Source organism: Tachysurus vachellii, chromosome 24 (assembly GCF_030014155.1).
Source record: "Tachysurus vachellii isolate PV-2020 chromosome 24, HZAU_Pvac_v1, whole genome shotgun sequence".
NCBI classification, from domain to species: domain Eukaryota; kingdom Metazoa; phylum Chordata; class Actinopteri; order Siluriformes; family Bagridae; genus Tachysurus; species Tachysurus vachellii.
Genome location: NC_083483.1, coordinates 6,786,334 through 6,858,422, shown reverse-complemented (window position 1 = coordinate 6,858,422; position 72,089 = coordinate 6,786,334). Strand labels below are relative to the sequence as shown.

Below are 72,089 nucleotides of genomic sequence, written 5' to 3'. Positions count from 1 at the left end.
GGATAACAGCTGTTAACAGTGATTTGACATTTACAGCGCATAATTATATATATATATATATATATATATATATATATATATATATATATATATATATATATATATATATATATATATTAGGGATGAGCGAGTACAGCATTATCTGTATCTGTATCTGTTAACCATATGAATTATCTGTATCTGTATCCGTACTCGGAGTGGGTGGGGCCGGAGTAGGCGGGGCTTGTCTTGAAATCGGCTGTGCTTTAACCGGTAATAATTCATTTGTAATATTTAGAACACTAGCTTACTACCTTTATGTTTTTATGAAATACAGCAAAAACGTGTCAGACACTCAGTGTCTCGTTACTGGTTAGAGACAGCTGAAGGTTTAAAAAATGAAAAAAAATCTCCAACAGGCAGAGACGCAATGCGAGTCGCATTCTACCAAGCAAGCACCACGTCTGAACGAACCCACGTTTACCAGAACTCTACTGGTTAGTAAGTACGTATTATTAACGTTACAACCCGAAGTAAAAAGCTGAAGAAACCCTAAACGTTAACGGAAAAGACCCGCGAACCCGAGTGACTGAGGGAGAGACAGAGAGCTGTACTGTGTGTGACTGTGAGTGAACAGAGCGAGACACAGCAACACAATACATCTGTATGTGTGTAGGGGAGGGGCGCTGTGACTAGCCTATCACAGAACGCTGACACAATCAGATACCCAGTGATGATTTTCATTCAATCCGAGCACAGATATTGACTCGTATTACTCGTATAATACTCGTACTCGGCAGAAGTGCTTTATCCGTACCGGATACTCGTTTCAGCCGAGTTTCCGGATCATCTCTAATATATATGTAATATCTCATTAGAATTTATTTATCAGCATTTTTGTTACCAATTATAAAGGAGCTCTCATGAGCTATTAAATAACATGTTGTACCTTGAGAATTGAAATTACTCCAAACAACAGGATGTTAAGCCCATTTTCTTTACCGCTTACTTATCCGGCACAGGTTTACAGTCTCACAGGACTCAGGGCTCAAGGCAGAAGACACCCTGGATGGGATATCAAACCATCGCAGGATACACACGTTCAAACACACATTTACATATGGACAATTTAGAGATGCCAGTCTGTCTACAACGCATATCTTTGGGCTGGAGGAGGAAACCAATGTACCCAGAAGATACCCCTGACACATGGAGAAAATATGTGAACTCTGCACACTTCAAATGTAACTCCTTGCCCTGTAGGTGCAAGGCAAATGTGGCCCCCTTTCCCCCTTTCCACCTATTATATTACAGGACAAATGATAAAGGGCTTATAATAAAGTGTGAATTTCAAAATGTAACAGTATCAAATCATTTTTGACACAAAAAAAAATGAGTAGATGTGCTTTAAATAATTCTAAAGAGCCACTAGAATATCACTTACCCTGAAGCACATTATTTTTTAAGAGTGGCAGTAATTTTGCAGGACCCATCTGGGCAAGAATGTCAAGAATTTCAGTCCATATGATTTCATCAATAAACTAAGAATTGTGGTGGTGTTTAGTGGTGTTGTTATCAACAGGTTTAACTAAATATTTAGCTCTTTATTTTCCATCTTTCACATTCATGCATGAACTTGCATACTTGGTCTCTTTACTACCTGGAACTGTTGAGTGATTTTTCAACTCATACACAGGAAACACTACTAACTGTGGCCTTACTGTTGTCAAGGAAATGCCTTAAATTACTGAGTTCTTCATTCAAAAGCAAAATACTTTGTAAATACTATGATTTATTCATTATCTACACAGAAACAAAATAGGAAAAAAATATAGATGAACAAGAGTTAGTAATCTAAGTTACAACCTCCTCCTAGCTAAAGACACTTATTATATCCGGCTCTGTATCATGTTCCCTTTGAGCCACGAGCACAGCTCGACTCGGCTCGCCATCCCGGCACCGGAGTAGTGGAAAGAACTTTCCCTGGCTGCTTGAAAAGTTGAGTCATTTGCTGTCTTCAGAGAAACACTAAAGACATATCTCTCTCTCTCTCTCTCTCTCTCTCTCTCTCTCTCTCTCTCTCTCTCTCTCTCACACACACACACACATACAGCCCTTGGCTTTGATTTTGTAGCTGTATCTCCTCTCTTGATAGTAAACTTGTCATTGTTCTTTTTTGTTAGTCAATTCTGTAAGATAAGAACCTATTCCAAATGCTGCACATGAATCTAAACAAGAGCTTGAAACTTCAGATAGGTCCTGGGATTTGTTGTGGTCGAAGTAGCAGGATGTGGTAGCACCCAAACTTCTACTGTATTTCAAGGTTGAAATAATTTCAGAGTTACCTTACACAGGGAATTCACTGTCTAAACCAACGGTGTCCAGTCTTATCCGGAAAGGGCCGGTGTGTGTGGGTGCAGGTTTTCATTCCAACCAAGCAGAAGCCACACCAGAGTCTACTAAAAGCCAAGAACGATTGATTAATCAGTTGGAATCAGGTGTGGCTTCTGCTTGGTTGGAACAAAAACCTGCACCCACACCGGACCTTTGTGGATAAGATCGGACACCGCTGGTTTAAACACTATTAACTGTAGATAATTTTGAGAAGTAATAAACCCCTGCATTAACCAATGTTCCTAGCAACAGTAGGTCAAATTAAGACCACAATACCCAGTGGGCAATTTTGAGGTTTGTGGTTATGCTGTAAGTATCGTTAGTTAAGCAAGCCCGAATATACATCAGATAAGCCATTAAACATTAAAAACACCTCGTGTGTAGGTCCACTTGTAAAATTAAACACTTCTGACTGATTGAGGCATGGACTCTACAAGACTTCTGAAGGTGTGCTGTGGTACAGTATCTGGTTCTAAGACTTTAGCAGCAGATGCTTTTAATCCACTAAGTTGTGAGGTGGGAGCTCCATGGATCTGTCATATTTGTTTAGCACATCCCACAAATGCTGGATCAGATTAAGATCTGGAAAAATTTGGGGGCCAATTCAACACCTTGAACTGTTCTTCACGTTCCAGCTTCCAACACATCAACGTCAAGAGCCGACTGTTCGCTCGCTGCCTAATTTATCCCACCCCTAAAGGGGTGCCATTGTAGTGTTATGATAATCAAGGTTATATTTAATATTATGATATAATTCATGTCATTTAATGCTGGGTAAACACTGCCTCAAACTTTTAATTACTTCACTACCAAGTTCTTTTTCAGGGCTTTGTTAAAACCCCTGGTATCACCTCCAAATTGGTTTAACATCTCAAACGGCCATTTCTAAGTGCTGCTGTTCCAAGATTGGGGTGTTGTATTGGGATGAATTACACTATTGAATGTTAACACCATTATATTGCGTTTGCCTGCACTGTATTAACTTCATTTCATCAAGCCAAGCAATATACTAAGCCTTTTCCACGAATCATTCCTTCTGGTCTTGTAACTGTTCTCCGCACCAGAATTTGTAAATAGAAGACATGTGAAATTTTGTTTTCTCAGCATGAATTGCTGACTCACATCTCAAGGGATTAGATATTCGCCATCTGAGATATACTCCAGTGTCACAGGAGGCGGGAGGAATCAGATTGCTGTGAATAAGGACAAACAGCTGAGAATGGGTGTACCTCACTCTACAGTTTCCTTCTCAAGACGAGTTATAATGTAAGACCAGCAACATGCACGGCTTCATTCAGTTTTAACTGTATATATTTCAGAAAGTCTATCCAGACACCAAATCTTTCTAAGGCGCAGTGATACGGAAATAAACCTGTATTTATTATCTGTACTTCCTAAAGCACTCTGAACCAATTCAATATTCATAGAAGAGACTACTGAAGTAATATATGAAGTAATAAGGTTTTCTTTAGCCTTCATAAAAAAATAAAATAGTACGAAACGTATTGAAGTTCCCTCAATCACAACTAAACCAGTTATACATATATAAATGTGTCAAAACAAATCTGGACAAATCCGGGACATATTTCATTTATAATACACATCAGCCGAAGTCATGAAAACTAATAATAGAAATATTTCATATCAAATGATCATCCCTGGATCTAAGGATTTAATAGGCATTGACAAAAAAAAAAAAAATCATTCATTCTTTCATTCATTAGTGAATTGAAAGATTATTGTTAAATCTGATTACACATCCTGGTAATACTGCAATGCATGATAACCAATTTCCTGATTTTAAAGGAATACTGAGTAGTTAGTGGTTATAAACAAAAGATTAGTGACTGCTATTGTCAAAACAGACTGTTTACCCTGATCAGATATTTATCCCCAAGAATCTAACCCTAAATTATTTAATAATTAATGACGACCACTCTGGTTAGCTAACCCTCTCTCTCTCACGGCCACAGTGGCTTAGTGGTTAGCACGTTTGCCTCACACCTCCAGGGTTGGGGGTTCGATTCCTGCCTCTGCCTTGTGTGTGTGGAGTTTGCATGTTCTCCCTGTGCCTCGGGGGTTTCCTCCGGGTACTCCGGTTTCCTCCCCCGGTCCAAAGACATGCATGGTAGGTTGATTGACATCTCTGGAAAATTGTCCGTAGTGTGTGATTGCGTGAGTGAATGAGAGTGTGTGTGTGTGCCCTGTGATGGGTTGGCACTCCGTCCAGGGTGTATCCTGCCTTGATGCCCGATGACGCCTGAGATAGGCACAGGCTCCCCGTGACCCGAGGTAGTTCGGATAAGCGGTAGAAGATGAATGAATGAATGTAAAGTTTAATAAATTCAAGTGTTTAGTTTGGAAAATATATTTTAATACTTGCTATAATGGAATTTTGTTCATTTTCTTTCTTGTTTTTTAGTTTTAGAGTGGTTTGTTTTAAGGAAAAACTTATTTCCAAGGCCACCGCTTATTTATATGGCTAATTCTGACCTCTTTTTTGTTTTTCCCCCTCAAACAGCTTGTTATTGAGCCTTCTCATTCTGTCAACATGATATTATTGTGCCAATTTTTTCCAGATGTCTAGTGGTTGTTCTACAATATGTAGAACTGTAAGTCTGTAAAAGTGCTGAAAAGAACTCACAAGTGGCAGGTATGTGAAGAAACATATATCGGTGCAGATTTGGCTAATTACTTGGTTATACTGCAAAACTCAGGGAGCTCTGTGGTGGATAATTTGCTGCCATGTTGCAAACACCCGCATCCATGAAGCAATGTGAAGGAATGTTTCCAGAATGTTTCCATCACATTTGTGGCCTTCGGTTTTGTGCGAATGCATGCATGTGACGTGTGTAGCACCAACAATGAAAACATATGCGGCTCTTTACGAGTGTCACATGGCTTTGCAGACAGAAACCACTTCCCAGTTTAGCTGTTTTTCAGGAACAATAAAAAGTACTAAGACCATGTTTAAGATTTCATGGCACACTGAGAGGCAGAATTGTTCTGACTCTTAATGCACCTTTAAGAGCTGCTACACCACTGAATGAGGCAGACCTGAAAATATAAATCTTTTTTTAAAAGATATTTTGAAAATCTGAGTCTATAAAAGATGCATATAAAAAAATGGATGCACTGATATTTCCTCTTTTGTCTAAAATTGGCTTAGCATTACCTGACATTTGCTGAAATATTTAGCAGTGAATATTTCCTTTATGGGGAAATTAACTGAAAGCTGTGTGGGTCTCGAGAGATAAAATGGTGTTTCTTGGTAGTGCTTTTCCGTGATGGTTGAAGACTGTCATAAACACTTATCATTATTATCTGAATAGGGGTATTTTGGATTTAGGTTTTTTTATTGACCCTGATATAACAATAAATGTTTGCTACGGCATTATTACAAAAATTCTACAGGTACTTTCTAGGGTTTTTAAAAAACTGTGTAATTTGGTGTAATTTATAGATAGATAGATAGATAGATAGATAGATAGATAGATAGATAGATAGATAGACAGACAGACAGACAGACAGACAGACAGGCAGACAGACAGATAGATAGATAGATAGATAGATAGATAGATAGATAGATAGATAGATAGATAGATAGATAGATAGAGAGCAGTCTATTACTTTAATTAAAATATTGAATTTATTTAGTAAGTATTTAGTCATTTGCTTTATTATTATTATTATTATTAATTATTATTATTATTATATATATATATATATATATATATATATATATATATATATATATATATATATATATATATATATATATATTTTTTTTTTTTTTTTTTTTTTTACTAAACCTGTCATTTAATATTAATGGCTGAATGAATACATGAATTAATAATGAAAGCTATATAAAATTCATGAACAAAGGCTAGGCTATGCAAAACATCTTTTTTTTTATCTTTTTCTTTAATCTATAAATGAAGAAATAAAACTAGCTAAAACTATTAGTTGTGAAACTGGCCTTTTGTGGAGTTTAGTGTGCTTCATTAAAAGTGAATTATCTGTCTAGACACTTGGTAAATTGGCATTTATCAAAATACATGTGAGTACATGTTGAAATGTTGAAATCAGAACTACTAAAGTGTTTGTAAATCTGGCAGAAATGTTTAGTAAGGGCCAGCTTCTGAAAACATTTACACTTAACATTACTATATGATTGATAAATTGTAGACCCAGAGCTCTTGTGACCTTACTGAATGGAACAAGGTGTGTATCAATTTATTATCTCAATTTAAACACATCATTACATTGACATCGGTATGTTTAGTATGTTTCTAAATGAATGCCTTTCCAAGTCTGCGATATCTAAGACTTATCTACAGGTTTAGTGACTTTAGCTGGTTTAGTGAAACAACTAAAAAAGATGCCAGTGTTCTTCATACATCAATGTTATGATCTTTTAATGCTTGGTAATCTAATACCAAGCATGTTGTATCAAATAATGTTTAAAAAAATGCCAGTTAAAGATATCAGGTTTTATGGTGTATATAGCAGCAGATCTTGTAGGGCATGTAGTGATACTGTGCAGACTACCCCACTGGTAATATATAAGGCACATATGGGTCCCATAAAAACAGATGTGGGACTCATACTAACTACCAAGAATTCTGGGAGTGTGGACTCCTTAACACGACACTTTCAGAATATCGCTGTTGACTGGGGTCTTTCACTTAACATGTTTTAGTAACACCTGAGGGATAATAAATTGGTAGCAATGCATTAGAAAGAGCAGGGTCATTAAAACAGTGAGAAATTAAGGGAAAACTAGTTAATAAAATTGAAATGAGTAATAGCACAGGAAAATGAGACTGTGCAGTAGGGGGTGGAGCATGTATGACATAAAAAAAAAAAAAGCTTGTATTTCTTTCCAGCCATCAATTGTCACCCCACCTGAACAACCAGAAGAATGAAATGACAAAGAAAACACTTTCCCAGTGAGAAGCCTGCATTCCACTTTCCTGCTTTCACCCTTATAATCCTGTAAATATTGTCATACTCATCATTTGGCTATAAACAGTGTGTAAATTTGCTGTATTTTGGCTACGTTTCCTCACACTGACCTTCACCCATCTGCAATAGAGCCAACAAGCGAATGTTCTCACGCAATAGAGCGAAGCTAGAAAAAAATGCACACTGGTGTTTGGCAAGAACTTTGGTGCTTTGTGAAGATTCTCAGATGTGTTTATGTGAAGCTCCCTGAGTGGCCCTTTGCCCTTTGTTGGGAATTTGAACTGCTGACAGCAGCAGTGGGTTTGAATGGGATGTAGCAAAGACAGAAGGCCAAATGTCAACAAGAGGATAATGACCTCTCTGCTTGAAACCTGGTGAATATGGAGGGCAAGTCAGGGTTGGCACTGTAGCCCATCGGTTCATTTACAATGCAAAGACAAAAGCAACAAAGAAAACAAAGTGAGAATGTCATTGATGTCATAGAAGTTCTTTAAAAAATTTTGGAGCAAGAGTTTGTCAGAGGTAAAGTAAAGTATGATAAGAAGTGTAGAGAATGGATAGATTGAGATGGATGGATGGATGTCTCTCAATCACTCACAAAACAACTTTAAATATCTTGGATTGAAAGCAGCACATTCCACAGAGACCATCAGCCAAACTGTCATCCGTCCTCATCCTCCTTGACCTTTCGGCAATGTTTTACACTGTCAACTACAAGACCTTCTTGTCCAACCTCTTGTCTTGGAATTCAGAGTGCATGGCGATGGTTTGCTTCCTGGGACCAATGGCAGCTCTAGTGGTTAATGCTTTGAGCTGTTCTTCAGATGATTGGAGGTTCAAGCTACCACTGTTGGGCCCTTGAGCAAGGCCCTTAACCCAGTCTGTTCCAGGGGTACTGTATCATGGCTGACCCTGCATTCTTAATGCAACTAAAATCATTGCTATTAAAAGTCTATACACCACTGCTAAAATCTTGTGTGGTTTTTGTGATGTAAAAAACCCCAAAATAAATAATGTTCAAAAACATTCTCCACCCTCAATGTGAAATTACAACATACAAAAATAAACTGGAAAAACAATAAAAAGAGAAAAAAAGGGGGAAAAAAATACTTACAATAAACTAGTTACATAAGTTGCTGCGAACAACATGCTGCACCATGGGTGTGGTTCTTTTGCTTCTGACATGATGTCAAAGGGATATGTGAACCTTTTATATATATATATATATATATATATATATATATATATATATATATATATATATATATATATATATATTGTATTTGAGTGTCAATTTGAATATTGAAATGAAGGACTATTAACCAGAAGTTGGTTAAACAACAGATAGAGCTGACTTATGAATCAGATTCATTCTTAATTCATTCCATGTTCACAAGTCTGCAGCTTGATGAATGAAAATCACACTGTATGGTATTAATGCCCTACTTCATTCTTTTACTATGAACAGTACTTCAGTTCAGTAAAAAAAAAAAAAAGCTACAGTATTTGGTAGATATTTTTTTCAGATGTTCAATAGAACTGTGTGTGAATTGCTATGTACATGCATATCTGTACAGTAAAGGTTTTTAACCTGTTTCTTCAAGATCTTTTTATGTTACCTGTACTTCTGTTTCTGATTCTTTTAAGTCAACTCTTGCCTTTAGACCTCTATAAAGAAAGCAAACTCCTAATCAAACTGTATGCAGAAAACAAACCCATGTGCATAGAGAAACTATATGTTAAAATATGTTATTGGATTTATTTAAAATGTGCCATGTTAACATGCATAATGACGTGTAGAAAACCATTTGAAGTCAATTTCAGAGCATGGATATCAGGACACAGATGTCAGGACCCAAACTAACTGAAAGAAATAATCTCCTGGCCTTTTCTATGTTTCCATCTGTCCAGTTTCTGTATCTGTGAATATGATAACCTTAGGTATATGATCCGGATTGTAAATAACCTAAGCTTTAGATTGTAAATAAAAAATAGCTTTACATATCTGGCTTTCATCAACAATTGCACTAGGTAAAGGCCTTATAGAGCTCTGTATAAATACTAATTTTGTATGTGTAATGAGTCTGTCTGTGTTTTGCCCTGTTTCTGTCCGCTGGTTTGCCTTGCTGTTAATTGTTTGCCCCGCCCACTTGTTTGTTGCCATGGACACTAATTGAACTCAATCTCTCCCTCAGGTGTGTTGTCTTAGTCACTGATTGTCTCTGCTTGGTGATTGGTTCCTGTTGGTTATATCTACTCTGTTTATTCACTTCCCTGGTGCTGGTTGTTGTTGAATGTTTATGTCTATGTTCCTGTTTGCTCAGTGTTCTGCACTGTCTTGCCTGCCGGTCTGTTTGATTGTTTCTTGTTTTGGGTTAATAAAAGTTTGAACTGCGTTTGGATCCTCACTCGTCTTTGCCTCACCGTGACAGTATGTACATTACCGTTCAAAAGTTTGGGATCAATTGGAAATTTCCAGTTGTGCACCAGATCACAGCATGCTAAGATAAGTTCTTCCCATGAAAAGAAAGAAAGTTCTTGAATGACTGAATTAAAATTAAAAACAATTAAAAATTGTTTTTTCTTTGGAAAATAAGGAAATTTCCAAGTGATCCCAAACTGTGGAATGGTGATGTATGTACAGTAGAAATGATATTGGGATTTCTTGTAACGTTCACACACAACAGTTAAGGGCAAAGGAAAGTAAGTCTTTGTTAAGCTACGCTGAGTATGATGCATTTTCCTTTATTATAATTCATTAATTAGAGGCTTATTAAGCTAAAAACAAAATAATTGCTTTTTCATTAGGTTTATGAAAGCTGACTGATGATAAAGGTTATTGCGGTTCACTGGCTTGAGGTTGAATAACAGGAATAGCAAATGTGTATCATGTTAATTAACTTTATGTATTTGGTTTAAGTAAATTCTAATTTCATATCTACCTATAGTATTTCATTTTCGCTGCATTTTTCTAGCTGCTAAACAAAAGTATCTTCCCACATTTAGCACAAACATTGTACCAAAGCACGCCAGTTAACTGATGAGCAGAAAAATGAATTGCTTTTGAAACTTGAAACTTATGTTGGTTTTGAAAGCTATCACAGCAGACCGAGCATTTAATTAAATTACCCTGTTCTTCACAATGGAGCTGCAAGCAAAACTCACTGATATGTAGCACTGAGAATCACTCAGAGAAGTCTCTTCTATGAGCGTATTTCCACGGCTTGGTACTTCTGAAATAAGTTGGCGTGAAATTAGTTTCAACCTAGGACTAATCACTACTCGTGCTAAAGCATGCCACTGGATGAAAAGGAATGCAAAGGCAAAGTTGTAGACTCATTATTTCGCCTCATATTCTTATTACGGTCTCGTAACTAGTCTGAAAGAATTCAGTTTGGTGTCTCAAATGAACTTAGTTTCATTCTTCTGCAAAAACATACCTAAATTAATTTAATGTTAATGTAAATTCCACAATATTATCAACTTTTCCTAGTATTTAAGCTGGTTTTTAAGAAGGTATCCAAAGAAGAATTATTGATAGTGGTGATAAGACAGCAACGCACCATCCTCCCAATTTACTCACAAAACATCCATTTCAAAGTATTTATTTGCTCATCTATTTGGCTTTTTATCGATTTCCAGTGCCAAGTTTACTGTACATATATACAACATAGTCCCATAGTATATTTTTTACTTGGCAGTCCTTTCACATTTTTCAACAGTACTGTAGATATCACAACTATAAAATAGCAAGCAAGTAAGCAAGAATTAAACTTATTTACCTACCTACCTACCTACCAACCTACCTATCTGATTTTAGACAAAATTCTCTTGTTGAGAAGCCACTAATTCAAGTCAGTTGTTTTGATGCATGGTCTGAAGCAATATGTGTAAATATATTTCTTGTCAAATTGATCTGAATTCAATTTCAGGTTCAATGTACAAAATTAACTTGACTTTGACTCATGACTTGTCCTTAGTATCTGACTTACAGTGAAGAACCAGGTTATTTACTGTCTAAATGCTAGAACTGCAAGTTTCAGGGATCTCTATATCACCTGTATTACAGCTACAGTATATCAATTAAATCCAACACCCATCCTTTTATATACACACACATACAGAAACTCAAAACAAACAGTGATACTCTGCAATATGCCTTATCTGCCCCATGTACCCTCCAGAGCCCTCAAGCAACAAAATGTTATTTCCTTTCAGGTCATTGCTCATTGTAGGCTCATGCATCTGACCTAACCCAAAGCTTTTTTTCCATTCACAACTAATTATAAAGCAGTCTAGAAATCAGATAAAATGAGGTCGCTGTCAGCTGGCATAGTCTGAGAGAGAGAGAGAGAGAGAGAGCGCAAAGATGCCATGTGCTCCATGACCTTCTGCCCATGTCATTTTGGGGATGTCTGCAGAAATGCAGTGAGAGAGTGTGATGAAGCGTATGGGTGGTGTTTTAGCTTCAGAGAAAAATACATACACACTAATTCAAAAACATAAGAAATAAAACCAAGATTTATCTCAGTGCTATAACGCTAAAGATTTGCTGCAATATGGAATCCAAAACAGGGATTGTAGCTGGGATTCTTTTTATTGATTTATTTTTTGGTGCTTGTTATTTAGTGAAACCACCAACACTGCATATTACACTGAGGATGACATTTGAAAAGTCATTATATTTAATGGCACCGTAAATAAATGTAAATGGTAGCACATGACCTTTTAGTGGCTTAAAGCATAATATTCAGACAAACTGTGTTTACGTTTCAAGGACAACAGCAGTGGTGAATTTATTTCAGGCATTTCTGTAGGCATTTATCTACCTCTTGCTTCTTTTTCATGGGATCTTTTGGGATTTATAGACCAAGGCATTAGTTAATGTATGCATTGCAAATTGACCATTTGAAAAAATGTTCAGTAGAACCAAGAGCCATTGACTTTTCAGGCCACTGAAGCAAACACATCTCTGTATGACTATAATGGTCTTTGTGTCCAAGTGCATTATTATTCTGGAAGTGTTTGTCCAAGTGTAGCAACTAAAGAAATGAATAGATGAATATAAAGTTTAGCTGTACCATTCATGTATTCTTAAATGGGTATCAGGGGATCTAATGTCTGCCAGAAAAATCACAATCAGTACACCATCATACTGCCAAATGAGACACTAAGTAAGCTCCATTACCCCTTCTTTCCATCACCATAATACAAAGGTAACCTGTCCCAACAGGCAACTCTTTTTCACTCTCTTTTCTTCTGAGGTTCTGGTTTTCACTAAACATCACTGGTCATTGGCTATTAATCTGGTACATGTGGTATTCTACACAACAAACCTGAACAGGATTTGGATGTGATCCAGAAAAAAAGAAGGACAAAAGCCTTCATCTTTTATGTCCCGATGTGCTTAAGTCCCAACAGGTTAATGAAGGTTAATTCAAAAAGAGATCTTTAGGCCATACACAGGTATCAGGTTTAGCTGGCCATGATCTCCACTACACCCATTGAAAACTAATGTCAGTTAAAGTCAACTACCGCTGCTTGGACAGAACCAGACTCCAAAACTAACCAACTAACATACTGTATGAGCACATCCAAAGTGTAACGTCCAAATTAGTAGCCAGGAAAGTCATACACAGATTGTGGTTATCCAAAGTGTTCAGACATTGTGGGCATTATTTAAGACCAGCAAAATATTTGGTTGTAACTCAGAGCTTGTGTAATTTACTACTTAACACTTTACAGCTTTTTAGTTGGCTTATCATCAATTTTTATCTTGTTGTAATCCCAATTCATATTCAGTGGCCTGGTTTGTGTGCAAGCTCTCAGTCCAACAAAGCACCATATATCTTATATACTCAATTATATAAGGTGTGGCTTCTATCTGGAACTTTCCTCTACTTCAATTTGTACGAAAGCCTGCAGTCATAACATTGACTAACACTTCTGTAACTGTTCATTTGTACTTTTGTTTGATTCACAGAGAGGTCACATTGCTCCATGTAGAGAAACTAGTCCATGCCTTTATCACCTCCAGGTTGGATTACTACCTTGATGCCTAATCGTTCAACCCGCAGACGGGAATGAAGGTATTAGCAGTTCATGGAATATGTTTATTTATTTATTTTGGACTATGCATGAATCATATTGCCCTTAACATTTTGAGGGTAGTCATAATGACATTTCTTCCATGAGAGCTTTTGTATGTTCAGTTCACTTAGCTCAGAAACCGTTTCAGCTCAGCTTTAGATTAATACAGTTTTTCTCAGAGTAACAAAGTAAAAAATGAACAATTGAAAGACGAAAAATGGAATATTGGATTTCATAAAAGTCCATTTAATAGGTTTTCTTGCAGGAATAATTACTACCCGCAATAACCTCCAAGCCTTTAAAACCTCTATTGGGCTCTTCAGGATATTGATCAATAGTCTGTCTCTAATCCTTTTGTGAAATACTAATCATTATAGACTCTGAACAGTATTTATCATGTTTTCTATCTGCTTCTACATGCCATGTTCTTTATGGATCACCAAACACAAATAAGCTCGATTGCTCTTCAACAAACCAAATAAGCAGCCAGAAACAGGTAAGCCACTCATATCATTATCTACAGACATTTCCTTTCTTTGTCTCTTCAACCAAAAAAGATTGCACAGAAAATATCATGTGTGAACAGCACAACTCTAAGCAACTCTACATGACAGGCAATTAAGCCAGTCAATATTGAGATAATGGGCATCTCAGCAATGATAACTATGGCGCCAGACATCTCCGAGAGAATCTGACTACTCTTTCTCATCCTCATTGTGTAGGGTGATGGAAAGTTCTCCACATGAAACCCAAGCTGTGTACAGAACAGTTTCACTTGTGAGCACCCACCTCCCGCCAAGTTTCCCGCCCCTTTGTCTGAAGAGCGTTGGGATGACTGCCATGTTCTGTTGAATGAGGTGTCAGGATCTGAAGTGAGGGGACGCCTAACATAGAGTGCCTGCTTAAGCCCTTCACTCTGTTTTTATGCTTGTCCGAACATTGAGCTAGGACAAGAGAGAAGAGGGGAGGGGCCTGAAAAACAGAGGAAGGGTAGAAGTGCACAAGTAAGGCACTACGATAGCTTTTCCCTAGGCTCGATGTAGCAAATCTGCTGTCAGATTTGTTAAAGCATCACTAGCATCCTGGGCATTCTGCTGATGGCTTTTTCATCCTTTTCCACTGTCTGGTCAAAGTTATAGCATGTGAGTATGAACTTTATTTGTCAGCGGAGCATGTTTCTGCTGGACTTATTACTAATAACTAGGAGACCTGCTATACAACATACAGTAGGGGGGCTGGTGATGGAACAGAAACAGTGTCCATGTGCTACTGTGGATGCACTAAGCATGCAGTCTATTCCCATTTCTCTGTGTCTATAAAAATCTGGTTTAGGTTTTTTTAATATGGGCTTTATATTGGGCAAATAGTTCACCACATCCTGTTTATTTACTTTACTTCTATCTTTTTTTTTTATTATTATTACTTCTGTATGGGGTTAATTACTATAGTTTATTTTTAATATACAGGATATCTTGCGTCAATAAAAATATTTCCCGAGGATTTTGTTTTCTTATTTTATCACTTTATGTATATGCTCTGACATCATAAGTTTACTCAGTAGGCAATATTCACATACACACTAAACAATAACTTCATATTTGCGTAAAAGTTTCACAGTGTAATAATGATTTTATTGAACAGACATCAATAATTGACCCATTCTGCTAAAATTGTCTGGCAGCATGCATGATTTTTGATACGGCAATATGGTTGCCACCTGAAAACATCAGCTTCAGGAGCTTCTGTTTTTAGCGCCAACAGAAAACAAGAAAAGCAGCACTGTAGTGTATAAGGCTCTAAAAAAAGAATCAGAGGCTTTATCAGAAAAATGATTAAGTAGCAGCTAAACCAAGCTGTTGCCTTGATGCTTGGTGCTTGTCTGAAAAACAAAACAAATGAGCTAGCTAGCCTTCTTTCCTAAACTGCATGCCACTAGAACTACTTATACAGTAGTTACCTGATTTTAAGTAGCTGATGAGGAACAGAAATCCATCGTGGATCATCTCTGTAGTCTTGTGTTACCAAATAAATCTGGCTTGATCTAACTGGGAGAAATTTGCTTAAGAGGGCAGAATGGATTGCTCTGTCTTCTGACAGGATGCTCCGATTAAAAATTTTTATTAGTATCTGCACACAGGTATATGGCGTAAGCGTGTAAACATTTATAGTTAAATATCAGTTTGCCTAATAAATGTAAGCAGCACAAGATTTTGTAAATAAAATCGATTTTCTTCCTTGATTTTTTATATTAGCAGCATTGGCACCTCTGCATACTATTACTACGTTGGTACTAAAGATTAATTCTTTCATCCACATCCATATTCCTACAACATCATTCCAATTCATTTCAATAAATGTCTTGTATAGTATGACACAAACTCTTGTACTTTACATTATCTGATGCCGTTGGTGTAGTTTCATTAGCTCATGTATGTGAGCTGAGCGAGTCTCTGACATCACAGGGCTTTGTATCAACGTAGAGCTTAACCCTGAATCAATACAATGTGCTAGAACAACCTTGTTGTCAAAGGCTAATGACAGTTAATGCTGTTGAAGCAGATACTATACAGTAGTAGGCTATCAATTCAAGCTCAAGGGTAAAAGTTACCTTTGAGGCGACACTGAGAGACATTGAGTGATATTTTTAGCAGCGCATTAAAAAGAAAAGACAAATGTAGGAGCTCTCATTCTGCAAGCTGAAGCAATTTATTTTATTAAAGGGAAATTATTAACTTAAAATAAATGAGGCCATATATATCAATCGTAAATGTTGTTGTTTTTCCGAGAACTAACCAGAAACAATGCATTAACGTTAACTGTGTTGGTTTTTCAAGCCTTTTTATGGACCACCACATACTAGCTCTAGCAAGCTTAAGTTCTATTCCTCTCAACAGTGATTAGCCGGCGCCGTTGCCCTGGTTGGATACCAGGCCTTCTTCCCAGCACGATTTTGGCCTACGCATCGGGCACGCTCTGTGATCTATTCACGGTGGAATGGTCCTTCTCATTCCGAAATGAAAGCCTTCCTTGTCCCTCTGCTATGGCTACTCCAGCCTGGCAACCATTCTCAAGCCTTCCTCCCTAGACTGATGCATTCCCCACATCAGTCATGAGCGGAATTTACAATAAAAGTGGAAAGTAATTTGTTTGCCATGGCTTTTCCCTCGCTATGGGTTTCCTCAGTCTATTGAAAGAGATCTTGAGTACTCTACAGTGACCAAGCTAACAAAGGGAATTGAGAGTGATGGGTCTAATACAAAAAGTGCATGATAAGGCGAACATGACAGCATGGCATCTATTCATCACTTCTATGAGATTCTTTTGTATGTTTTTTTTTTTTTTGGAACACATTTCAGCTAACATGACAAGCTTTAATAGGCTTGAAGCACTGACTCTGCTTATCTTGTTGCTACATGTTATCACCATTTAAAAGAATAGATTTGGTTACATAGAAGAGCTTTTACAGATTTAAGGTTTGGATGACTTTAGCAAAACATAGCCAAATATTTTCTGAAATTATCACAATATTTCCTGCATTTATTTTATTATGATTCATATCAGTTATGGCTCGTTTTGTAATAACAGTTGTAGGCAGATAATGAAACATGCTGGTTTAATTTAACTTGCCATCATTTTTTTTTTCCACATTAGTCTCTAGTCTAGCCATATACATCAGTTCTAAACAAATAAACCAAGCACTCTGTTTCTAATTAAAACGAACATTCAAAGTCCTCTTTATCTTTCAAATGCAATGCTTTAGTATTTACAGTGGCTCTGTAACTAAAGTTATGTAGAATCCAACAAAAGCAGACACAAGCTATGCTATGCTCTGTCAATAACAGGCTTGTGATAAGCTGTGGTCTAACTGGATGTTACATTTTTGCATCGAGTATGTCAGCATATTTTTCAACTATAGTCATGCCCATTAGGCAGATGTCCTCAAAACAGATGGTCAGTACAGCTTTTTCCTTTGCGGTCTGCTGGGGATCTAGCGAACCCACAGAGATTCAGAGCAGAAAAGAGCAGAAAATGATAATGTCAGGGAAAAATAATTTTGTGTAAAGAAGGACGAAGAGAAAACGTGAAATACTGTAGAGGATCGGTATAGTGAAAGTACAGCGAAAGTACAGAATATTAGTGTAATCTAGGGTGGGCAAGCAGGTCCGTACTTTTCCGTACACAAAACAACACAGAATCAATAGATTGTTATTTTTTTAAATGAAATAATCCATATGGAGTTTCATCCACTTTATGGAGAATATTGTAAATGGTGTACATCCTGTATTTTTTTTTTAGATATAGACAGATTTGTATTTTTGTATCTTAATCTGTAATGCTGTGACCAAATCCTAATTAATTCCTAAACAGGACAAAGTTTCCTATTTAATAAGTAGCCAAGTAAAACACCTTTTTTTTTTCCACCTTGTCCTGCCTTAGTGTCTATCCGTTCGTGTAGCAGGCAACGTTTTTGCATTTGTATGCAGCCTCATGCTCTTTATACATCTAATCAAATTGCCGTTACTCTCCAGGAGCAGCAAACTAATCTTGGTTCTGTCATCCTTCCCGTCCGTGCTATTTACTTAGCATCCTGTGAATTTTCAATGATGTTCAATGATGTAGAGCCAAGTCATTCTTGAAGGGTAACTTGATTACAACGCAGGCCTGAGCTCTAAACAAGGCCTTGCGAATGCATACAGTGAGCTCTATTAAGTGTGCAGGCACACACGTAATTTGCTGCTGTAATGCTGATGTATTGCTAATGTCACTCGCATGGGTGTAGCTCTTCAAAATGCTATGTTCCCATCTGAAATCTACTGCATCAATGTCATGTTCACTATGTTTGTACATATAAAAAAAATGAATTAATTATAATAATAATAATAATAACGATAATAATAAAAAGCCGCCAGCAGCTTTTTCAGTAGCCAAGCACGAAGACTAAATAAGCCACAAGTTCTCAGACATGCTACAGTGGTTCACAGAAATCACAGGAAATGCAGAGCGATAACTTGAGGCAAAGGGATTCAGGAGTGATTTGTCTGTTTCACTTATGATGTGTATGTTTTGGCCATTGTGGTGGAATTCTCTAACTGTAGGAGGAAACTTTAGATGAACAAATTAACTGGAGGGTTGTATCGCTGTTCCACTGCGGCTACTGCTGTGACCAGTGGTGTCGTCTGATGCTACTCTGACATTTAGACTGGTGTCAAGATGATGTGAGCGAAACCTGTGAAGACAAGACAAAATTTGGAAGAGGAGTACTAAAATCAAGTTAGCTCTAACCATGTTTGTTATGTTATTGTAACCTTTGACCAATATGTGGCATTGGCAAGAAAAGAATAAGTATTTTGTCAGTGCACGAAATCATTAGAGGTAATGCCTTATATTCTAGTTTGTGGCTTCATTGCCAAACCATTTGAACCAGTCAAAATTTGTTTAATAACTTTTGTCTAGCCCTGCCATAGAGTGCCAGAGTGACCCAGTAGAATAAGTGAGTGGATGGATGGTCAGATGGATGGATGGATGGATGGATGGATGGAACTTTTGTAAAGGTGGATCTAATGTTAAAATGACAAAGGTAATGTTTGCAAATCAGAGGAGTAGTGAAAAATTCTGTATATTGACAGAAAGTTTGTGTAACAGAGTGTGTTGGTGTGTAAGGTACATATTATGCCTAAATTTGACCGGATGGTGGTGGACTATTTGCAGCATTTGGCAAGTATTTGATAAGAATGCTCCTTAGACCATCCGCAATCAGAGTACTAAATTTCACAAGCTGCCACAGACATCCTAGCCAGAAGAAGGAAAAGAAGTATAACTATAGGGTGCTTATGCACTTGCTCCAGGTGTCTGGACCATAATAATAATAATAATAATAATAATAATAATAATAATAATAATAATAATAATAATAATAATAATGGGGGGCACGGTGGCTTAGTGGTTAGCACGTTCTCCTCACAGCTCCAGGGTTGGGGGTTCGATTCCCGCCTCCACCTTGTGTGTGTGGAGTTTGCATGTTCTCCCCGTGCCTCGGGGGTTTCCTCCGGGTACTCCGGTTTCCTCCCCCGGTCCAAAGACATGCATGGTAGGTTGATTGGCATCTCTGGAAAATTGTCCGTAGTGTGTGATTGCGTGAGTGTATGGGTGTGTGTGTGCCCTGTGATGGGTTGGCACTCCATCCAGGGTGTATCCTGCCTTGATGCCCAATGACCCCTGAGATAGGCACAGGCTCCCTGTGACCCGAGGTAGTTCGGATAAGCGGTAGAAGATGAATGAATGAATAATAATAATAATAATAATAATAATAATAATAATAATAATAATAATAATAATGATGATGATGATAAGATTTACTTAATAATAATATATAACTAAATAAATAATTTATTTAATAATATTTATATTATATATATATAAAATGTAAATAAGGTTCATATGTATTTATCATTAGACACATTCATGAAATAATCTACAATTAAGGCCAAAAATAAGGAAGCACAGGCTAAAAGTGTGTCTCATTTCCATTCTATTAACACCTCTGTAGATGAGCAAACCCCATGGCACAAATTGGCTGCATCACCCAACAGACTAATTAGCATTTTCCATGACAAATCAAGCATGAAGAAACTGGCATGTTATAATGGAATCTCATATGAATATTTTTTTTAAATGTATAAGAAATGTCATCAAAAACTAGACTATATACAGTATATATGGTATCTATATACAGTATATCTTGGTTATATGACTATATATCTTGTTTTTTTTAAAAAAGGTTTGCTCCAAGTCTCCAAGTTTCCAATGATGTTATAAAATTTAGGATTTCATTTGTATTAAATGATGTCATCTACCTGCTTATTTATATGTCAAAATCTATTATTACAAATAATACTTTTTGCGTCATTGCATACACTCTAGTTTAAAATACAATAATAAGATCTGACTTGATTGGATATGGCAGCATCACATCTATATACATTTCTATACTATATACATTTCCATAATGTCTTCATTCTATCCTCATTGATGACCAGGAAAATTTCAGAAATATGGAAGCCCATGTCACTCACTCACTCATTTTCTACCACTTATCCGAAGTACCTCAGGTCACGGGGCATGCGTCATCGGGGCATATCTCATGCGTCATCGGGCATCAAGGCAGGATACACCCTGGATGGAGTGCCAACCCATCACAGGGCACACACACACACACACACTCTCATACTACAGACAATTTTCCAGAGATGCCAATCAACCTACCATGCATGTCTTTGGACCGGGGGAGGAAACCGGAGTACCCGGAGGAAACCCCCGAGGCACGAGGAGAACATGTAAACTCCACACACACAAGGCGGAGGCGGGAATCGAACCCCCAACCCTGGAGGTGTGAGGCAAACGTGCTAACCACTAAGCCACCGTGCCCCCCAGGAAGCCCACGTCATAATAATGAAAATAAAGTTCTGCCTTCAGGCTTTTTTTTAATTTATTTTTAGAAAAGCCGAGAAGGAGGCTGAAGGCTGGCTGCTGGGAATATGTAATGTAGTCTCAGTGGGTGATTTACAGCCAAAGATGTGTAATCAGCTTTAAAGTTCTGCTTCCTGTGGTGAAAGCTTTATCAGTTTTAATGCCACAATGAGGCTGATTTTTATTTTGGGCTAGTGGTTATTGCCACATACATCACTCTACCAGCAAATGGTTTGGTATAGCAGGAATTGTTGTCGTGTCATGTAAAGATCTAGAAGGGTTCACAAAATGCATTGTATCCTTTAGTGCTTATTGCCAACTTTAATAAAATATTAATAATTAGGCCTGAATCATCATTTGATCGTTATTAGGCACAAATCAAACATACAGATTGAACGTTTGCTTGGACGAGCTGGGAGTCGATATTGATGATGTTCTGTTATTCTTCTGTAACACGGCTATATTTAAAATTAGAATCTATCACTGTTAAACCACTAAAGCACCAAGATGTTCCCTTTATAGATCTCTATATAGATTGATGGTGTCAAATAGAAAAAAAGAATTTACTGAACTATATTGTGTCAAGCACATTTTCTTCTTCATAGTGTCCTCTGTTCCTCTGTTAACTTCTTACCGTAGATCCTAACTGACTGGAGAGACAGTGAAATACATTTAGATAAATATAAAATAATAAAATGCAGAACACAGCTTGTCTAGGATCATGTTGTCCCAAATTTTACAACGGTAAGCTCTAATAGTGACTTGCAGGATTGCAGAAGAATAAGAGATTGGACAGGTTGACCATTCTTCTTCTTCTTCTTTCGGCTTTTCCCTTCAGGGGTCGCCACAGCGAATCATCTCTCTCCACCTATCCCTATCTTCTGCATCCTCAACACTTGCACCCACTAGCTTCATATCATCATTAATTACATCCATATACCTCCTCTTTGGCCTTCCTCTTTGCCTCCTGCCTGGCAACTCCATATCCAACATTCTCCTACCAATATACTCACTCTCTCTCCTCTGAACATGTCCAAACCATCTTAATCTGGCCTTAATCTGTCTCTTCCGTCGAAGTTCAATTAAGGCCCACTCACTCGATCGTGAGCATGTAGCTAGTAAGAAAAACTGTTTTGGCGTCCAAATCACTGATCCTAAATTCATTCAATACCTAACCATTATGCATTACGCATAAACCTCTTCCTCATGGAACCAACCACGATCGTCCCCAAAGCAAGGCTCTAATGATGAGGTAACTCACAACTGCTCAGTTATTCCATCGAGTGATTGGTTTGTGAGTATTAAAAGGCTTAAAGGCCTGGCTAAAGTTACCAGTCGACCGGTGTGGTTATAGCAGAATGTTTGAAAGTGGACCCTCAGTGTGAAGGCAGGGTTCTGTACAGTACTATAAAGCTGCGATCTCGGAGGTGTATGAGATTAGAAATGGGACTACACAATGCAGGGTGAAATATCTCCATGATCAGGGATGTTCTGAGATTAACAGAAATAAACTGGCACCACATACAGTACTGTGCAAAGGTTTTAGGCAGTGTTAAACATTTATTTTCCTAAATGAACAATATGCAGTGAATGAATGAACAAAAGAGAAATCTAAATCAAATCAATATTTGGTGTGACCGCCCTTTGCCTTCAAAACAGCAGCAATTCTTCTAGGTACACTTGCACACAGTTTTTGAAGGAACTCGGCTGGTAGGTCTCAAACATCTCGGAGAACTGACCACAGATCTTCTGTGGATGTACAGTAGGCTCTCTCACATCCTTCTGTCTCTTCATGTAATCCCAGACACACTCTATGATGTTGAGATCAGGGCTCTGTGGGGGTCGTGCCATCATTTCATGCTGGTTTGAAGGCAAAAGGTAGTAAGACCAAATATTGATTTGATTTAGATTTTTCTTTTGTTTGCTCACTTTGCATTTTGTAAATTGACAGAAATAAACACTCATTATTTATATTTCTGAAAGCATTCTTTGTTTACAGCATTTTTTCACACCTGCCTAAAACTTTTGCACAGTACTGTACATTTCATTTCCATTAAATTTGATTTGCTTGCACTGCATTTACAAAGTCCTTTGAGGTGAGACCCTTAAAGTTTGTTTACCCCCAATATATTGCATTCATGTGTATATATATAGTGCAGTTGTGTAACCAGGAGCTTTTGAGCAACTTATGAATATGAGCATCAGCATCATTTCTGAATTCATTACAGTTTGTACAAGATGTCTTTTCTGTTAAAGTTACAGTAAGTTACAGTACTGGGCTGTAATTATCTTTCAGAGTAAAGATACACTACCAAGTCAAGTAGCTTTTATTGCCATTTGAACCAATTATAGCTGATGCAGTACTGTACATAGTGAAAAGAGACAACCATTCTCCAGCACCAACAACACAGAGCTAAGGACTTAAAGTAAGTTGTCCTAGTTACATAAAGTGCATCCTAGTGCAAACAGTGCGAGATAAAAGACGGTGCAAACTATAAGACCATACAAAACACTGGACAAATACAGGACAAATACACAAAATAACACAGACCAGTGTGCATTCTGTATATTACACAGTACATAGTGTGAAGATATACAGTAGGAACACAGAGGGTTCCAGTAAACATATATACACTTACTGTATGTAATAACAGCAGTTGGATGAGGTATTAAAATGTGTTAAGTTTAAACCAGCTTGTAAATAGTTTGTTATGGTGGTGCTGTAGACACGGATGTATATCGAACGAGTGTTTGAGTGTGTTTTCCGGGAGCGAAGAATGCATCTTTGAGTAGAAGCATCTTTTATGGTTTGTTTTTATTCACAGTGTAGAATATGAGCATGATAATCGTCTTAACCATGACCATGTTTCACGTTGCACTACTATCATAGCCACTAGCTGAGGATAACATTATCAAGAGCTTAGTGGAACATTATGTTTTGGCCAGCAAACATGGTCATGGGAAGGTGCAATGAATCAAAACCATCTGAAAGAGACCAGAGAATTAAACCCTTCATTACTGTTGCTCACTGGGAAAATCGACATTGCTGTGGAAAGAGTAAAAAAGTGTTACATAAGATTAAGACATTTATTACACTCTGAGATACCAATAAGTTCTAAAGACTTTAGACTTTTCTAACACTACAGCTGCTCCTTTATCACAGCTCCTTAGTCGCAGGATGTTTTATACAAGAATATTAAATGCTTTCACAACAATCCTGGCCAGAATGAAGCTTTAAACCAGTGAGCTCTGGTTTGCACTTTTGCTTAGTGAGTGTAAAATTTCCAATTATTATTAGATAACGTTCTAAAAACATGACCGTTAAAAGAGTAAGCGATATATTGTATTAAAGACACTATAGTTTGTGTAATTACATCAGCTCAGCAATGTATTGTATTGTATGTGTATTGTATTCTTTCTCATGTTATCTTTGTGCTGTAAAGTTCATGCATCTGGATTAAAGGCTTTGGTAACATGTGAAGAAGAAGAAGAACATGAAGAAGGTGAAGAAGAAAGTGAAGAAGGTAAAGAAGAAGAAGTTAAGAAGAAGAAGGTGAAGAAGAAGGCAAAGAAGAAGAAGAAGAAGAAGAAGAAGAAGAAGAAGAAGAAGAAGAAGACGACGACGAAATAGGTGATGAAGAAGAAGGTGAAGAAGAAGAAGAAGAAGAAGAAGAAGAAGAAGAAGAAGAAGAAGAAGAAGAAATAGGTGATGAAGAAGAAGAAGAAGAAGAAATAGGTGATGAAGAAGAAGAAGGTGAAGAAAGATGTGAAGAAGAAGAAGAAGAAGAAGAAGAAGAAGAAGGTGATGAAGAAGAAGAAGGTGAAGAAAAAGGTGAAGAAGAAGAAGAAGAAGAAGAAGAAATAGGTGATGAAGAAAAAGAAGAAGAAGAAGAAGAACAACAACAACAACAACAAGACTATATTATTGTCTTTCTTCACATGCCATAACTCAAACCCATGCAAATGGATCTGATATAAATTTACAACTGATCTGAATTGTAAATATGGATATACAAATAGATCTATGTGTTTTAACTGCGTCACTGTACAGTAAAATGCCCATCAGTTGCTGTCAGAAGGTATTTGCTGAGTTTCATGTTGAAAGAAACCAGAACCAGGAGAACTCTGCGTATGAAAAACATACAGTATATTCTTAGCATTAAAAATTGGCACCTTGGACTTTTTTAAAATTGGTCTTTTGCATAATGGAAACCCAGCAATAATATTTGTTCTCTTATCCTTCGATGTCTCCCTTCATTTGCTTTGACTCATGACATTTTAGTTCAGGCTATTTTTAAATATATCTGTTGTTGTATTATGTCCAGCTGCAAATCTAGTTAATTAAACATAATTATTAGTAACATAATCATTAACGATACCAAGAAAACAATAGGAGTGATGAATTATTCAGTTTCAGTTAAAACTGAATAAACTGGCTATTTAGATGTCCACACTGTGTGTCACGTTGACAGAGTTATCAGTTTATATTAACAATTAATACTCATATTCTTCATTCTGATTGGTCAGAAAGCATTGCTAATACACTACCTCTGATGTAAACAAACGCACTCGTTCCAATACGTTATTATTTCTATACATAGTAACTTGTATGGAGGACATTCAACATACTTTTTTAAGACTTGCTCTTTCCAGTTTTATTGTTCCATGGCTGATGCAGAAACAATGATACTAAGAAAATAAAATGATGAGGGCAAAAAATCTTAAGGAAGAAGAAGTTTACTCCAGCGTATTGGTGATAATCTGCATGAAGTATTTTGTTCATCTGCGTAAAGAAGAACAAAGGACAAATCCTGCTTAAATGTAAATTGAGTGTAAGAACTAAGTATCTCCCAAATAGCTGGGTGAAGCTATTGTCTAGCCGGATGTCTTTAAATGTTAATCATAGTCACGTAAACCTTAGATTAGTATTGTTACAGGTGTTATCACCCAAAAGGCTGGGTGATATTATTGTTTATATGGTAATCACGGTCATGTATACCCTTTGTTTAGTGATGGTCCTTGATGTCCTGCTGCTGCTCCCATACTAACAATCGATCAAGGTTATTCATTCAGATTGCTTTATGATACTTCATCCTTTTTTGGGAATGAACTCTTTCTGATATGTATCTTGGAGTAGAATCTGGGTGCGTACAATCTGTAATTTCTTACAATAGCTGTTATATCATGAAAAGTGACTTATTTCACACATTTCACATAGTTAAATATAACTATAACCCAATAGATGTACAGTACTTGATGTTTTGCTCTTTAATAAATAAAGAATTAAAAAAAAACATTGGTAAAATTGCTAAGTATTAGGAGAATTAAACACCAGAAGAAAAAAAAATTCGGATCATTCATCACACTATGCCAATGCTGATTTATTATTTTTTTTTAAATAATATGTTTTATTTTTATTCCTTTTTATATCCTGTCACTGTTAGAAGCCACCATAAGACACTGTGAGGAAGTTAAACAAAGGTCAAAGACAACTAACTAATAAATCCTGCTTTTACTTCTTTAACTTCCAGCCGTCTCTGACAACATCGTATTTACTGATATTATATCAATACCAGCTCTGACTATAACACATGTTTGTACTCGCACTCTGGTCTAATTTTATGGTTAAGCAGATTTTCTGATACAAATGGTGTGGGATAATAAAATCTCAGAATTTCCAGGAAGTCAGGCCTCCGCATGCTGGTTATGCGTTTGCTTTATACTCTGTTACTGATAAAACCACCCCCCCCTTTTCTGGAAAGGAAGGCAGCTTTGTTTAGACAGGTAAATCTGATGTGTTGCTTCATCCGGATACTTTCTGTGATTTCTGTATTTTGCAATAGTTACAGTATTATCAGATTGGCCCAGATAAAGCAGAAGATCCTGAAACATCTTTGACTGGAGGTAATACTGTACGTCTCGGCTTCTGGTAAAGACAGAGGCTTATGTAAAATTAATTATATAAACAGAAGGTCATATTATTGCATCTTTAATGCTGAAATGAATAATTAAATGGAACGCTGACATTTCACAGAGTGGATCTTTTGGTTGTTTCTAAAGCAGCTGTTCAAATGTTTAAATGTTCTTCCTGAGACAAGATCCTTGTCAAAAAAAGCAAAAACAAATATAATATAAATCAGATCCCTATTTTATGTGACATCTGTTTGATATATCAGCCTATTTACTTTAACTTTTCAGGAATAAATTTGTAAATATAGAATATGTAAATATATGTATGTAATTTAAATGTATATTTATATATATTACATGTATAATTTATGTATATTTAAATATGTAAATATATAAATTGTGGTTGTAAATATAGAATATTTCATATAAGATGTGCCAGTGTGAATTGTAAAGATAAGATAAGAATATGAAATAAGTTTCGGGGAAACTCCGCAGAATTAGACAGCAAACTAAAGGAAAAAAGAAAATAGCAAATATATGTCCTAGTGAGACCAAAACAAGAGGGATGTGGTAGCCTAGTGGTTAACATGTTGGACTACTGCTCGGAAGGTCATAAGTTCAAATCCCAGGTCTGCCAAGCTACCGCCCCTGAGCAAGGCCCTTAACCCCCAACCCTAAATTTCTCAGTTGTAGAAAGTGAGCTAAAATTTAAGTCATTGTAATAACATAAAGAATGCACACAGGTTGTGCTATTTTGTGTATTTGTCCTGTACTGATTTGAATTGTCTTTAGTCTCGCACTATTTGCACTAGCTTGCACATGATGCACTTTATGGGACTAGAAGATCTTTAAGTCCATGTTAACAACTATGTGTTGTTCTGTGTAGCACCATGTTCCTGGAGAAACGTTGTCACGTTTCACTATGCACTGCCTCAGCTATACATGGTTGACAATAAAAGCTTCTTGAATTGTAACTTGTATTGTATCTGTATGGACAGCAAACAAGTTTTGAGCATAAACTCCATACTACTGAAACGTTACTGTGTTGTTTTATGGTGATCTAGGACCAATATTATTGTTACCCTTACTCTGTTACAGCGTCTTTGAAAGAACGTCAATAGAAACTATCTGTTACTCGTCGCTACATTACAGTCTTGTATTTTTGAAGGTTATACTTCTTCTTTCTTTAGTTCTTTAGCTCTTTCTTCAGACCTTGACTAAATAAAACATCACACCAAACCTGTGTGGCTCAGAAGAGACCTGTTTGTACGGAAGATAATAAATCATGTAGACATTTGCATTTTAGACACAGAGGTACTGGAATGGGTTTACGGTACAGTATGTTAGGTAGTAGATCTACAGGAAGAAGGTACGGTTTAGCTTTTGGGAATTAATGTTAATGTGGTCAAGTCAGTAATTAATGTCCTAGTTAATAGCCAACTCCTAACATACTTATTGAGAAATTAATCAGTTATTACATTTACAAAACATTTACAAAGCATGTGATGCACATTTACAAAATGTAATTAATTAATTAATTCGTTTATTTATTTATTTATTTATTTAGCTAGCCTTCAGGTGGTCCATTGGCAGGATCCCGTGCTCTCATTGCAGAGGTGTGACTGAATAATGTATAAATACTCATAAATATAACCTTTAAAAGAAAATCTACAGCTGGAGATTATACACAATTCAAATGATAAAATATAACATCGAATATTAAAGAAAATTAATATAATATTAATATAAAGTATATGGAAACATAATGTTATATATTCTAAACGTTATAAATATGTGTCATTAACATTTATGTAAGTCTTACAGAATACAAGATTAGCTTTGCCATCTCAATCAGTGCAACAAAAAAAAAAACCTTCTTGTGGGTTTTAGTCTAAAGCCAAATCACTGAAATATGTCTACGCTGAAATGAATGCTATGTCAAGCAGAGATCCCTAACCCGAAAACGCGTTCTTAAACAATCGCTGCTGCCGGACATGTGATCCACTCAGATGTGCTAAATGTCATTAGAGGCGTAATCACTGCTGCTCCAGTCACACTGCATTACGCATGAATTGTGCATTAAGCAGAACAGAAAGGCAGCATGCTAATGCACCCATGGTGATCCGCTCGGTTGGAGAAGATTAACTGAACCGCATGTGTTATTATTGGAATCAAGCAAAACCCTCTTTAACTGCTAAAGCTTACTCTGTGTGTGAAGTAGGAAATGTTTAACAAATGTATGGGAGCATATAGAAAAGAAAAAAAAAGCCAAGTTTTGTCTCTTTTTTAATATTTCTTTTACTTTTTCATTAACTCATATACAGTAATCATTGGTTTGTCTTTGTTATTTGGACAAACTACTGTCAAATGAAGTCAATAAATGATATATGGAAATTTAAGTGAGTTAATAAATGCCCCAGGAGACTCGCAAGACTCATGGGCAGGATTGTAACCTCATACTGGTGGGCAGATAATAACATAGACATGAGTAATTAATACAACAACATGGAAAAGCAAGTAGACATTGTTCTGTCTTTTTGTTTAATCCCAGTGCTGTATATCCTGTAGCATTTTATATGACTTAAGGGAACATTTAAAAGGGGAACAAAAAAACCAAAAACCTCACTTTTGTGGTAAAAGGCCACAGAGAAATTGTAATATACTTAGGATTTTACTGAAGAGACGCTTTTTGAGCTTCACCGCTGCTCAAGATGACCTCGTGTACCTCCGGGTTCTTTGTCTTTGTAAACAGACTAACAGTTAATTATAGAAGAATTATGAACAGTCTGTTTTTTGGAGAGTTCCAATTTTAATTCTACTGTCGGAAAACCTCTTGGGATCCTCATGAAAGAAAGCACTGGGTGTGTTTTAAAGAGTCTGGGACAGGAGAAAAACGTGGTTTAATTCAATTAAACAACATTAATGTCATTCAAATGTCATAGCAAGTACACCTGTGAACCTTCTTTTAAAGATATGATCTAAACTTTAGTATTGATAAAATATTCTGCCTTTACTCCTTACCTGAGAACAGCTGAAGTGTTTTCTTTTTTTTTTTTCTTTTTTCTTTTTAAACCAAGACCATTACCCCTTAAATGGGTTTTTCCAAGCGAAAAAAGGCAAAGACCTTGAAATTCCAGGCATTCTGCACAGCTAAAAGCACAATTTAACCCTCGACAAACCTTCCGAATCCAGTGCACACTGGGCGTGATCCAAAACACACAGCAAAGAGACAGAAGACATAAGGTCTGATGCATCAAATGCCAGTCAAGACTATTCATGAGAGATCACTAGGTAGTCCTTATCACATTACCGGTGAATCTTGCTCATGAACCAGTTATGTACAAATCTCTGTACAAATCTACTTTCATAAGCCATAAACCATGTGTTAAATACTTATTTAATCCCTTTCTCTAAGCTAATGTCATCTCTTGCTGGGTTTTCACTAATATTACTAAAGCTTAGTGCAACAGTGTAATAAAATAATTCCATTATGCCTTAAAATCTTGTCTTATTTTTTAGTAATTCAGCTTAAAGTAAATAATTCGTTAACTGCGATGAACTGCTAGACACATATCCTTATCCCTAAGTCATACTGTAATATCTTAGCACTAAATGCATTAACATGTTATGTAGCATGCATAAAACATTATAATGCCTAAGACTATCCAATTTAGAATTCAGATACTCCACCAAAGGCTGTTATAGTGCGTTGTAATTATAGGGTTTCTTATGAACAGATATTTGAGCGTGTATGTAACCTAACATTATGATGTCATACAGTATCCTTATACTTTGAGGGAATTTTGAGCATTTTCACACCTGGTTTGTTTGAGCAGATTAATGCGTATTTGTGAACACTTTGATTGAGCTCAGACATCCATTAAAAGGACACACAAACACACTGAGAACAGGAGGTGGTATGGGGAGGTGGTCTGTGGAGGTGGTCTGGGGAGGTGGTCTGTGGAGGTGGTCTGGGGAGGTGGTCTGGGGAGGTGGTCTGGGGAGGTACAGTATTGGTGGTTTTGTTTTCAGTGAGCTTTTGAGGTTTGAGAAGTTACACCAGAGCTCCTGAGACCAAATCTGACCAATATCAACAGATAGCTGGGGCTTTAAGGAGTTGTGGTATGAACAACAAGGGTGTCAGTGCTAAAAAGGACCAAGAAAGAAACTGTTCCCTTTTTTCTCTTTAGTGAACACCAAAAGCACTGAGAGCACTTCAGTTGAACCCGGAATGAGTTTGGTTTGGTGTAAAATATATGCTATGTTACATTACATCTGTGTATATCTGATTTTCTGCATTTATCATACAGGAACAAACAGGAAGCATAGAATAAGTGTAAAGTATGTGGAATTGTGTCTCCAGGGCTCCGGTTTGATTTTGAGCTTGATTTACTGTCTGTGTGGTGTTTTGCATGTTTTCCCTATAATCATTCTTTGGTTTTCTCCCACATCTGAAAAACACACTAGACGGATACACTACTGTAAATTGTCTGTAGGTGTGAATAAGTGTGAACATGCATGTATGGCCTGGTGTTCGGTTAGGTCCTGGATAAACCACAGCCCAGACTGGGAGAAAAAGGTTATTTGGATGGATGGATGATTAGATGTATGTATGTATGTATGTATGTATGTATGTATGTATGTATGTATGTATGTATGTATGTATGTATGTGTGTGTGTATGTATGTATGTATGTATGTATGTATGTATGTATGTATGTGTGTGTGTGTATGTATGTATGTATGTATGTATGTGTGTGTGTGTATGTATGTATGTATGTATGTATGTATGTATGTATGTATGTATGTATGTATGTATGTGTGTGTGTGTATGTATGTATGTATGTATGTATGTATGTATGTATGTATGTGTGTATGTATGTATGTATGTGTGTGTGTATGTATGTATGTATGTATGTATGTGTATGTATGTATGTATGTGTGTATGTATGTATGTATGTATGTATGTATGTATGTATGTATGTATGTATGTATGTATGTATGTGTATGTATGTATGTATGTGTGTATGTATGTATGTATGTGTGTGTGTATGTATGTATGTATGTATGTATGTATGTATGTATGTATGTATGTGTATGTATGTATGTATGTGTGTATGTATGTATGTATGTATGTATGTATGTATGTATGTATGTATGTGTATGTATGTATGTATGTGTGTATGTATGTATGTATGTATGTGTGTGTGTATGTATGTATGTACTGTATGTATGTAGAAGGAGACCTGGGGCTTTAAAGGGTTAAATAACAACCATGCTCACACATTTTGATGGAAATTACACTTGCAATGTCTCCAATCCTTATTGTAGTTTCACTGCAATTTAATTATTCATATCTATACATCTTTTTCCTCCACGTTTTATATTTTCAAGACATACTGTAGCTGCACTTTATGATCACCTTGGGATTATTTTTCACTTGCAAATAATTGGTGATGAGTACGCTTTGGCAGCCAAAGGATCTTATCACCAGCAGAATTTGTGTTAGAAGGACATGTGGTAGATGTTAAGTAATGTTATGGTGGTCTTCAGCACTCTCAATCAAGGGAAATGTCAGGCCATCATGACCTGCGATGGACCCCTGACATTCCTTTCATCTTGCTCATAGAGTGGCTGGTGGCACAAAGTGCAAAGTGCAAGCAACAGACCGATCTGGTTACTCAGTAAAACATCACTTAGTAAAAGCTAATAAAAACTGACTTAGCTCATCTGTAATGATAAGAAACAGCGTTTGTTACTGTCGTCTTCAGAGCATCCGGGAAAGACGCAGCAGAAAGACAGGGGAGGTCGGTATCTGGGAGCCTAGATGAACAAGTTTTGGAAAGAAACAGGCCTTTTATTTATTTCGTATCTGTTGGTTTTTGCATTTGTAGGAAAAAAATAATCATCTCAGGTTTAGACAGAACCTAGAAAAAGATAGATTAGAGGTCCTCAGATGAGATAATCTCGATGAGACAGCCGCAAAAACATAGGGAGAAAAAGAAAGAGAGCATGTGTGTGTGTGTGAGAGAAAGAGAGAAAGAGAGAGAGAGAGAGAGAGAGAGATGAGAAAATCTAGCCTGAAGGTGGGAGACATGATAAATCCTGCCATGATAATTCATCAGCCTAAAAACCCCCACACTATTGGAATATCACACACCATCTAGCTTTCATTGGTCCTTTTCTGCAAACCCATCCCACTCCATATTTCCCATGCCCTCGGCTGGAACTGGATGGAGGGAGAGAGGGAGGGTTGAGTAATTTGGAGGCGGACCGACGTGTTAGGTTTGCTCCTCCTGAGCACTTCAGGGGAAGCTGATGCTCCACGAGAGCCAGTGACACACTCAAAAACGGACATGCTCGCACTCCCAACTTCCCTGAGCAGTGTGTGAGTGAAAGCTGCTGGAGTTCATTCTCAGGGGGAAGACCTGAGCATTTACACTTAGCTTTTCTGTCTTTTCACTCTGCTACCGGATGATGGAATTTTAACCATGTGGAAGGTAAGAAACTAAATTTATTGGATTTACAGTATGTTTAGTGTTTTGCGCACAGCACAGAAGATCCTGACTCATAGGTGGTTTATATATAGAGTATAATATCTAATGGTGTAATAAACTGAAGGTAAGGAAAAGCAGGACTGCACTTAGGATAACTTTTAACTTTGAGTGAAACCGACATCTCAGAAAGCAGGATCATGAATACAAAATCTCTGCTGTCCTTAAGTTAAAAGAATTCGAGTGAAACCTCAGCAAGTCCAAGCCACAGTAATGTGAGCAGACTGTGCTGTTTTAGTGCTGTTGGATGTGTATGATGTGTCAGCGCCTGTAATGAAGTGCAAGCCTCCTGAGTCAGCTTGGGCTGACCTCTTTTTTTTTCACCTCAGATGCCCTCGTTAGTTTTCCGTGCAAATGTACGAGGCTCACTATTGCCTCTAAAGCCTTTAAAAAGTTTGCATTTGTGTATGTATGTGTGAGTGTGTGTGTGTGTGTGCTGTAGGAATATGTTACTGATTAAACTCTGGCCTCAGTAGCAGGCATTCAATGCCACACAGTAATGCCGTGTTTAGCGGCTTATCAGACTTCAGCCTACAGAACGGAAAGAAGAAAGGAGGAGGATTTAGTAACAGGCGAACAGTGCACTTCATTGTTTCTTCAAACTGTCACACACTTCACGCAGCTGACAGTGACAGGAGCTGACACAGATCAAATCTGACCGTCTCTGGATCCAGTCCGATCAGATGGGCTTGTCTGTGCTAGTGGATGTCAAGTTTTCACACAGTGCCATCTATTGTTATGGAGAAGCTTCGGCAGTGATTTACTTTTTTCCAGAACTTGACGAAGGGAGTCAAAAACCCCTTAAGCCTGTAAAGCTGTCAGAGCACATGATAGCACCACAGTAGTAGTTATTCTCACTGTCTTCTCTCTGTGTCACTGCTACGTGCCTTGGCCATGTACCTTGTTAAGCACTGTAAGATCCTGGCAAGCTCTTGAGGCCAAAGGATTGCTCCTGGCTACAGAATCGTACGATCTGCTCATATCTTCCACCTGACGCATGACTGCGGATAAATTCTTTGAAACTTATTCAAAAAGATTTACAAATTAGCAAATGTGTTCAAAGCATCGTTTTTTTCTCCTCTCACAAACAATGTGTGCTTTGTTTTGCTTACTTAAATAAAGCTACAGCAGCCAAATTCCCTTCTCTACAGCACTAAAAGAAATTTGGAAGAAAATTGTTAACGCTCCAGTGCTGTGCTCTTTAAGACAGACAGTCTGTGTAAGGAGATCTCTTCCTCAGCCCAACAGAGGAGTCTGACTGGTTTCAGGTATTCTCAAGTGTTGATATGTCTTTGATAAGTCACCTGTTTGTGTATAAGTGTTTCTTTGGCAGATGCACCACCTTTGTGCTGGACTGCATTTCTGCCACCAGAGGGCATCTGCAAAATCCTGCATTCACTGCAAATGACTCCTCTTAGAAAAGTGCCCTTATTGAGAAGAAATCTTCTAGCCTGGTGTGCGTACATGAGCGGAAATTTAATAACAATTTAAATGGACTAATTTGTTAAACATTTATGGTTACAGTTGATTTTATTTGTTTTGATTAAATAACTCTTACTTGTTAGAATGCCAAAACAACCTCCCCAATAAAGGTTTGTGTGTGTGTGTGTGTGTGTGTGTGTGTGTGTGTGTGTGTGTGTGTGTGGCTGAACATGGCTTAAACTACACGTTAGAAAAGTAAAACCCCATTGTATAATTACTGTCTATAGTTCACGATCCACATAACACATAACATAAATCTTATACTAGCGAACAAATCTGATCACCAAGTGGATTTTATTTGTCTAGCAAACGGCAAATACAGACTGTTGAGCAATTTAATCCTGCGTCTAAATCTGGAAGGAACGAGGCATCAGAGGTGATTTGTACGACCCTGAAGGGTGATGTTCTGACACGCCCAGGCAGTGTGTTGTCAGGTAGAAAGTCTCGTCTGCTGTTTGTCAGAGAATGTGTTTACACTACGAAACCTTTCAGAGGCTTACGACTCCTGTGGGTCAGTTTAAAGCAAGACCGAACTAGTTTTTGCTGTAATCAAAGAGATTAGTTCTCGGGCCACATAAAACCACAGCATGTTTTTGTCATAAATAAAGCTTTAAATCTGTAGCACCTGGTGAACAAAATGACACCTGAAAAAAATAGATGTCAGTGGTTTAAAAGTCCTAACTATCTGGAATGCACGGTCTCATGTTATCTTCTGTAAAACGTCCACAAGCTCTGAAGAAACGTGTCTTTTTGTGACTTGTTTGGGCCTCGCAGCTCAATGACTAATCACTTGTACTGAATATCCAGAATAAATCAATGCTCTATGTTCTGCGAGCCAAAGCCGCAACATCAACATCTATAGCCGACTTCCTGTCACTTAGGTATGCAAGTATGTAGAGGAATGAACAGTTGATAGATATGTAACAGCTTACAACACAGTAGAGTACAGTCTGAATGTCTATATGTAGCTGAGGCTGTATTGAGTAAGAGGTAAATGCCTGGTATTTGGATATCTTTATATATTATAAGGCATGTAGATTTAATTAGGGGTTTGGTGGCTTGGTGGTTATCAGGTTTTCCTCACACCTAGGATCAGAGATTTGATTCCTGCCGTGTGTGTGTGGAGTTTGGATATTCTCCATATGCCTCAGGGGTTTCCTCCAGGAACTCTGGTTTCCTGCTTTCGTCCAAAGATACACGTTGTAGGCTGATTGGCATCTCTAAGATGTCTATGGTGTATGCAATCGTTCCCAGCAAAAGACTGGCATCCTAGTCTCTTGAGATAGGCTGCAGGCTCAGTAGTAGTGTTCCAGTAGGAAACGTGGTGCAGAGAATGCTTGAATGGGATGTAGTTTTTAAGCAAAGCAAACAGCAAAGCAGTATCGGATAATGGATTTGTTATCCAGATATCTATCTAAGTTTAATGGAGCAAAATAATAAAGGAGTGCAGGAAAGAGTAGAAAGTTTCCCCTAACGGTGAAACACACAAATACAAATGCTATTACTGCAAATACTACTACAACTACTACTACTACTAATAATAATAATAATAATATCCCCAGTGTTGTAATGTAACGGAGTAGAAATCCTTTGCTACTGTACTTAAGTAGAAATTTCACGTATCTGTACTTTACTTCGCTATTTAAATTTATGTCAACTTTCACTTTTATTCCACTACATTTCCTAGATAAAATGTATACTTTTACTCCGCTATATTTCCACTAAGCGTCTTCGTTACTCGTTACTACAAACTAAAATCAGAAGAAATGTGTGCGACTGCAATAAGGGAGGTTTGGTGAATCACTGCTCCTAGATTGCATTACGCAGCTCCACACGCTCTATTTCAGTGTAATGTTGCTAAAGGAGGAGGAAGCACAACTGAAACCGACATGGAAGCCCCTACTGGGGGACCTCCCGTTATCGTAGACGACCACCGCGAAGATAGTGGTGAACTCGGTGAACAGGGAGAAGAAGATAACGTTATACACCCGTGGCCGTATTTGCAAGAAATGTTTCTGTACATTGGAATGACAGATTCCTCCTACCGGATGAAGTGCCTCTTATGTCTACCGAAAATCACTGAAATTTTACTTTTTACTTTTACTTCAAATACTTAAGTACATTAAATATCAGAAAATGACTTTTGATACTTAAGTACAGTAAATATCAGATACTTTAAGACTTTTACTTGAGTAATATTCTAAAAGGTAACTTTCACTTCTACCAAAGTCTTTTTCTAGTTACTCAAGTATTGCTTTCTAGTACTTTATACAACACTGAATATCCCCACGTACCTCTAGTCAGGGTTGTAAGCATCATTGTAAGAATTTAGCATTGATCTGTAGAGAACCTTTAAAAAAAGTAAAACTTACAGAAAAAAATTGGACATATTTTTTATGCATCTAGATCTAACCCTTTTGGAAAGAGTCAAGAATTACAGCAATTACAGCAATTCCAGTCTAGCTCTTCTTCTTGTTCTTTTGCTTTGTCCCTCTGTGGCAACCCAACACAACATGATTTTTCTTTCAGAAAGGCCAAGGAGAACCTGTTTAAGAAGTTAGTACCTTCTGAAAAAAATCCATCTGAAAATCCATTGAGGATCACGATTTTGCTAGCAGCGCAACAATAAAAGCATAAACATTACTCTAGGTATAATCATGGCAAATTATAGTTAATAGTAAATTATAGTAATTGCCTTTAAGTTGATCTGAGATCGGTCTCACAGATTTCTTAATCTGATGCTGGTCCTGTCTGAAAAGAATGATTATTTATGATTCATCTGTTGATCCATCAATTATTGTAGATTTTTATTACACTTTATGTTTGATTTGAAAAAAAAAAATCTCAGTTCAAAGTGTTTTACAGACGTATTCTGTGTGTCGCTGCTCAGTTTGTGGCAGGTAATAACAGGTGCCCTTCACGTGGTAAAAAGCAAGACGGGACAGGAAGTGTGTAATTTTGAGATTACAGCTCAGGTCATAATGGTAGCTATGGTGTGTTTGAAGTATGAACTGTGTATTATATTTTTGGGTTAAACTGCACACACCTTACACACCCACACATGGTCATGCAGCATGTACTGTACCTGTGTACAGGTAAAAAGAAATGATGTTGGATGAAATCATAAAATATAGATTTGTGCATGAAAAAGTGCATTATACTGTACAGCATAGAAAACAGAAAAGAAAACATTTTAAAGCAAGACATTCATTAAGTAGATCAAGCCTGTGATACGGTCGACGGCTACGGCTTGATTAGCTTGAGTTATTAGTAGGTGTGAATGAAATGTTGACTGCTGGTGTATATTATAACAGACACCTGTATTAGGTTATTTCATTTTTCAACGTAACAGAGTGTCGCACATCATCGTTGACCTTTACATGTGTAAACAGATGCTCTGAGACATGCTCTGATTAACCTTTAATCCTTCGGTCACAACATACTGTTAGAAAACGTGCATCTATATAATGCCGTACACCTGCACGTATGGAAACACACAGGCACACAAGTACCGATTTAAACCAGATACCCTTCTTGTGTGCTATTCGTGCGAATACACATTCCGAGACCTTCAAACAAAGTCACAGACTGATGTATGGAAGTCTTCGGCAATAAATATGACAATTATACAGACATCGTTCCCTTTCTTCTTCTCGTCTCGTACACATCAGGCCACATGTACACCATATGGAGGTATGCACATTTAGCCGCTAGAGTCAGAGCTACAGGTAATCATATGGTACAGATACTGATGAATAACTGGAAGAGAGACACAGTTTGCTCACTGGCCCAATGTCTTGTTCTTTTATTGAGCTTCAGCCTATTGTAATTGCATAAGAATTATTCATTGGAACAACCTCAGCTTTACCTTTAATGGTTGTACATCTGTGTATTTTATTTTATTTTATATTTTTAAATATAAAGCACACTGACATGTCAATAGAATACTGGACATGTGTGTACCTACAATTTCCAAAAGTAAATGGTGATATCAATCGTATTTCTGCTCTCCGTGATGCCCCAAGCATTTACAACTCACTCACTCACTCATCTTCTACCGCTTATCCGAACTACCTCGGGTCACAGGGAGCCTGTGCCTATCTCATGCGTCATCGGGCATCAAGGCAGGATACACCCTGGACGGAGTGCCAACCCATCGCAGGGCACACACACACTCTCTCATTCACTCACACACTCACACACTACAGACAATTTTCCAGAGATGCCAATCAACCTACCATGCATGTCTTTGGACCGTGGGGAGGAAACTGGAGTACCTGGAGGAAACCCCCAAGGCACGGGGAGAACATGCAAACTCCACACACACAAGGCAGAGGCCCCCCATTTACAACTCAAAGGTGTTATTTTTAATAACTTACTGCATGACTTCATGTTTGTCCCTCATGGTACCATGCTCTTTGACTACTGAACCTACAAAGATTGCTAGACACCACTACCTCATCTTCCTCAAATTATTCCACATCCTACTGTACACTGATTGAACTGAAAGGGTCCCTATAATCAGCATCTCTACATGCATAGCAGCCATTCCATTCCAGTATCTGTCGATATCCAACATAGGCACACCTCATTCTGCTTAATAAAGTACTTTTGGCTTAGTGGTTAGCGCATTTGCCTCACACCTCCAGGGTTGGGGGTTCAATTCCTGCCTTCGCCTTGTGTGTATGGAGTTTGCATGTTCTCCCCATGCCTCGGGGGTTTCCTCTGGGTACTCCGGTTTCCTCCCCCGGTCCAAAGACACGCATGGTAGGTTGATTGTCCGTAGTGTGTGATTATGTGAGTGAATGAGAGTGTGTGTGCCCTGAGATGGGTTGGCACTCCGTCCAGGGTGTATCCTGCCTTGATGCCCGATGACGCCTGAGATAGGCACAGGCTCCCCGTGACCCGAGGTAGTTCGGATAAGCGGTAGAAAATGAGTGAATGAACGAAGAATTAAAACCATTGCTGTTGTCATCACTATCCTCTTACAATTGCACCAACTGGATAGAAAAATCAGTGCTAGTAGTACTTGGAGTTACTGTTTTGAGTGAGGAAAAGAAGGGTTCAGTTCTGGCTTTATCGGCATACAGTATACAGTGAGCGTCAGGTTGCTTCCATCCTGAAAATTTTAAAGACAGCAGTTCATAAGAACAAGGAATAGGTGCAGAGATTGTAGACAACAAAGCTACAGACTGACAGAGGGTGAAAACGACTCCCCGGTCTCCAGGATTACTGCCAGCTCATTCGAACGTCACTCAACAACCGTAGGATGACATCAAGTGACCTACAAAAAGAATGGCAAATGGCAGCTTGGGTGAAGTGCACGGTGAGGACAGTTTGAAAACAAACTCCTACTGCCAGGCCTAAAGTCATGCAAAGCCAGAAAAAAAGCCTGTTATCAACGAGGAGCAAAGAAGAGCCAGGCTGAGGTTTGAGGATTAGACTGTAGAGGACTGCAGTAGGGTCATCTTCACTGAGCAGTCCAATTTTTAGCTTTGCCCAACACCTGGTCATCTAATGCTTAGATTGAGATATGGAGAGGCCTACAAGCCAGAGTGTCTCACACCCTCGGTGAAATTTGGTGGAGGATCTGTGATGATCTGGGGGTGCTTTAGCAAGGCTGGAGTCTGCCACATTTGTTTTTGTAAAAGACTCTTGAATCAAGGTTGTCCTGTCAGAAAATTTGATTCCTTTTGCGTTGGCAATGTTTCTCAACTCTGAGGATTGTTTTTTTTCCCAGTAAGAAAAAGCTCCATGCCACACAGCCAGGTCAATCTAAGTGTGGATGGAAGACTACCACATCAAGGGTCTGTCATAGCCAGCCCACTATCTATACCTGAATCTCACTGAAAACCTCTGAAGCGTGATCAAGAAGAAGGTGGATGGTCACAGCCCGTCAAACAAAGCTGGGCTTCTTGAATTTTTGTGCCAGGAGTCGCATAAAAGTCACCCAACAGATTGCTGGACAGCATGCCAGAACGCATGAAATTTGTTATTGAAATCAGGGTTATTCCTGCAAATGTTGACTTTTAAACCTTTCCAAAGTTAAAATATTAGTATTGCATAGTATAGTATTTACATTCTGAAAATGATGCATCTCTTGTTATTTCAACCAGTTGCCATTTTCTGCAAATAAATGTTCGAAATGACAAAACGTTTATTTGTAATTTGGGATACATATTGTTAGTTTATAGAGTAAAATAAAACGGTACATTTTACTGGGGGGCAAGGTGGCTTAGTGGTTAGCACGTTCGCCTCACACCTCCAGGGTTGGGGGTTCGATTCCCGTCTCCACCTTGTGTGTGTGGAGTTTGCATGTTCTCCCCGTGCCTCGGGGGTTTCCTCCGGGTACTCCGGTTTCCTCCCCCGGTCCAAAGACATGCATGGTAGGTTGATTGGCATCTCTGGAAAATTGTACGTAGTGAATGAGAGTGTGTGTGTGCCCTGCGATGGGTTGGCACTCTGTCCAGGGTGTATCCTGCCTTGATGCCCGATGACGCCTGAGATAGGCACAGGCTCCCCGTGACCTGAGAGCGTTTGGATAAGCGGTAGAAGATGAGTGAGTGAGGGTACATTTTACTCAAACACATACCTATAAATAGAAAACCTAAAGAAACTGAGAATTTTGCAGTTGTTTCTTAATCTTTTTAGAGCTGTATGTATATATTCTTAGGTGTGGAGTTTATTGTGCACTTTAAGTCTTGTGCTGCTCTTTTAAGTCTGGTGCTCTTTGTGTTGTGACTGTTGCAACACCAAATTTACCCTTGGGGGGGATTAATAAAGTACCCTACTCTTGTCTACTCTACTCTAGTTTAAAGTATCCCTTACCCATTTCTGAGAGCTAATGTTATCAGATGTATTTCATATCATGAATAAACTAATTCTGCTACAGGACTAGTTCTCATGGTAATGTGATGGACATACTGTACACGACATCTATTTTTATGTCTCCATAACTCTAGATCACAGATGCTTTTAAAGGTTTGCCTTTTATTCCAGTTCAAAGTTTTATCCTTCAGGCTCTCTGTAGTGCCACAGATACTTCTGAGATGAATGTAAGTGGTCTTGTCTCCCCTGATGGCCAGAGGCATGAGGACAATTCTGTACCGAGACAGATGGCTCCTGTGTTCTCCAAATAAGGACCAAACATTTTGGGACACATTCACACTTCTTGCAAACATTACAGCATTTAGAATAGAGTTCACGGCACAAAATTTGAATTTAGGTTCACTAAGAATACTATCTACCACTTTACCTCAGTGTGTGGCAAACATTATTCTGTTTGCCAGTCAGCCAAGTCGTCTTGTAGACTACCGACTATTGATGAAGACATTAGGATTGTTGATGGAAGCTGTAACCGTAGTCCCCTTAGGCTTGCTAGAATTAGTGTGTTAACTTTAGAGTTAAGGCAAACACAGCAAAGAGATATATCCTTGTCCAAACAAAAGCATTAGTGTATCTAATGAAAGGGGTTCACTCGTGGAAATCTGGAAAAAGGTCACGACGAATGCTTTACTTTATTGCCTGGGGGCAGTGAGGTGCCACAGAGGCAAAGGCAACGTGTAAAGGATGTCCAGAAAGACGTGCCTAATACAGCTGTAAAGGAGCCGACTAGGAAGCGTCTTTGTAAGGACATTTCCTCAATTATGCCTCAATTAAGGACACTGCCACAATTATTTTCCTACCGTATGAAGACCCTCATCACATCAAAGAGAGAGCTGCTTGTTTTTCCAAGAAAACCTGATCTGCTGCCTGCACCTTGGGCACTACCCATAGTTTGTGACTAAAAATGACAATACTAAACTGACAAGTAAACAGAGCTTTGTCTGCAAACTGCTCAGGAGAGGCACGATAGACCTCTCTAGACCGATCCGGTGACTGCAATACACAATTCAATTTAAATGTATCCCTGATAATGGTGGTGAGGAAAATCTCCCTAAGACGATATGAGGAAGAAACCTTGAGAGATACCAGTCTCAAAAAGAAACCCATCGTCATCTGGGTGACACCGGAGAGTGTGATTATAAATAATTCTCTTCTACAACTATACGGTCAAAATGAGTGGGCAACTTATGAGAATGAACATTAGAGTTATTTCTAAATTCATTACAGTTTTATCCTACAGTCTATTATATTGAACCGAAGCTATTATTTGCTCAATGATGGAGACATGAGTATAAACTGTTCCTAACGCTATCTGTGTAAGAAAGCCAATCCTTTCACAATTGCAGTACGATGGGAAATAATTTTATACAAACAATAGAACAGGATATTAAAAAGTGCTCTGAAGCCATTTTCCTCAGCTTTGGTTTTGTTGTACAGCGAGATCTTCGGAGGATTTTGGCATGCTATTCTGATTGCAAAGCACTTCAAGGTCCAACATAGAACCTTGAGTTTTCCTAGAAGTGGACCATTGGTTCTAGATTTAATCTTGCTGTGTTGTTCATACTATACTCTTCCCTCTATCATGGACCTTTACACCACACGCTGCATCCGCAAAGCCAAGAGCATTGTGGATGACCCCATACACCCCTCACACCTACTCTTCACCCGCCTGCCGTCTGGAAAAAGGTACTGAAGCATTCGGGCCATCACAAGACTGTGTACTGTACCAGTTTCTTTCCACAAGCCATCAGACTCCTTAATAACTAAACTGAACTATACTGAGCACGACACACACACACACATCAACTGTATGGACTGCACAGACCTACACCAAATACACACACTTTCAATATATATACATCAAACTGTATACATGCTGTTTTTGCTCTTTGCACATGCTGTCTCACATTTCAGTCGTTTGCTGTTTTGCACAATCCTTTACAATATCTCAGGTAACTGCTGCTATAATACTAATGTGTTCATTCCAGTATTTCTGCACATGCAATATTGTTGAACATACAGTATTTACACTGGTCAGCGCTGTTTCTGTTTACTGTCTTTTGTGTATTGTCTTGTATTTTTTGTTTGCTCTGTCTTTTGTCCTGCACTGTCTTGTTTGTCTTGTCCTGCACTGTCTTGTTTGTCTTGCCCTGCACTGTCTTGTTTGTCTTGTCCTGCACTGTCTTGTTTGTCTTGTCCTGCACTGTCTTGTCTGTCTTGTTTGTCTTGTCCTGCACTGTTTTTTCTGTCTTGTTTGTCTTGCCCTGCACTGTCTTGTCTGTCTTGTTTGTCTTGTCCTGCACTGTCTTGTCTGTCTTGTCCTGCTTTGTTCTATGTAGCACCATGATCCTGGAGAAACATTGTCTCATTACACTGTGTACTGCAACAGCTATATATATGGATGAAATGACAATAAAAGCTACTTGACTTGACTTGGTACTAATATATAGGACAGTATAAAATTCTATGCTAATTGAATTTTAAAGTTTATACATATTTTCGTGTTTTGTTTTCATATAAGTAAAATATCATTTACCTTTTTTAATTAAACAAGTTCAGTCCTTCACACGTTGTGCCCTCTTCTCATTCCAATTCTCTATGTACAACACACCCTGCCTCTAAATGTCTGTTAATTAATGCCTAATTTTTCCTGACTTTATATTTAGGTCACGAAGAGCAGGTTATGGTGCCACAGCAGATGTTGTGCTGGCTCGATGTGACAGATTACAATTTTTTTTTTCTTTCAAATCTGGCTTGCTTTGTGCACGTCCTCAAATCAACAGCCAATCCCATTAGTTGTGACAGGCATGCTCAGTTAGACCTGATCCCAACATGAAAGGGTTTGTGATTAGTCATAGACAAATCAGTCTGGGATGGATGAAGAAAAGAAGTGCCTGACTGTCAAAACAATAAATCCTTTAAAATTGGTAAGAAATATAAAGGACATAATTGATAGCTAAAATACACTGTGACGCAGAGCAGCACGAGGATGAATGAGATGTATATGATTAGCGTATATGCTTATAGTGCAGAGATATATCAACAGATATAATTCTTACCTAATTGATAGTAAGAATGCATGGGATTATGGCATGTCAGTGATTCTGGGATAAGATGTTGAAATTGAGAAGCGTACAGTTACTGATTTGTTTTGGAGCTAATTTGGCACATTGTTGTCCTGATCTTTTATCTGATCTGACCAGTGGGCATTGATTTCATGTTTGATCCAAACTAAAGGTAGCATAGTTGGAAAATGTATTTATGAAGCACTGGATTAAGGTAGGGGGGCACGGTGGCTTAGTGGTTAGCACGTTCGCCTCACACCTCCAGGGTTGTGGGTTCGATTCCCGCCTCCACCTTGTGTGTGTGGAGTTTGCATGTTCTCCCCGTGCCTCGGGGGTTTCCTCCGGGTACTCCGGTTTCCTCCCCCGGTCCAAAGACATGCATGGTAGGTTGATTGGCATCTCTGGAAAATTGTCCGTAGTGTGTGATTGCGTGAGTGAATGAGAGTGTGTGTGTGCCCTGCGATGGGTTGGCACTCCGTCAAGGGTGTATCCTGCCTTGATGCCCGATGACACCTGAGATAGTTCGGATAAGCGGTAGAGAGTGAGTGAGTGGATTAAGGTACCACTATTAACATATGGAAATGCAATTTAATCAGTATTTTCTTTCTTTCTTTCTTTTTTTCTAAATGTAAATAGTAAGTTAAACATCCTATCGCACATCTATACACTGTGACTAAGCCTGAAGACGTGCAAGCATAACTACCCTCATCACCACGTTTAATCCATCCAGATTTTGCTGTGTTGCAAATACATTTATCCGCCATTAACTCTTCTCTCTTCTTCTTCTCTCTCTTCGCATATGGCCTTGTTTCATTTGGAAGCAAAACTCTGATAATGTAAGATAGGTCAGTGCCTTTGGCCTACTTTGCACATTGCTCTCTGTAACATGTCATAACCACTTGCATCAAAATCTCCTCACTCACATGGGCAATTCCTCTTCGTTCTCTTCCCAACACAGAGCTCTCCATCTCTATATCTGCACTTAATACATTCATCCATAACTCACACTAAATGTAACCAAATTAGGATGATACCAAATGCATTTGAATGAGAAGTTATGGATTACATGTGAATATGGAATAAGATTGATATACAATACTATATGCCTAGACATCACCACCTGGTGGTGACTCCTTAAGATTTACAGAAGTGTTAATCCTTTCTGTTTTTTGACATATGTAAGGCATATAGACAGTAAAGAACTACATGGCATTTTGTTATAACTTTATGTCAAGATCATTCTTAACGAAGTTATACCTTTTGCTCGGTTTCTGTACTCAACAGTCATGTTAATTCAGTCCTTCAAGGAGTCTTCAAGCATTTCTCCAACTCTGAGGACAGAAAGCGAGGATATGTCCTGCGTGGATTTTGCTGTGTGTTAATAGTCTAAGCATAAAAGTAAATAATCAAAACCTAGCAGGGATCAAGACAGGTAAGAGTCATACGGTAATATATAGGATAAAACAAATAAAATGCAGAATAAGGTGAAACCGTATTAACCGAGAACAAGGAAACTAGGGAAAACTAGGAAATTAGAGGACACACAAAAGGAGACTCGTGGCTTAGAGACAGGGAGACACATGCTTCAGGCAAGAATGGGGAGAATCAAAGATTTAAAAAAAAAAAAAAAAAAAAAGGAAACAAGTACAAAATGTTGTTGCCAAATAAAGCAAGCGGAACACAAAAAGGGTCAGCTAATGTACAAAGTATGGAGTCCTAAAGGGGTCAAAAGGTTTGGACTCAAATTGCTGAAATTCCCTTAAAAATACTTTTGAACAAAAAAAACAGTGATTTTTTTTTTTTTTTTTTTTTTTTATCATCACGTTTTAATTTAAAGACAGTGACATGGAATCGCCAGGCTTTTTTACTTCTACGGAGATGGTCAAAATATCAGTTGTGTATAAAAGGTGGATATTACGTATAATTGTCAATATTTTAGTCAGAATTTTTTCCTCGCAACTGCAAGCAAATGTCAGGAATTAAGGGCATGTTTGTGTTCTGAATCCAATTTTTCTGAATCTAAATTTTAAAAGTGCAGGATTGGATTCACGATTATATATTTGCCCTTTAGAAGGGTAACAGGCTAAGCTCTGACTCATGGTTGGACCTTCCTGTGCCCTGTGATTCTGGCACATGTGAACAAGCAGGCAGAAAAGCTTGAATGTCATTCAGAAGATCCAACAGGAGTCAAAAGCAGGTTATGTACAAGGCTTCTGATGGCTGCTATGGAGAAATGTCACTGAGTTTATTTATTCTATATAATGCCAAATAATGCGGATAATGAAATGGTCATAGTTGATGCATAAGTTAATATTAAGTGACATAGGTATGTTTTTAAGAAGGTCTGTTTTATTTTATGTGTCGCACAACGGCTTCTTTTCAGTTCTTACAGATGGAACTAGAGTTAAAATATAGCTAACTCAATGCAATAATAATTACATCAAATCACTCAAGCTTGGCTTGGATAAAAAAATGACTTATGGTTTCTCTCAGTTGGAAAGATTCAGCAAAACAATCGGTTTAATTAACACCCACGGGAAAACGGTATGAGAACATAACGTCTGCTACAGTAACGTTCGATTCAAAGGCTATCGAACGTTTTCTATTTTACAAGCAAAATTTGCTGAAAGTTTATTCTCAGGTTTAAATTGAATCCACTTTTTATTCCTTAAAAAGTGGATTCAAACCCTGCTGACTTACATTTTTTTTACTCTACATTCTATTTCCATTCATTTGACTTTATAATCGAGCCTCAGTACGTCCATATGCGTGTGTTTATGAGCTCCTTCCTCTGCCTCTGCAGCCTAATTGTTCCGCACTGTTTTCTGTATGTTTAAAGTCCTATTTAAATAAAACTCTAAAAAGTTGAGAATACAGGAAAGCCACACACACTTATGAGTTATGTATGTGTGTTTACATGCCAGTCGGAACTCCTTGGTGTTTTTTTCCTCTCTGTTTTAATCCGTCATTGACACACAACGGGCAACAAGAGGGCAAATCTTTCATCCTCGCTGCGTTCTTCACCTTCACAAACAGATTTCCCTGCGCATGTCGTATGTCGAAGTGAACTATTCTCTGTGCTGGAATGCACTTCCAGTTCTTCACATATCTTTGACTTTGTCAGTTCCTCTGTTCCCTACCACCCCCACCATGCACACACCTCTGGCTGCCCAAGCCACAGGGTGGAGGAAACTGACTTTCCTGGAATTGTCGGGATAAAGCTTATTTTTCCTGTTCAGAGGTGAAATAAGAGACAGGCCAAAACAGACATTAGACACAGCTACCATCCCAGAACTAAGCCAATTAGAATGGAAGTCAGTGTGTGCGTGCTGAGTGGGGCTGAACCGATGCAAGCTGTTAGACTGATTTATACAAAGCTGTCTACATGAGGCTCTGCGTGGTGAGCCTCTCGCCTCATTCTCAATTTGGGTCGCTGGGCTTGATCATCAGGAGACATGTCGCTGCCGCCAGGTCTCGGGAGAAATCCATTGGTGGGTACTGATAAAATGTGTAAAGTGTGTGTTTCTAAGAGTCTCTGCAAACGTGTGTGTACTGCAAATAGAAAGAATCAATCAGTTCTTTATATCAAGATTGAAGTGATTGACTTATCACTTGTGGCTATGTTTTCTGTATGTTTTCTGGCCTTTGAATTCAATATAATATAAGCAATAAAAGTCCGTTAAGAGATTAGCAAGATCATTTTATTTAGTTGTTGTTTGGGGTTTCGTGGATGTGGTTGTTGATGAAGGCCAGGGAGGCTCATCTGAGATGTAGGTCATTGATCATGTTTTTTTTTTTTAAACAGACACTTTTTAACTCTCCCTATTTTATTTAAATGTTTAAAATGCTAGCAAAAGATCCAAAAATGACACAGCGTGTGTGTGGTTTATAATGTACCTTATCTGTTCTGGTGTGTGTGTGTGTGTGTGTGTGTGTGTGTCAGAGTAGCTTGTTGAAACATTTGAGAGAGACATTTCAATATCAATGGCATGGTTAAGAGGTTCTGAAGAGTTCGGACATCTGGGCTGATGGTTGGGGTTTGGTTTGGGGGTGGTGGTGGTGGTGGGGGGTGTTAGAGATGTTTCATAGTGATGAGAGAGAAAGTGTCATAACTTTGTATTGACTTAAGACCAACAGAGTGACAAGTTTGGGACACGCATTACTTATCTATGGCTGTGTTCATGTATTTATTTTGACTTTTATATATATACGTATATATATATATATATATATATATATATATATATATATATATATATATATATATATATATATATACACGTGTGTGTGTATATATATATATATTTATATATATATATATATATATATATATATATATATATATATATATATATATATATATATATACGTATATATATATTTTATAGCTCTTATAATCAGGTGTAAATTTAAAAAAATAAGTTCATCGGAAATATACAGGACTAAAATTGATCATTTTTTAGATGAATATATTTTGGACATATTTGTTAAACAGAGACAAAATAATTTGCTTTTTTTCCTTTTCTAATCACATAATGACTTTACAGGTTAATTTCTTTTTTATAACCAAAAATAAATATCTAAGAATTCATTTATACTAGGACGCTGGAGTATTTATCACAGCCTGAGATGTGAACGCATAATAACTGAAGTCTTTCATTCTTCTTTTCCAGATAGCTGCCTGGTTCTCCCGAATTTTGCTAATGCCATTCCTTCTACGCTCCACCTAAAAAGGATGGAAACCCTGGAGTCGGAGCTGACGTGCCCGATCTGCCTGGAGCTGTTTGAGGACCCCTTGCTGTTGCCCTGTGCCCACAGTCTGTGCTTCAATTGTGCTCGCCGAATCCTGGTCTCTCACTGCACCACAGGTGAGCCAGCCGATGCCATCTGCGCCTTTCAGTGCCCCACGTGCCGCTATGCCATTTCACTGAGCCCACAACACGGCCTGGACGCACTCAAGCGCAACGTCACCCTCCAGAACATCATCGACCGTGTCCAACGGGCTTCAACTTCTGCCACACTTCTTCTGTCCTCCAGCGGACACAGTTCCCCAGGCGACAGCCCCCTAGGTGCCATGACGACTGCCACTGCACCCTCGTCACCCGCTGAGCTGGTGCAGTGCCAGTTTTGTGAGCAGGAACCGCCGCAGTGTGCTGTGAAGACCTGCGTAACATGTGAGGTGTCTTACTGTGAGGAGTGCCTGCGTGCCACCCACCCCAACAAGAAACCGTTCACTGGACATCGCCTTATTGAACCTTTGCCTGACTCACACCTCAGAGGCCTGCAGTGCCTTGAACATGAGGAGGAGAAAGTGAACATGTACTGTGTCACAGACGAGCAGCTCATCTGCTCCCTTTGCAAGTTGGTGGGACGTCACCGTGACCACCAGGTGGCAGCGCTAAACGAGCGCTATGAAAAACTAAAGGTACGTTGAACAGCTTCTTCTATTCGTTTTCCTTAAATTCTTATTTCAATTAGCACAGAGGTTGCACCCTTACAGCTCCAGGATCTCAAGATCGATCATGTGCTTACTGTAGGTGACTATGTTCTGTGCCCAATCTGCCTGTGTCTGTATGGGTTTCTTCTGAGAATGAGACACAATAATGGAAACAAACCTAACCAAGCTAATATGACAAACTTGGCAAGCTTCTTGAGCTCTTGCTCGTTTGACTGTTTATAGATGGAATAAATCCTTCTAGTTATAACAACTGGCATTAGTTACTGTACATTAATGGAGTTGATTGAATGATTACTGAGAATATCAGGTACTGGGTGTGTAATGGGAGAAATAAAGGGTCAAGGCAAATCTGTGATAAAATTTCTCCTAGAAAAAATTGCATCATTGTGAATGAAGTGCAATTTAGTTTATTAAAACATGAGACACAATTGAGAGAATTAATTTTTTTCCTCATTTCTTAAAGCTATATTTCTCTAATTAAGGTCATCACCTGGTTCATTTACGAATAATGAGAGCATATCGGACACTTGTTGGGGCTTGTGCTCAGGCCAACCATCTGGCCTTTTGTTTTTCAGAGATTATGTCTTTCTTATCTTCTCTGACCTCAAAACACTCATTATAAGTGCAACTATGCTTCTGTGATTAAGTGAAAGACCGCCAAGAGCAGTGCTGGAAATGTGTTTGTGCTTTAACCAAGAAACGAGTGTTTAAAAAAACAGTGGTAACCCTGAGATGTATAATGTACTGTATGTCTTAGAACTGAAAGTCCTTTTTGCACCATAGTGCCAGAGGCGATGCTGAAAGCATCGGTGGAAGGTGAATACCTATGAAGTCACGAGGAATCTCAAGATGTTTCAGTGCAAAGACATATTAAGAATGAGGAAAAAGTACAGGGTGACCAATACATGGCTGCTCAGAAGTATAGAAGCGCTCTCCAGGTCAATACAAGTAGAAACGGATGTAGATTTTATTTAAAGAGAAACACCGCAGTCACAAACAAAACAGTGTCCCTGGTCGCCCGCAATGGCCGAAAAATGCATGAAAAATGAAAAAAATAAAGGAAAATGTATCATTTAAATCAAAACCAGACATGGGTACTTACAACTGCCATGTACTGTATGTTCTGAGAACATCTGCAAAAAAATAAAATAAAATAAAAAAATAAAAGCACAGTGAAATTCTTTCTTCAGCGCTCCTGTTAGGAATTTGGGGTTGAAGTACAGAGCAATGAAATTCCCCCTGAAGCAGAAAGGGATAAGGGCCTTGTTTAAGGGCCCAACAGTGGCAGCTTGAAAGGGCTGGGGCTCTTCTAATGAGGAAGAATCCATTAAGCCACCACTACCACACAAAATAACTGCGGAATGTTTCATTTTTCCACTTTTTTTTCCCTCAACGGTGAATTTCCCGTTGAAAATGAAACCTCAAGGGTGATTTTGTCTCATAGTATTTTAAGCACTACATTGGTGTGAATTATGGGCTACACACACTCAAGTGTATCAGGTAGTCGTGGTGAAACATGGAAATGACAACAATTCAGTTGTGGCTCAGTGGCAAACCCTCATCTGATCAGATGACTCATTAGCAAAGTGACTAAAAAATTGCTCTTCTTCAATATTAAAGGCGATATCTCACAGGAATCCATCTGTCATGTTAAGAGTAACTCATGATGCAGGAGTGTCCCTCAGATGCTGGAAGCAGGAGATGAGAACTTTCTCGTAACAAGGCGTTCTGGTAACAAGGCTGATAAAGAAACCTTGAGGGTTATGTTCTAAGAACGTGTAATTAAACCAACAAATAATCTGAGACTGAAAAGCATTCATCCATGGCCTCCTGGCCAAATGACGAGGCCAGATACTCGAAACAGACGTCTATAGCACTATTCGGACGGGACTAGTTTTCCAAACGACGTTAGAGTTAGAATTTTTTTCAGCCGACGTCTGTCATTTCATGTATGGATTCGGACGGGACTAACATCTCTGTGTTTATTACGGAGATAGGAGTGTCTGTGTTTTACATGTGGGCGTTGCACAAGACCACATGTCCAGGATGTGTGGATTGCTGTATGGTCATCATATGGTTTTATATAGAACTTCTTATAAACCCACTGGAATAAATACGTTTTTATATAATTTTCACGTTATGTAATTGACTATAGAAATGAAAGTACTCTTACATGAAACTGATATTACAGTAGCCAGTTTTAACAATTTACGTGATTTGGCTCTTCTTGTTGATTTCATTTTTTATATTTCTTCGCAAGGTAGCAAACATATTTACATCCATTATTGGTGTGCAGAAACTTGAATACCGGTGCGCTAGGGTTAATACGGTAGTTCACGTTGACCAAAACAGACAAGAAAACGCGTTTTGGAAAAAAAAACATTTTCGGCAATCACAGACATTCGCATTCGGACGGGATTAGATTTCTCAGAGAAGCGCCGATTTTGCTGAAAAACAGTAGGTAATTTGCGCTGGAATTTTTACACAGGTCGTGTGAGAAAAAGACAGACATGGCAGATTCGGACGGGATTAAAATCACAAAGTACGTCTGTGAAACTGAAATTTAATGACCCCCTGTAAAACTAGTCCCATCCGAATAGGGCTTATGTTATGGTGACACCTCTAGCAAAGTGGATCAGGAAAAGTCAACATGACACCGGCCTGACAACACTAATAGTTACCCCACTTTAGCTTGGCACGAGCAGTCATAGCTTGGACACACAACATCCGTAATGTCTGATTTTAATGAGACTAATGATACGCCAAAGCAGGTGTCTGTGTGAGCCAGTGAGTCATGGTTACTGCCTTATTGTATAATAGTGACAGAAGCTCATCTGTGAGTCCCATATTCCTTTCACGTCACCCAAACTGTTATATACTGGCCAGTCTTAGGTTTTCTTCCCTCATGGAAAATGTTAGCCATGATGATCTTTTTTCCTTTAATGATGGGTGTTTATTTAAAGCCTGAATAAACCAATTAAAATTTCAACAGCTAGTATTTGTGAGCTGATAAATGGACTAGATAGAAACTACAAATACATCCGATTTACATGGCGATTTAACTTAACCGCTTAACTCTGAAGTGTGTTCGAGGTTGTTAAAGTACTAAAAAAACACAAGATACGGTTAAGGATCAGAATGAGAAAATAATAATAATAATAATAATAATAATAATAATAATAATAAAATACTAATAAAAAAAAAGTTCCCCTTGCCTCAGATCAACACATTGCTTCTCATTTGCATCAATTCTGCTCCACTTCATTGCAGACAAAAAAAACTCCTACTTACCTTGACCTAATGTCGTTATAATTCTCTGAGTGTGTAACTCACCAAGACTCGGTGCGAATGAATGACTTCCTGCCACTTTGTCACATTATGTCACTGCCTGTGGGAACACAGGAAGGAGAACAACAAAAACAACAAAGCAGTTTGGCTCAAATTATTCATCGCTGACAAACACAGGTGTGCTTATTTTTGTTATTTTCAGTCTGAATATATTTGGTGGCCAAACATTTAGGGCCTCTTTGATAATTATTCCCTACTCCATTATCACATGCAGTATAATGGAAAATCTGAGTCATTGGATAGAAGAGAGTTTTAAATGAAATTTCAGACTTGAATTTATTTTTATTATAAAATAATAATAATACAGCGGATGTTCACCTGCTAAAACTGTAATGAACTAGTTTATACACACAGACTAATCAGTATTGATTAATGCTACAGTAGAGACCTTGCCAATATGATGTAAAAGATGTACTTTGATTTTAAAAAGAAAAAAAAAAAGGTAATTAATCTGCAGTATATACAGTATATTTATTTCATATTCATTCATTCATTCATTCATTCATTCATTCATTTTCTACCGCTTTATCCGAACTACCTCGGGTCACGGGGAGCCTGTGTCTATCTCAGGCGTCATCGGGCATCAAGGCAGGATACACCCTGGACGGAGTGCCAACCCATCACAGGGCACACACACACACTCATTCACTCACGCAATCACACACTACGGACAATTTTCCAGAGATGCCAATCAACCTACCATGCATGTCTTTGGACCGGGGGAGGAAACCGGAGTACCCGGAGGAAACCCCCGAGGCACGGGGAGAACATGCAAACTGCACACACACAAGGTGGAGGCGGGAATCGAACCCCCAACCCTGGAGGTGTGAGGCGAATGTGCTAACCACTGAGCCCCCGTGCCCCCCTACACTTTAATATGACTGATGTTTTTTTTTTTTTTTTTTAAATACACCACACAAACTCTCCGGACACACTTCTTGTTGTGTTGAGATTTTATTACAATGACGCTTGAAAGGGAGGAAACCAAAAGGAAGTGGCCATAAATAGAACAGTCTCTTCTTGGTGATCTCATGGTTTTAGATCCCTGATTAATCCTGTTCTATGATTGCATCAGATGTTTTAAGGTGTCATGTTATTTGGTTCTGTGTGTTGTCACGTTGCCGTCTTAATATCTCCACAACACACACATAAAATATCTCATTTTGTTATGGGTATTTTGTGTTCGATTGAGATGTGCAGAGAAAAGCTTACAGGAAATACTGGAAATTTAAGAGTGAAACACAGCTCTCTTTCCCTCACCATCTGGCCCAGCTCCATAAAAAGTTTAGGATAAAGGTTTCCTTCCTAAAATACAGACACACGCACACACAATGTCCATAATTTCAGGCAGTTTCCGGTCCTGTGAGCAGGTTTATCCCGGCTTCGTGTTAGCGGTTTTGTTTGGAGGTTTTTGTATGCTTTGTTCTGCCGCTGTAATGGCTTTGAAATTTGGATCCTGATTAAAAAAAAGATATTTTTTTGCTTTTTAATCCACTCCTATTCCCCCATCATCACACATGATTGTGATCTGAGATGTACAGTATGTCGCTCGCGTTGGTGCTGACGATCGCTCGAAGCTGCTTGTCTCAAGCATAATCAACATGTTTGTCTCAGACAAAGACAGCTGGGTAGTGTTAGGACTGCACATACAGAATGTAGGGCAGCACACAGCATTAATTCTCATAAGAGATTAAAGTAGATTAAAGCACAGTCAGGAATCAGAGATACAACCCTGTGACCATTTAAAAAAAAAAAACAAACAAACAAAACAAAAAAGACCACAAACAATGTTAAAATGGATAAAAACAGATACTGGATGACGGACTGAATGAATCGTGCAATTTGAGCTAACGGCAGCTCTTATGTACGTTACACGTCTAACAGAAACCTGACAATAAGATAAAATGAATTCATTTTGAGATTAAACTGAATTCTGCTTTATATCAGGTAGATGACAGCTAGAAGGATTTCAGCTTACAGAGTTCATTCGAATTGTTCTAAAACATATAACGTTCTGCCAGTGCCTCGGGGGTTTCCTCCGGGTACTCCGGTTTTCTCCCCCGGTCCAAAGACATACATGGTAGGTTGATTGGCATCTCTGGAAAATTGTTCATAGTGTGTGATTGTGTGAGTGAATGAGAGTGTGTGTGTGCCCTGTGATGGGTTGGCACTCCATCCAGAGTGTATCCTGGCTTGATGCCTGATGACACCTGAGATAGGCACAGGCTCCCCGTGACCCGAGGTAGTTCGGATAAGCGGTAGAAGATGAATGAGAGAGAGAGTGAGTAAAACATATATTGTGAATAATGGATCATTTTAGAGGCAGAATCTGGAAGATCTGGTTATTTGCTTTGAATCTATTCAGGTTGAACCGTACCATTATCTACCGTATATATATTTGTGTGTCTTGGGTATTCATTGTTAAGTACAGTATGAGCAGTAAAAGTATTAGTGTCATTAGCGATCACTGCTCACGTCTAGGCTTATTAGGGCGTGAGAGTTTAATGTTAATTGTCCATTGTTCTTTCATTTTATTGCTTAGTTTCCTACTCCTTTGTGTTTTAGGTCATTTCTGGTTTGGACCTCTGTCTACAGTATCTGCTTTAATTAACATTAAGGATTTGTCTTGGTTTATTCTGTGTGGCTGGTTGGATCCACAGGAATAAAAATAATGAAGTGACGGCTCCTGGGTCCCTTTTGTTACACAGTATGCTTTTGCAATTATAATTCCATGTGACGAAGCATTTCTGCTTCTGACAGGCGAAGAACAATATTTGGCATATCTATATCTATAAGGAATATCTATAAATAAATAATAATAATAATAATAAAATAAATAAAAAAATGCTTGTTCCTGGGCAGAGATATTACGTAAGAGGCACCGCACTTGATCGGTGGACACGAATGTCAGGAGTGGGCTCTTTTGTCCGAATTTAACAGTCGAGTGGGCCAAGTTATTTTATTATTTACTCCGTCTCCTTCCCTCTTGCGGTCATTCCAGTCTCTATTTAAGACTGCAGACAAGCTTTCACGATGAGGAGATCTTGGGCAGAAAGAGAGTATCTGGAGGTCAGTGAGAATGCACAGATTTCAGGGATAACCTATGGAAATGTACATCACTCATTTCTTTTTTCTTTTACAGCAAACATTGGATTCCAACCTCAGCAATTTGATCAAGAGGAGCAGTGAGTTGGAGTCACTAATGGGGAAGCTGATTCAGACCTGTCAGCATGTGGAGGTGAGTCTCATCGTTTGGCCTTTAATAGTTTATTTTATTTTATTTTATTTACGTGTCGATTTTATCATCGTTCTGTACAATGAAATAACGTAGTGAGGCTTTACATTGTTACACGATTACAAGCGCATTAAAACACAGGTTAAGGAAAGGAAAGCTGCATAACGTGGTTTAAATAAATAAATAAACCGTTTTTAACAATAAATACATATTACAAGGCTTTGTTACAGATTTATGTGACAGATTAAAATATATGACTAGATCTCATCTGTCATGCGTTTCAGTTTCCATACCACATTATTTCAAATGATCTAAAAAATTCTCTTATTGGCAGCTGGTTTGATAAATAAAAAGTAGACATACACATGAAAATCAGTAAATTATTTTCTTGTATTTAAACTGAAATCTTGGAGCGTCGCAGGTCAAAAGTCTTAATAAATAGGAAGATCGCTCACAGAATACTACAGTATGAATAATTAATATAATATCTCCGTTATATGTGTTGCAGAATACTTTGCTAGAAGACAATCGGTATCAATAATAACAGTAATCCTCAATGCAAATGAAACGACCGAGTCGGATCACTGTTTAATATAATTTAATTAACTGCATGATGGTTTAAAAGTGTGTCTCTAATCCTCACAGTGCTGTAGGCATCATAACCTGGGGAAAATACTGGCAAATTTGGCCATGTTAGAAGAGATAGACGTTCTCATTCACCTGTCAATCATAGGAAATCATGAGTATCTGTAGAGAGTGTGTTACATTGCTCTTGTAATAGCAGATGAGAAGTTGTTTGAAAACATTGATAGTTGATAAATGAGGAAAAACTGAGGTTAAAGCTTTTTGGTTTGCCTCTTTGCAGCTTATTTATTATAAACTGCTGTCCTTACCCCATCCCAGGATACAGTAATAAATGTACAGTTGACCAACATACCAGGAAGTGCTTAAAATTTTATGGTAAGAAATATCACCGACAGGAGATGTGCATTTAGATGCAGTCTTTAAATATTAAAAAAAAAAAATACAAATAAAAAAAAAAAAAAAGCAACCCAACGCTTTCTGTGCCTTTCTGCCTGCTTTTTAAAGTGGCCTTTTGTCAAGCCGCATCTCCTCAGGGTTAAACAAATCTCTTCTGGCTCTGTCGAGCACCATTTCATCACATTAACCACACTAAGGATTAGTGATGACCTACATCTCTTTGTCTGACTCGGTCTCGTTGTAGTGAGAGTCTTCTTATACGTGTGTGTGTGTCGGAAAAAAGAGGGAATTCGATCTTGCTATAAAACAAATTTGATAAGCACACAGGTGAAAAGAAATTAGGGAGAAATGAGAGACTAGCGTACACAAACAGACACTCAGCAGCACTTTATAACTCCTATTTTCAAACCAAAATCGCAGTTTACTCCATTTTACTCCCCAATGAAGTCGTTTAAAGTTCTCTTTAGTTACCATAAGACAACTCGAGCAAGTTTATTTGCTAGACACAGGGGGAAAAAATGAACAACTCAAAGGAAAAACAAAACAAAAAACAAAAAACACTCGAAGGAAAAACCGTTGATGTTAGCGATCAAAGGTCACGAAGCTTAATTAGCGTGTTGAAAAAAACTAAATCATGACTGAATAGGTTTTTTTTACGCAGTAATAAAAACTGGCCCAGTGAACATTTATTACACCTCAAAGGTCTCCCAAACCTTCAACCTAACAATCACCTCATTCATATCATAACAAGCACATTTATAAAAAAATAAATCAAATAAAAAAAAAGGGTGTTCAAAGATGGGGAGTTCTTTTAAAACGCTACGAAACACTTTTGTATAGGTTTGTGTAAGAAACCACAGTCTATTAGAATTTATAGAGAATTTCTTTATATGTAACGTGATGCTTTTTCTCTCAAAACATTTTCCAACTTAAAAAATATAACAGCTACACAAAAGCATAAAATATCCGAGTGACTTCATACAACATTGGATACTTTGGAAAACTTCATTATTTCATTGTCTTGAGTATTGTTTTCTATTATTTAATTTATATGTACTTTGCAGTATTATAATATAATTTATAACTAACAAATAATATGCTTCATATATTTTTTTTAATTTTATGTGCTAGCATAATGATGTTATTTTCTCAGTAGAGGTCACCAAAGGAAGGGGAAAAAAATGTACATTTATTTTTAATTGTCCCAGATTTTTAATCTGGTATAAAAAGAAACAAAAGAAAAAAGAAACCTTTACAATTAGTTTAGTTTCTAAAGCATATCAGCTTAAAACATTAGCTTGACAAGTTTGCACGGGAAAATTTGACAGTTTTGTAGCGATTAGTTTTTAGAATTTACAGTATTTTTACTCATAATTTTATTCTAATTATTCTGAGATGCGTTTGTTCTAATAATAATATTAGATTTTTTTAGTCTTCTTCGTGTGCAATGTGCCCAAAATGCATGTCTGGGTGTATATTTGTTATCAGGTGAACGCATCACGACAAGAAGGAAAGCTGATGGATGAATGTGACATCCTGATCAGCATAATTCAGGACAGAAGACAGATTATTGGATCCAAAATCAAAGAGGGAAAGGCAAGTAAATCAGAAATTAACATCAACTAAATCTATTAGTTCATTAGTAACTAAATCATGCGACATTTCCGTAAATTAGCTTACATACGGTTAACTGATTTTATTGCCAGATTCATTAAATCTAAATGTTCACTTTATTCCACAAATTATACTAACTATACATTTATGCTTTTTGTCTGTAGGCGGTTCGGCTGCGGAAGCTAGCACAACAAATTGGCAACTGCAAGCAGTGCATAGAGCGATCGTCCGCTCTCATAACTCAAGCGGACCAGACGTTGAAAGAAACCGATCACGCTCGCTTCCTCCAGACTGCAAAGAGCATCTCTGAGCGGTGAGCAAAGAAACCTCAGAGGCCTTTAAGATGAATTTTATTTTTCATCCAACATCCAGAAATCTGTGTAAATGCTGAAGATAAATAATAACCGATCCCTCTGCTATTTCAGAGTCTCGATGGCGACAGCGTCTTCTCAGGTCTTGATACCTGAGATTAATCTGACGGACACGTTTGACACCTTCGCGCTGGATTTTACTAGAGAGAAGAAGATGCTAGAAAATCTTGATTACCTCACAGGTACATTCATGTGTATCGTTACACAGCTAGACATATGAACATGATAAGGAAGCGCTGCTTTTCATTCAGATGAGCAGCGGGTTCTTCATAAAACACACACCTTGCCCCTTAAGAGTAATCAAAGGAGAACGAGCGGAGAACAAGTAGTGAGACTCAATTAAGGATCATCATTCTTCAGACACTCAAAGTTAATAAATGTCCAAATGATTAAATGATGCTTTTATGTGTAACGACAAGGTGCTCCAAGGTTTAATGGAGCCATCACTAATTTAATTCCATTCCAAGTAAAATCACATTTCTGTCCTATACTTAAAAAGACTGTCAGTAAAAAAATAATCCAGATCTCGTCATTATAGCATAAAGTAGTTTTTCCTTATTGCAGAGAAAAATAGGTGTGTTATTGTGTGTTTTCACCTTTTAACACGTTTTTTATTTAATTTTTTTTATTAATTTTAAATATTTGTAAATTATTATTTTTTTATTAATTTTTTTTATTATTTTTTTTTATTTTTATTCAGCACCCAGTCCTCCAGGCATCCGAGAGGAGCTGTGCACGGCCTCCTACGACACTATAACCGTGCACTGGACATCTGATGATGAATTCTCGGTCGTTTCTTATGAGCTTCAGTATACCATCTTTACTGGCCAGTCAAACATTGTCAGTAAGTAAGACATGAAATTCTTGAAATATATTATAAGCATCGTATTTCCATAAGACATACAGTAGTCGTTCAGTGTCACTGGAGCATGATGTGCATTAGCACATGTTCATTAAACCTTTAACACAGAATATAATCTGGATCGAGGAATGGATTCTATTACAAATCTTTATTACGGCTTTCTCTAGGAATTTCAGACTGAATATTTAATAATGTTTTTTTTTTAACCGTCTGTGTCATTAAAATACAATAAGTATAGAGTTACAAGATAAATAGAATAAGTTGTACACACAGTGAAGGTAAAAACACAGTAGGACTATTATGAATATGCAGACGTGCAATTTATGTAACAGAAGCTGTGTAAAAAATGGTTGTGGCATTATTTTACACCACTGGAAAACTGGGTAATATTATATATTGCCGTTAATGAAACTTTTTTAAGTCTTCACAATGACGAATCAATTTTTTTATTTCCATTACTTTTTTTAAATTAGGTTGACTGTTTGACTATTAAAAATTAATTGTAAAATCTTTTCCAACCCTTTTATTTAAACTATAAATATATTTTTAATAAATAGAATAGAAGCCTTTTTTTGTCACACCAACATTATAGCAATGGAAATTCTTTTTTTTTTGAGAAAGAGGAACTTTGGAGGTTAGGGTCGGTGCGCAGGGTCAGTCACTATACAGCGCCCCTAGAGCAGAGTGGGTTAAGGGCCTTGTTCAAGGGCCCAACAGTGGTAGTTTGGCAATGCTGGAGCTTGAAACACAATCCACCAATCACCAACCCAGAGCTTTAACCACCTGAGCCATTAAAGCCCTAAACTTTGCTAAACATATCAAAAAAGAGGCCACTGGAGGCCAAAAAATGGAATTTGTGCCCATTTTCAGCATTACATGTCTTTGTCCTGTCACATTCTACAGTCGTGGTTAATGTCTGATATAAAAGTAGATATTTAGGGAATTTGCGGTCTTTCTAAGGAATCAGTTTTCACCTAGAATACTAGGGGTAATATATTCATAGAAAATTTCCAAAGAAAAAGAAAAACTGCTTCTATGCTCTCTGCGATGGCCCAAGTGTTTGTTCTATAACATTTACAAGGGTTTGAGTTGTTCTCTTCAACCACTAAAATTCTGTGTAAGATCAAGCGGTAAAGACATCTAAACAGTGTCCTGGCTAATTTATAACATGTCCTGACTTTTATATATTGTTTATACTGATTGAAATTTTTCGGATAAGTCAGATTCCCATTCTGCCAGCGTAATGGAACGTATCAGTCTATATTCAGTGTTGTTTTTCCCGCTGAGTTTGACGCTTGGCTCAGATGACCAGAAATGAGTGTATTTAGTGTGTGTTAGGTTATATAACACTGAACATTAAACATATCTCACATACCCTATCCAGGTCTCTGCAACTCCGCTGACAGCTGGATGATTGTGCCTAATATCAAGCAGAATCACTACACCGTTCACGGCCTGCAGAGCGGCACCAAGTACATCTTCATCGTCAAGGCCATTAATCAGGCAGGAAGTCGCAGCAGTGAACCTGGAACACTCAAAACCAACAGTAAGGCCATGCACAGTGTCTTTTAGTCCTTTAATATGTATACACAGCATCAGCTTATCCTTTAATAAGAAACTGTTCATTATTAAGAAATACGATGTCCTGTAAATTGTTCACATTTGTAGTATAGTTGGAAATTTCTTTTTTTAAATATGCAATGTTTATTATTTTTGGAAACAAAAAAAAAATAATCAATAAGGAAAAGGAAAAGATAAGTGAGATTCTTATTGATTAAGTTAATGTTAGGTATGTGTGCACAGATGGGGTGCAAATAAATATATGAGATTAAACTCACCATTTACAATTCATATCACTGTATTCATATCAGCGGTCAAAAACACAGCCGGATACATAGAAATATAATCTATTTTCCCGAAATGAGAAACGGAACAAAGAGTCATGAACTTGAGGAGATAGAATTAACAAAATTAAAGATTCCTACTGAGGGGGGGCATGGTGGCATGGTGGCTTAGTGGTTAGCACGTTCGCCTCACACCTCCAGGGTTGGGGGTTCGAGTCCCGCCTCCGCCTTGTGTTTGTGGAGTTTGCATGTTCTCCCCGTGCCACGGGGGTTTCCTCCGGGTACTCCGGTTTCCTCCCCCAGTCCAAAGACATGCATTTTAGGTTGATTGGCATCTCTGGAAAATTGTCCCTAGTGTGTGATTGCGTGAGTGAATGAGAGTGTGTGTGTGTGCCCTGTGATGGGTTGGCACTCCGTCCAGGGTGTATCCTGCCTTGATGCCCGATGACGCCTGAGATAGGCACAGGCTCCCTGTGACCCGAGGTAGTTCGGATAAGCGGTAGAAAATGAGTGAGTGAGTGAGAAGATTCCTACTGAATACACAGAGGATTTCAATATACAAATTTATATAAGAGGAAAAATAAGGAACACACGAATAAACGAAGAAGTAACAGGACACAGGAGGAACTAAACTAAACTCATTTAACAAATGTCCTTCATTACAAACATCGCAATAAAACACATTTACCAACACATTTAAATATCATCATATGCTGTTTACATTCAAATACACTTAATACGACGTTAATATTTTGCATTCGCGACCTAAATTAAATACGGCATACCGTTAGCGTTCGGCTAAATTTAAAACACATTACGCTTAGCAGTTTGCATGCTTCATGCTCACTTTCGATTACTTTCTACAATCATGCTAACAATAACAGAAGAATGTTAAAAGTTTGTATAACTTTACCTGTGAGACAATAAACTGACAAACAAAACGCATCGTTCCCTCTGTGCAGCAATTTAATTATGACGATCCCAATTAAGAGAAAACTAATCTTTATTGTTAGTCACAGGAGCGCTTCAGCGCCATCTATTGGTCTGGCGGTGTTTTGATACACACATACACCTACATTATTTGGCATCATTTTATATCTTATACATCTCAGAGTCATATTGATGAGTTTAAAATATTGGTCTCTGAATAATAAACTGCATTCGCTTATTTTTCGTCTTTGTCATCCTTTAGATCTTCATAATTATTCAGATAAAGATATATTTGATTTAGCTGACATTTGAACATGCCGCGTTGATGTAAACAAACACAGTTATTAAATTTCAGATGGCTAAACATTTCTTCCATCAACCACGCTTATATATTTTCTCTGTAATATAAATGTTATTTATTATTTCTTTATTTTTTATCATTAGGTCATTTAAATACATTTTAAATACAAAGCTGTTATACCAGGAGTGTTTATTAAATAAGATCTCATTATATGTTGTGTTGCTGATTCCCCAGGTCAGCCGTTTAAGCTTGACCCAAAGTCTGCACACAGGAAACTAAAAGTGTCTCACGACAACCTGACAGTGGAGCGGGACGAGATATCCTCAAAGAAGAGCCACGGCCAGGAGCGTTTCAGCAGCCATAGCAGCTACGGTGTCATAGGAAACGTCTATATCGACAGTGGACGCCATTACTGGGAGGCTCTAATCGGAGGCAGCACTTGGTAAGTTATTTTTTATTACTTACTGATGGATAATCAAATACCTCTATATGAATATCACCTTATTTACCAAAGAGCTTTATAACCAGGTCATAGCATGATTTGTTCAGAAGTAAAGTAGGAAGGATTTAATATTTCTAATGCTGGATTCGCAACAAGAGAGCTTTAGAAGTTTTTTTTTTAATGAAATTAGTTATGAATGTAGAGGGGCACGGTGGCTTAGTGGTTAGCATGTATGCCTCACACCTCCAGGGTTGGGGGTTCGATTCCCGTCTCCACCTTGTGTGTGTGGAGTTTGCATGTTCTCCCCGTGCCTCGGGGGTTTCCTCCGGGTACTCCGGTTTCCTCCCCCGGTCCAAAGACATGCATGGTAGGTTGATTGGCATCTCTGGAAAATTGTTCGTGTTGTGTGAGTGCGTAAGTGAATGAGTGTGTGTATGTACCCTTCGATGGGTTGGCACTCCGTCCAGGGTGTATCCTGCCTTGATGCCCGATGACGCCTGAGACCCGAGGTAGTTCGGATAAGCGGTAGAAGATGAATGAATGAATGAATGAGTTATTAATGTGTCGAAGCAGTAAGAGTTTTTGTTCACACTGTTCAGTAGTGAATAATAGTTGCTTTGTAAATTGAAGTATGGTAATTATGTTGGATGCCTAGCTGTCACACATAATACACAAGGCCAATGTGACAAATGTGAGCAATTCTATTTTACATTTGAGTGATTTTAAGTACAATTAAAGTGCACTTGTGTGAATGTTAATACGACACGGACGCCATGTAACAATGACTAAATCATTTTATCTGGCCTACACTGAAATACATAGACAAACATAATAATATGAAGGACTGAGCCTTATTTTTCATGTTCCTGAGAGGAATTCAGCTAAGTTTCAAGAGTACTTTCCAGAATAGATGGAAACTGAAGACTGGAAAAAGAATACTGATGAGTTTTTACAGTCTGCAACTGTTCAGTTTCATTCAGCCAGTGTTCACTCCAATCAGCAAACTATTATAAATTACTTAATTAAATGTAGTACATTTCTGTTCACCACAGATGTAGATCGTGTGTTGAGTTCACAACAATCTGGCCGTTCTCTTCTGTTTTCTCTCATCAGTGTAATGTTTTTATTCTCAGAACAGCCAGTTATTTAGTTTCTCACCCTGTTTTGTATAAACATTAGAGACTCCTAGGAGAAAATCCTAGAAGATTTCTGAAATACACAATCCAGCCCGATGGCACCAACAAGCCCCAGTGAACTTTACCTGGAGCTCTTGACGTGTATCTGCATTACTGTTTGCACTGCTTTGCTGCCACATGATTGGTTGACTGGATAATTGCATGATAGACAATGACAATAAACCAATGACAATAAAACTGACCTGACTTCACAAAACCGGACTGTTTTTTTGTCTCAGGTATGCAGTGGGCATCGCCTATAAGTCAGCACCCAAGCATGAGTGGATTGGGAAGAACCCTTTTTCGTGGGTGCTTTGTCGTTGTAACAACTCCTGGGTGGTTCGCCACAACAGCAAAGAGATGGTCATTGACCCTTCACCACACCTGAGACGAGTCGGCGTGCTCCTGGACTACGACGTCGGCTCTCTGGCTTTCTACGATGCCGTGAGCTCTCAGCACCTCCACACCTTCCATATCACCTTCACCCAACCTGTTTGCCCTGTATTTAATGTCTGGAACAAATGTCTTACAGTCCTAACAGGTCTGCCAATCCCAGATCATCTGGAGGGTGTAGAGGCTTTCGATTGAGTGCTGATGGACTTTGGGCTGCTTAAGTTTGCTTTCAGCTTCGCCCATGACCTTTTTTGACTGCACCATATTTTCAATTCATTCATTTTTTAAAGCATGCAGAGAAAGTTTTAACAAAAAATTCCACCTTTATATGAAAAAATACATGACTGATTAGAAACCCCTGAATTAAAAGTGACAAAATATTTTTTAGCTTTGGTCTTAGTGTATAATAAGTGGTGAAATTTTTTTAGAAGTGAAGACCAGAATTCTTTAATATCAGGTATTTTGGAGGAATTTTGCACATGTCTGTATGTTATGTCTATATTTATGAAAAGGTGGAAGATCACATTAACGTCTTATAAATTGGTGCGACCGTGCGATTAGGTCTCTTAGTGCAATCTTACTTCATATGCAGATATATAAAAAAAAAAAACAATAGGGAGCAATGGACTATTTTTACTTTATAAAATGGACATTTCAGCAATGCAGCAGGACTGATTACATTTCTACATGAAAAAACCTTGTCCATTTTAAATCAAAGGAATATTTGCTTGTCATTTATCAAGCTATATCTGTTATGGTATAACTGGTTTTAGTTTTAGTTTTATTTTGTTCATATGCATCTGTTTATGTTCCTGAACATACTAACTAAAGCAGTAACTAAATGCAAATTTGTATGTTAAATACACAATCTATGTTGCGTGTTCACAAAAAAGGTTACACATCCTGTATTCTGTATAGCATTAGCATTTTTGTGAAAGGTTGTTCTGTCGTTTGTTTTTCTCAGTCTTTTTTTTTTACGTATCATTAGCAACAGAGGCACTAAGTTCATTTACTGACGTAAACGTAGCTCATTAAATCAACATTAAATCCAAAATGTTTCTGCACAGATTCCGCATTAGCGTAGATTATCACATGGACTAAAACACTTGCCTGTTATAGTAAATTATTAATGTATCTGTTAGTTTTGTGTAAAATTTTAAAAGAGCAGAAAATTTCAATTCTATTTTGAGGCTTAATCCTGTATGTACATGTTATAACCTGGCAGTTTATAACCTTACATCTCTGTTGTGTATATAAACTGTCTGTGTCTAGATGCAGAGGGTAAAATGTTTGAGTTAAAAAGAGTTGCTTTATAGACTTGTATCACATCATTTTTGTATTCTTTCATTTTATTTCGTTTTCATATCGCAACAGTTCATGTATTAGCCACTTGTTTGGTAGCATGTGTTCAGTTTCAGTTCACAAAAGCAAACCAAGGATTTGTTAAATAGGATTAATCTTACTACTGAGTCGCAGTCAAGTTGCCAATATCCACAGAAAATCCTTTTAGGCTTAAAAAAGGGAAGCACTTTCAGAGAAATGCAACATCACCATGGGATTGAAAACACATAATCGCAGCACAACTTGATGTGGCTGAAAATAACATACAGTACTGTAGTTAATCATTTGAACCGCCAACTGAATGTGTGAAGCACAATCTGCAGTTTAAATGCTGGTGGATATAGTAAACTATAGAGCAGTCTAAAAACTCTGGACTAAAGATAATATGGCTTAGTGTTTAGCACGTTCGCCTCACACCTCCACGGTTGTGCGTGCGATTCCCTCCTCCGCCTTGTGTGTGTGGAGTTTGCATGTTCTCCCCGTGCCTCGGGGGTTTCCTCCGGTTTCCTCCCCCGGTCCAAAGACATGCATGGTAGGTTGATTGGCATCTCTGGAAAATTGTCCGTAGTGTGCTTATAAATTAAAGTCTTACCGCTAAACAGTGTGTGCGACGTTAAAATGGCTAATATGTCAATCTATAATAAACTGATTTAAATGAACTTATGACTGTATATAGAATAATATCTCTGTATAAAACAATTGGAACGTAGTTGACCGACAGCTTCTATAACATTTAGATGAACTGTAAAGTTTTGCTCCATGTGTGATTTTATTTAGTCTATGAACTTTTGTGCAGATTGTGTTTGTGATTGATGTGCTATGACCCGGGCTAGCAGTACATCTACAGTACTAAAACATATAGCATTAGGTGCGGCAACAGATTTGCTGTTTTGCCAGGGGATCTTAAAAAGATCTCGAGTTTGAATCACAACAATGTCACAATGGCCGGGAATCCTAAAAAGTTGTCCCTAAAAAGTTATTTTATCATGGTCTTTTCATGGCAATGGTGCTGTGGCAAAATTACATATAAAAACAGCAGTAAAAAAGCTTTGTGCATCTTGTCTTATGACTAGTGCAATAAAACCAGACATAGAATGATGACAGATCCCATTCATTTACCCAAAATGATGCAATTGCTATGAAAATGTATAAGCTGACAATGCAGTCACATTTCAAAATGTAGGCTTAAACATGTAGAACTAGAACAGACAGACAGACACACAGACAGGTGGATGGTGTAACAGAGTGACAGGCACACGCAGAGATGGACATGAAATCATAATGCTTCCTTCACCTAGTAGTGGAGGCATAAAAAGAAGGTAAGTCTTTTAAGAATTACGTGTTTTTAACGAGATTGAATTTAAAATCTCATTCATGAAATTATAGAATATAGTACATGATACCTCATTATGTTGGGCATAAACCAAATCAGTTATAATTAAATTTAATATATACTGTATCTAGTAACCATCATGCATTATCCATCATGTTCTATATATATATATATATATATACTGTATATACTGTAGGGGGGCACGGTGGCTTAGTGGTTAGTACGTTCGCCTCACACCTCCAGGGTTGTGAGTTCGATTCCCACCTCCACCTTGTGTGTGTGGAGTTTGCATGTTCTCCCCGTGCCTCGGGGGTTTCCTCCGGGTACTCCGGTATCCTCCCCCGGTCCAAAGACATGCATGGTAGGTTGATTGGCATCTCTGGAAAATTGTCCGTAGTGTGTGATTGCGTGAGTGAATGAGTGTGTGTGTGTGCCCTGCGATGGGTTGGCACTCCGTCCAGGGTGTATCCTGCCTTGATACCCTATGATGCCTGAGATAGGCACAGGCTCCCCGTGACCCGAGAATAGTTCGGATAAAGCGGTAGAAAATGAATGAATGAATGAATATATACTGTATATATACACATGCATTTTAAATGTAATGCATTATAAAACAAATTCAGATATACTACACTATAATGGCAGAAATATATGGACACCTGACCATCACACCTTCACATTGTGTTCATTGATGGATGATAAGGCCTGGGTTGAGGTCAGAACAATGAACTAAGAACAATGAAAAACAACCACAGACCGTTATCCTTCCTCCACCAAATATTACTCATGGCACTATGCATTCTGGTAAGTAGTGTTCTCCTGGAAACTGTCAAACCCAGATTTGTCTGTTAGACTGCTAGGTAGTTAAGTGTTATTCATCACATCAGAGAATGTGTTTCTACTGCTCGAGAGTCCAGCGGTGGTGTGCTTTACACCACTCCAACTGACACTTGGCATTGCGCATAATGAGCTAAAGCTTGTGTGCAGCTGCTCGGCCATAGAAACTGTATTTCGTGAAGCCTGTGACACACGGCTCTTGTACTGATATTGCTTTCAGAGGCAGTTTGGAAGTCTACAGTGAGTGATGCAACAGAGGATAGGCAATTTTTATATGCTATGTGCTGCAGCATTTGGTGACCACGCTCTGTGAGCTCTGCTGTTGCTTGTACATGCTTTCAGTTTACAATAATAGCACTTACAGGTGTCCAAGTGTCCAACTGGCTTGTAACAAAAGCTCTTCACTGTGACCCATTCTAAAGCCAGTGTTTGTCTGTGGAGACTGCATGGCTTTGTCCTTAATTTTATGCTCTGGTTAGCAGGGTGTGTGTGGCTGAAACACCTAAACACAATAATTCTGTATGATGTCCACATACCTTTGACCATATAGTGCATCTCTTCAGAATTTAAAAAGCACTATAACATATCTTTGGTTTCATTATTCACAATACGTTGCATTTTGTTGTAGAGACGCTGACTTCAGGCTCTAAGTGAAGCAGCTTATAACTTACTGCGTTGTGTACTCAATTGTAAACGATTTAATGTAAATTAAACCTGCACGTCATCGACATTGTAACCTTAAGACAACTATATACACAATGTTCTGTGTATGTAATCCAATATGATCATGCCAACATTGTTGTATATCCACCCAGTACTGGGTCCCCAATAAAAGACCCTCAGACTGGGTTCTATTTAATCCAGTGCTTTTTAGAGTTGGATCATCTTTGCTTATATTTACATTTACAGCATTAGGCAGACGCTCTTATTCAGAGCGACTTACGTTATCTCATTTTTGTACAACCGAGCAATTGAGGGTTAAGTGCCTTGCTCAGGGCCCAACAGTGGCAGCTTGGTGGACCTGGGCTCGAACTTACAACATTGCTAGCCCAACACCTTAACCACTAGGCTACCATACAGTATGCCCCAGGTATGGAAAGTTTCCAGTGTTGTAATAACACAAAAATCGAAGCAACATTCAGCAAACAAGTTTCTTTCACACTGTATATTTCAAACCGGCTGTATTTAGATATCCATTTCTACATAATACATATCCAGTACTGCTGCAGTGTTAGTCAGTAATCAGTAAATAGATTTATTAGTTAGGTAAAATAGCAATATGATAATAATTCTAATTGCTTAGTAGCCATCCAGGGGCAGGTTGTTAACAACATTCATTTCTGCAAGCTATGCTTTACATATATACATAGAAACCTGGTAGAGTGTGTAAGTAATGTAATATTTCACAAATCACACTAATGTGAATGAGGCAAGGAATCAAAAGATACGTAATATAGGATTAAATGAGTTTCAGTTACAACACTGTGTAATCAATGATAGATGAATGGGTGGATAGATGGAGGGAGGGAGAAAGGGAGGGAGAGAAGGAAGGAAGAAAGGGATGGATGGATGGATGGATGGATGGGTGGATGGATGGATGGATGGATAAACAGAAGAATGCATGGTTGGATTGATGAATGGTTGGGAAACAGGATAGATGAATGCATGAATGGGTTTGTTGGTTCATTGGTTAGTATTTCATTGACTGTGACAAAGTAATGACATCGGACACAACTGTCCTAGTAGCACTGAGAATCACTGTACTCGACTCAGTGATGAATTTCTCATTTATTAGATAAGAAATCTTGCGGGTTACACTGACACTCTCCTAATGAGAGCAGTGCAAATCCCAGCAAGAGGCAATTTAGTGTGCACACATGAGGGAAAATAAAAGCTGTAAGAAAATGAAATCTGAAGGCATCAGTGGCAGGCAGCCTTATACGCCCGCACGTTGCATCGTTTCACCTGGGTAGTCTTCATTATGTCTGTCATCCATCCATCACTTTTTTCTAAAGTCTACAAATAAATAATTTTCTCTCTACTTATATTTTAAATATTGAAATAACATGAATAAAAGTTCTAGCCTTGAACAAGAAAGACTACGAGGAACATGTCGACAGGATTGACAGATGAATAGTTTACAAATAGGAATGACTCAGTATACACTCAACACTCAAGACTGAAAAAAACCTACCATTTATTTATAACACTAATAAAACTCCCACATTTAATTAGGAATGTAAGCTTCCACTCACATTTTATCACATTATAAAACACGATGCATGAAAAAAACATCCGCTCAGAGCTATAAGAATCCGGTCTTTAATTAGCAGGACTTTTAATTACTCTTGACTATTATTGATTCCTACAAAAAGAAAGAAAAATTCTTTCTGTGCTTTCATTCTGTACTGCTTTTGCTCTCCTCAGCCCAGACAGTACTTTACAGCCAATTTGCTGGCCTCTTTATCATTTATAATTTATACGGTATATTTAATATCTTCCTGTTTTCCGTTCATTGCTTTGTCTTGCACACAAACTAGCTTATATCACCAGGTTGTGGAAGGATAAACCTTAAGTAATCCATCCATTATTAATCTCATCTATGTTTCCATAAAGTTAAGGAGAATCAACAACAACAACAATAACAAAATAGTTTGTCTAATTCTTTCTGAGATACAGCTAATCGTTTAAATCTGGCTGACTTATATCCTAATTTATCTGATAAATAGCCTAATAAAGTCCTTTATCTGACTTATATCCTAATTTATCTGATAAATTCACATTAAAATAATCATAAATCTATTATGAGTCTGATTAAATAAAAATATTAA

General features: G+C 37.9%; 1 protein-coding gene across 2 annotated transcripts; it reads left to right on the top strand.

Moving 5' to 3' along the window:
• Nucleotides 1-33,138: 33,138 nt before the first annotated feature.
• Nucleotides 33,139-67,062, top strand: mid1 (midline 1). Of its 2 annotated transcripts, none has more exons than XM_060860760.1 (10): nt 33,139-33,307; nt 49,467-50,218; nt 56,742-56,837; nt 59,304-59,411; nt 59,594-59,742; nt 59,855-59,982; nt 60,501-60,644; nt 62,047-62,208; nt 63,972-64,179; nt 65,594-67,062. In XM_060860760.1, exons 2-10 carry the CDS (start codon nt 49,529-49,531, stop codon nt 65,940-65,942), a joined length of 2,034 nt encoding a protein of 677 aa, XP_060716743.1. In that variant the 5' UTR covers nt 33,139-33,307; nt 49,467-49,528; the 3' UTR covers nt 65,943-67,062. The 2 variants fall into 2 exon arrangements, with proteins under 2 accessions (XP_060716743.1, XP_060716742.1); XM_060860759.1 differs by lacking the exon at nt 33,139-33,307 and adding an exon at nt 48,027-48,284.
• Nucleotides 67,063-72,089: the final 5,027 nt, after the last annotated feature.

What these genes read in the sequence shown, in the direction of transcription:
- mid1 (XM_060860759.1), top strand. Translation starts at nt 48,179, where the DNA reads ATGAGGCTCTGCGTGGTGAGCCTCTCGCCTCATTCTCAATTTGGGTCG. An exon ending in AAATCTTGATTACCTCACAG is followed by an intron (nt 59,983 to 60,500) that starts GTACATTCATGT and finishes ATTTTTATTCAG; the next exon opens with CACCCAGTCCTCCAGGCATC. An exon ending in CTAATCGGAGGCAGCACTTG is followed by an intron (nt 64,180 to 65,593) that starts GTAAGTTATTTT and finishes TTTTTGTCTCAG; the next exon opens with GTATGCAGTGGGCATCGCCT.